A 58,502-nucleotide genomic window follows, 5' to 3' on the forward strand; every position below is an offset into this window, starting at 1 on the left:
ATATGAAAGTCATTTTCTTCTCGATGGGATGATGAGGACTAGTGACTCAAATCTCTAACCACATTTCAATCTGTGTAAAGAATGTAATTCAAACTCAGAATGTTCATTTCTTGAAACTACACAAAATTCACGTGCTCTCGTGTAAAATAGGAAAAGAATGAACTAAAATTTATAGCTTCCTCGGTCGCATTAGTAAAATTTTACAAATACAGATGTACTGAAATCATATAGCCACGATCTTAAGAAATGATACTGAGCATAAGGAAAGTTGGTTTGTATACCAAACAAGCCTGCAATGAGATAAACCTTGAAGACTAATATAGCACCAGAAGTTAGTTTTTACATTTTATAAGCAATTTTCGATATTTATTATCTGTTTTTTCACTAACTTATACCGGTAAGCTCTAATCTCCAGAATAAGGCCTCGTGGATGTAAATAAAATCGACAGATTATGATTATTCCATTGTCCGTTGGAACAGAAACTCTTAAGAATAAGATTAAAACAGAACCTAAAGAACTTATTCATCAACTACTTTTAGTCCTTCCTTTCTGACTTCTCATCTGTGCATTGTTCATTCCATTTCATGAATCCATCCAATTCCACCCTCCGGCTTAAGTAACATAAACAAGCGCACGCACGCACACACACACATGCCGAGAGAGAGAGAGAGAGAGAGAGAGACCGGCTTGTTTAGGGAGCGAGCGCCAATTGCTATGTCCATGCCTCTGAATAAAACTCATGAGCCTCAAATCCTCTGCAGGGCTCCATGGTCCCTTCTTCACCTTGGTTTTATCACAGCAAGGAGCACGACCTCTTCCCATTTCTTACTAGCCAATGAAAAATGTTTAGGATAACTAAAAAGTACAGCCACCCTAGAATATTTTCTGCCTCCTTACATGGTAGTTTCTTTATCACTCCATGTTCTGTCTATATATATAGGTTTATTAGAGAGACAAGACTAACCAACAAGTACCATGCCATGAATTTTAAGCAATAATATTAAAGAGTAAAACTATTTGCTTACTTGGTAACTAATAAACCTCTTTAATGGAAAAATAAATATTACATGGAAAATCCATAAAGAGTTTAGCAACTAATAAAAACAGTAGGAATCATAAGTAATAATATACTGTCAGAATTTGATTTCATTCCTAATTACTTAATTACCAAAATATAAAATTAATAATTTGTACAGTAGTTATGTTGTTAGTCAATCTTGCACTGCATTTCAACCGTTAATTTGAGAAGATTTGACGTCATTTACAGTATGCTTCACCTCAAAATGCGTAAAACTCAATTAAATGGCAATTAAACAAATCCTGCACACAAAAAACCATTGACTATTATAAAAATCACGAAAGAAGAAAATATATGAAAGTCATTTTCTTCTCGATGGGATGATGAGGACTAGTGACTCAAATCTCTAACCACATTTCAATCTGTGTAAAGAATATAATTCAAACTCAGAATGCTCATTTCTTGAAACTACACAAAATTCACGTGCTCTCGTGTAAAATAGGAAAAGAATGAACTAAAATTTATAGCTTCCTCGGCCGCATTAATAAAATTTTACAAATACAGATGTCGTACTGAAATTATAGAGGCATGATCTTAGGAAATGATACAGAGCATAAGGAAAGTTGGTTTGTATACCAAACAAGCCTGCAATGAGATAAACCTTGAAGACTAATATAGCACCAGAAGTTAGTTTTTACATTTTATAAGCAATTTTCGATATTTATTATCTGTTTTTTCACTAACTTATACCGGTAAGCTCTAATCTCCAGAATAAGGCCTCGTGGATGTAAATAAAATCGACAGATTATGATTATTCCATTGTCCGTTGGAACAGAAACTCGTAAGAATAAGATTAAAACAGAACCTAAAGAACTTATTCATCAACTACTTTTAGTCCTTTTTTTCTGACTTCTCATCTGTGCATTGTTCATTCCATTTCATGAATCCATCCAATTCCACCCTCCGGCTTAAGTAACATAAACAAGCGCACGCACGCACACACACACATGGAGAGAGAGAGAGAGAGAGAGAGAGAGACCGGCTTGTTTAGGGAGCGAGCGCCAATTGCTATGTCCATGCCTCTGAATAAAACTCATGAGCCTCAAATCCTCTGCAGGGCTCCATGGTCCCTTCTTCACCTTGGTTTTATCACAGCAAGGAGCACGACCTCTTCCCATTTCTTACTAGCCAATGAAAAATGTTTAGGATAACTAAAAAGTACAGCCACCCTAGAATATTTTCTGCCTCCTTACATGGTAGTTTCTTTATCACTCCATGTTCTGTCTATATATATAGGTTTATTAGAGAGACAAGACTAACCAACAAGTACCATGCCATGAATTTTAAGCAATAATATTAAAGAGTAAAACTATTTGCTTACTTGGTAACTAATAAACCTCTTTAATGGAAAAATAAATATTACATGGAAAATCCATGCTTCTGAAAATTGAAAATATATAACCACACCGCGTAAAAGGTTAAAAAGTCAGCTCTGATTTTTGCAATTAATTATTTATCATCCTCACGTTATATGCATATTCGAAGGTAGAAAACATATTTTCTTTTTTATTTTAATCCAACTTTTTGTAATGTTCTTGTTGTTTTGAAAAGTCAATAAGTAACTTACGAGACCAAATTTTTTTTCTAAAATATGTTTAGATAATTTATTGAAAGTGCTTTGTCTATTTGTACAGTAGTTATGTTGTTAGTCAATCTTGCACTGCATTTCAACCGTTAATTTGAGAAGATTTGACGTCATTTACAGTATGCTTCACCTCAAAATGCGTAAAACTCAATTAAATGGCAATTAAACAAAGAAAAAAAAAAGTCCTTATTGTTTTGTTAAGACAAGAATAAAGATCCATTTGCTAGGATTTTTGCTTTTGATTCTACTTCTATTAGAACAGGTTCCGGAGGAAGCTACCTTATGCCTATCTATCTAATCAGATAGAGTACCCTCGTAAAATTATCTAAACATATTAAGAAAAATAGTTTCTTAATATCAAAAATAACTTTTAACTATTTAAAAGTCAACGAAACGGATTCTAAGTCACGTCTATTTGATATACTTACTAAAGACTAGTCTACAACTAAGAGACTAAGCATAGGACTTGAAGATTAAAACCAGAGACGGATTAGGGCGGACAGGGCTGGGCTGTAACCCCCCTCCCTTAGGCCCAAGAACTTTTTTAAGAGACTAAGCGTAGGACTTGAAGATTAAAACCAGAGACGGATTGAGGGGGGATAGGGCTGGGCTGTAACCCCCCTCCCTCAGGCCCAAGAACTTTTTTTTTAAGGTATTTTTTATTTTTTTTGGTAAAAAATCAGTTTTTTATGTGTAAATTCTTTTTTTTTTTTACACGTAGTAGCCCGGTTTGAAATTTTGTAACCCGGTCTTGTATCCAATCCTGGATTAGTCCCTGATTAAAACACAAATTTACTCTATTATTTTTAGCAAAGATACACGAGGAATTTTACTCCAAAAAATCACCTTATTTGAAATAGATTTCCTAATCCTTGATTCATAATAAACGCAAGCATATCAGATAAACAATAATTTTCTTTTTCTTCAAACACTTGCATCCTTTAATCATCTTAGAAATTAAGGAAGTCAATCTTATCTTTATTTTAGTTTGCAAGAAAATATTTCTTTCCCAATTAAGTGAAGCAATACATTCCTTGTTGCTTATGGGATTATCAGTATTTAGCAGAGTCTTAGGTTAAATTTTTAAGGAATATATAATACATTTGTACCTCGTACTTTACAGGACATATATTTATACTAAGATGCCGTACAAGATATTAGGGAAAAAAAAACAAAAAAACAAAATTGAAGAAGTGATATTCCCTTAGCAGCAAGAATAACATAAACTCAAGTTGAAGGCAGCATGTTTCCACGCATGCATCAAACAATGTTAAAATGAAAATTGCTGATATCTTATTGCAGGGTGTTTACAGCAGCTCTATACGTTTATTTCATAACATAAAAATAAAAAATTAATTAATTAATTAAATTACGGCTAAGCTCCCTAACTATTTATATAGTGTGCAAGTCTTTCAACTTTTATAAGTGAAGATGTGGACCCCAACCTATTTTTGATTCTCAATTATACATGACTTTCACGTCACTAAAAGTTAATTGGCCAAATTTATCATACCACTTAATATTTCTCTCTAATTCAATGAAAATCATGTTCAACGTTAGTGTTTATTTAAAAGGTTATGGTCACGTAAAGACCCAATTCACCGATATAAGTAGGTTGGGAACTCAAAACCTCACTTCTGAAAATTGAAAATATATAACCACACCGCGTAAAAGGTTAAAAAGTCAGCTCTGATTTTTGCAATTAATTATTTATCATCCTCACGTTATATGCATATTCGAAGGTAGAAAACATATTTTCTTTTTTATTTTAATCCAACTTTTTGTAATGTTCTTGTTGTTTTGAAAAGTCAATAGCTTATGAGACCAAAAACTTTTTCTAAAATATGTTTAAATAATTTTTTGAAAGTGCTTTGTCTTGTTCAAAGAGTTTCTCAGGATGCTCTTCTACAAGAAATAAAAGCTAAAATCTATTTGGTTAGATGCCATAGTCATTCATGGCCAAACAATTGTACGTAGAAAGGAAAAATTGAAACATATAATACTAATATATTATTTCTTTAAAGCAAAAAGGTGGAATGTTATGTAAAATCATGCCGTGCGTGTACACGGCTTCATCTCGCTTATAAAATATTGAATATGTAACTCTCTATCCCCTCCAAGTCTTGAGTTAGGGAAGCAAACATTTACTGCTTTTACCATTCGGTACCTAATTGCGACATCTTTCTTTAAGGTAAGTAGATTTTTTCACTAACTTTGGATGACTTTTCATGACTCAACAAGTCAATTATTAGAAAATGGTTCGTGTACGTATGCATGACGTGTGGCTTATGTACAAGTAACCTAATGCCCAGAGCCCAGTTGCATGCCTTTCAACAGTGATTTTTCAATTTAAGCACACCCTTTGTGCGTGGAATTTGTTTTATGGGAATAGGAACGAACAGTGTTTGGCAAAACCAATTATAATTTATTAGGCCATTGGAATGCACAGGACACATACCAACTTGTGTAAGCCATATACCATATGCCAAATCATGCTTTCGTGGGTGTTATTTTTCAAATCAATACAGTTCATTCTTTCGTAAAATCTTTCACTCGATCATGAAATTGCTTATAATGAAAGACGAGAAATTTTAAAGAGCTTATTTTCAACCCGATATCAATCTAAATTTACTTTGGTGGGCTGAATTTTTACCTTTTAGGTTGGTAAGATACTATAGAAGGGACAAATGAAAATGAATTACTGAAGAGGACAAATACTTTGTCAAAAGAGCTGTAGCTCTAGATTAGGCCCTCTAATGATTCAAAATGACTTTTCTGATTAAGAAAGATGCTATTCTTTTCAACACAGTAGTTAAAAGGGAGGATTTTTTATACCTTGTGTGTGGTTAGTTGAGTCCCAAATTCAACAATATCCTGCCAAATTTATAGTCAGAATGTGAACATTCTATCGATGCTGACCATCTGGACTGATGTTATTGACATTATATCCAGCTTCCTGAAGGGGAGGAAATGTTATCACACAATCTTCTGGTTTATTGATGTACAAAAATAGGGAGAATTTAATGCCCTGTTTAGTACGGATTTAAATCAAATTTTAATTCAAGTCAAAGTCAAATAATTAATTTTAACCACATATTTTATAAGTCTCCACAATTTTTCAACCACACATTTTAAAAACTTCTATCTAAATCTACTAAAAACCTAATTTTAATCCCTACTACACAAGGGCTAAATCAGAAAGCACAAAAGGATAAACCCATGAAGGGAACTAAAATGGACCTATAGTGCACATCGACCAAAACGCTGATTGTGATATCCTAGTGTACGCAAGAACAAAACATTGCAAGGGGCTGGTCGCAGCAAATAACATCTATGGCAAACTAAGAAAATCATGTTCAGCCACAAGCTTTCTCGTTTCTGTGCAGGTGTACGAATTTAAGTAGTTCATTGCAAATTTCACGATGTATATACTGAAACTCGCAGCAAGAACCTTAAAGAAGAACGAAGGATGCTTAATGTAATCTTTAGCAATTTTGTGACTTTTGTCCTTTGCAAATCACTTGCCAGCATAAATTTGACAGCAATACAAAAAGACTATAGGACGACACAACCAAAAAGTACAGCATGGAGAAGACAGTTCAAGCGTACCACTTACAAGTAACCAATAATTACGGTCAAATTCAACAGCCAAGATTATAAATTCATTACATCAAAGTATCGTCTCAAACTCTGTCATGGCAAGAACAAAGAAAGCATGAGGCTGCTTATAGGAAATCAGATTGTATGTCTAGGGGCAAAATAATAAAAGCTCATGTTTCAGCACAATTTTCCTGGCTTCTCCAGAGGTATATAGTATAAATAGTTCAATGCAAACTCCAAGCATATCATAGCCCTATCTAAAGACCACCACCCCTGAGAGCAAGGACCAGGTGAAGAACAGAGCCACCCTCAATGTTGTAATCTTTAGCAGTTTTGTCATCTGCAAGCTGCTTGCCAGCATAAATGAGCCTGCAATAAAAAATGTTTCCCATCACCACATGCATCAGAAAGATTTGGATCCTAAAGTTTCAACCAACAATTATGACCCAAGTAATCAAAGTAAAACAACACGGCTAGAGGCCACATCAGAGAATGTGCATTTTTATTTATAAAATGGCAGATGATAATGCTTTGCTAGACAGTTGTGCCAATACATCATAATGGTTAAAAATGACATTGTCTCACATTACATTGAACTCTGTCTCCCAACAATCGGTTTCTCCTTCCAACCGTAGTCCTTCACATTGCTCTGTCAACTCTACCAGCAGAATATCACTAATCATTTTCCGTCAATGATTTCCTTTTGGATCCTTTGTTTGTAATAAACAGATATGCATGCATGAGCGAGTGTGTGTGTGGATGTAGATCAAATTAAGATTAACAAAAATGTAGCCCCTATTTGGTTTAGATAAAAATCAAAATTTTAATAGAATTCGATAAAATTTGATGAAATGCATGGCTGGAAAATTTATGAAAGTTGCGGGTCACTGAAACGTAAGATTAAAAATGAATTTGAGGAAAAATAAGTTTTAAAAAAGGGGGGGCCAAACATGGGTATATATTAGCTTTATTCTCATTAAATTTAAGATCAATTGAACGAATCCTTTTGTGCCATTAAATTCAATCAAAAGCTATTCATCGGCGGACTGGGTGTCATCTGGCATCCCAATGTTAGTGTTGTTTAGCGATTGAGACCATTTCGAACCTATTCATAGGGAGCAACATTTAGACCAGGTTGGGCACCATCTCTCTGACATATTACAGGTCGCACATTAGCAAGTTTAGGACTTTTAGTATTGCTTTTAGAGCTGGCAGTTCTCAAGCCAGTTTATTTGCATATTTTCACTATCATTTGTTTGCTCATCCTTTGATTCTTATAAACTGCAAGGAATGATGAAAGCGTCAGGGTGTAGCTATGGAGCCTCGGAGGATCATATGACAAGCTATTGGACTATCATCTTTCTTCGCATAAGCCATTTACTTTGATTTGTGCACTAGCGAGGGGACTTGGATATCACCCCTTTACTTGGTATAGCTCTTACCCACCCCTACCTCCTATCCTAGTTTCATAGCACGTTCCACTGGTGGGATCCTACATGATCAATATCGATAGGGCGACAAAGATGACTTTGCAAGTGGTGGGGGTATCATCCGAATCATTCTGGACAAATTCGTCATTATTTTCATCCTATGGCATTTGTTCTATACTCGATGCTGAGCTGTAGGCCATTTTTTATAGGATCCTGCTGAGCTATGCGTCATTCTTGAGGGGATCCTTCTTGCACACAAACTTGATCTCTCGTAGGAATGGCAATGGACCAAACTGAGCCAGATCAACCCTAAGTACGAGATAAGGCTTGGCTCATGTCCACAAACAAAGCATGGGCCTTGGCTCGTGTGGACACGAGCTGATCATAGATTAATAAAATAAGTCAAAAAAAAAGCCGACTCACTATCTCAAAACAAGCTAACTCAGTCCATGGCTCATCTTATAAAACCTCGAGTGACCCATGGATCGAGTCCGAGATGAGACGAGCCCACAAGCTAACCAACGGCTCGACCTGTTTATCACTCCTATCATTCGAGTTTATGAATAGGGGTGGATTCCTCTACCACGAATCATTGCATCACAAATGCAGGAGGCCGGTGGACCATCCAGGCTTAGACACCTAATCTCCTATGATCATAATACATTTTCTCACATTTATTGTGAGGGAAACCCCTTGAATTACCCGGAAAACTCTCTAGTACAAATTGACAGACATGGACTTCCCATATTAAGATGTCTTTAGGCTTGTTAGTTTTTCCTACATTTTTACGTGAGGTAGTACCTCTCATTTACTACTTTTAGTTTTTATTCTTTAAATGGATGTTAGATATACGTCCTCCTTTTGTGTTCATTTATTTTCATTTATATCACGATAAGTTACCACTCCATCCTGTCTTTGTGGAGCCTAAAAACACACCAGGGTTATGATGTTGCTTTATATATATATATATAATCAAAAGAGATCTCTTTAATAGGTCCAATGAAATCAAATCTCTCAACCTCATAAAAATTTAGTTTTGGTGTACATACGGTAAAAAAACCATGCCAAGACCTAAATATTCATCCTCTTAGTTACATCAATTGACACCACATTACTTGATGACTTATATTCCTATTTCTTATTTTATATATTATTCTCTAGATGTTAAGCTGTACAACTATTTTTGACATCCCAATTTATGCGGCGTAAACGTGCAAATTTTTGTTTATTTAAATGGCTCAACACTCATTTCCACAATATATAGCTGTTGTTATAATAGTTTTATAAAACTTATTGTAGGTATCTAAAATCCATAAAACTTTTCCCATTTTGTCCCCTCCGCTTAGGTCATATGGCATTATAACCTACTAATATCCTAAACCTTAATAACAACCAAAATTAATTCCTAAAATCAATGCTCTTCTAGATAACATGTTCCTGCATTTTGACTCCACCATAGATTTCAAAGTATTTCTTTATAGTTCTAACTTACGATTTACGATCCACCTACTCTAATCAACTACAAATATATCATCGGCCGATAACATTTATCAAGGGACCTCGTTTTGAATTTCATAAGATCATAAATGTCGAAAAAAGAATTATAAAGGCTTGGAGTATGACATTATTTCAAGCCAATTTAAATGGGAAATTCCTTACTGCTGTATTCATTCGTCATACATTTTTATTGATATTAACGCATCTAATTTTTTTTCTTTCTAGTTTCCACCAGAGCATTTGCTTAGTAGCTGTAATTGGATTTTCTTGCTATTTATTCAATTCATTAGCAAGTTTAAATTACTCTCTAAAATTAAGGTTTGGAAAGGAAATGGAATTAGATCCATTTAGATTGATGATGAGTGAGTGGTGGTAGTCATTCCAAAAGAAAAAAGAATCAGAAATTTCGCAGCACCATGTAGCCTGAGCTGAGAACCATTTGACTATTAGCACGAAGCTTATACATGTTTATGCTATGTGCCATACAAATTTGTAACCACAACATTGGCATGTTTGTGGTGGCAGTGGAGTGAGAAGTAATGCAAACAATGGGTTCACCGACACCAGAGTCAATGAGAAATGCAAGCAGCAGTGCTGAAGGTTTAATAAATTAATAAAGTAAGAAGAATAAAATTCTAGAGGAGGTTTATATAATCTCAATCCAATGAATTTAACCAGTTGAAAATAAAATCACGCATCACAGGGAGTGGTGATATTTGGTTGAACTTCACAAGTTTAAGAACACAGCATAAACTGTTCCATAAACAAATAAAATTGGTAGGCATGAGATAAGATTATCAAAGAAAAGCTTATCACAAACCTTTGTTGGACTGGAGGTATTCCTTCCTTCTCCTCAACCCGCTCCTTGATACGTTCAATAGTATCAGTTGGCTCAATATCTATTTCAATTTCTTTTCCTGTGAGTGTCTTCACCTTGATCATAGTTCCTCCCCTAAGCCTCAAAACAAGGTGAAGTGTTGATTCCTTTTGGATATTGTAATCTGCCAAGGTCCGGCCATCTTCCAATTGTTTACCAGCAAATATAAGCCTCTGCTGGTCAGGAGGTATACCTTCTTTATCCTGGTAGAAGTAATTTTCATGTTAGCTTAAATTCATGGCAATTACCAAAATGAAGTTATTCAAAATTGTTATCAAGCAATTAAAGCATGTTTGAGAAATGTTTATAAATGGTTTAAAATATAAATAGATAGAAATAAGTTGTGAATAAGTGGATAGTACTTGTGGTCCTCAAAATGTGTGAAAAAAAGTGTCTTTTAGTGATTATAAACAATTTATAAATATATGCTTAGCGAGTCAACATTACACGCGGTCTCTAATTATAAATATTAACTGCTGCTTACTGAAATTTATACAACACTTTCTAGCACAAACAAGAGCATATAATGTAGAGGATCACGACTATATGAAAAATGAAAAACTACAACCACTCATTACTCATACATACACATACAGGGCCTTGCTCAACACATGTATTTGCATTTATCCGAGTATTCAAAGCATTGTTTAGAAAAGTTATTTGAGGCTTATACATTTCTCCTTCCATGCCACCGATGTGAAACAGTGAAATAGCTCAACGCTGATTTTTTTATATTTTATTTTTATTTTTTGTTTCCTACCCAAAAGGTTAAATACATGTACTAGCATTTTTAATTTCCCGCCAAGACTCAATGGTGATCAATAGTATATACAAAACAATATGCTTGTAAGCATGCTCTCATATATGGACATAGCCTCTGCACACACAGACGAATCACCTATCAGAAGAAACTTAATCAATACCAAAACCCCAGCAGAAACAATAATTCAAATCCATAGCTCCATATGTACCACAAACCAATGAAAACAAACACTTCAACAATAGAAAAGCAGTAAAATCCCCAAATTAAAATAAATATAACGAAATCACAAAGAATAAACGGAAAATAAAGATCAGAAACCTGAATCTTTGTCTTGACATTGTCGATAGTATCGCTGCTCTCAACCTCGAGAGTAACGGTCTTTCCAGTTAATGTTTTCACGAAGATCTGCATCTTTATCGACTAGTCTTGCTCTCCGAAATCTAAACGAAGAGAGGAATTTTTCCCCTGATAGCTGCAATTTTAAGCTGCAGTAGTCGGGTATGGCGGTATCTATCGGGGGTTTTATTGGATGTTGACCGTGGAATCTGGACCTACAATTATTCTCTGATGAGTCTGATCTGTGATCCAGCGCTTAATGTCAGCCATCTGATCTTCAATGGTTCCTTCACTTTAATTTTCTGAGAAAATTGAAGCCCAGTCCCTAATCATTTTTAAAAGAGCAAATAGATCTTAAATCTTTAAATTTTGGCAATGCAGTTCAAAGCCTTTATTTAAATATGCACTGGAAAGACTTTGAAATCCGAAATTATGTTAGAGCATCCCCAAAAAACTCTACATTTATAAAAAGTATATTATACATCGAGGGTGTTTAATAACCATTTTTACTAAAAAATGAATTTTAGAATAGTAGATTGATGAAGAATGTGTGAATGCAAAAATAAGGAATTTTTGTTTTATATTTTCGTGTAATATTATTTTAATAAAGAATGTGTGGTTAAAAAAAGAAAGAGAAAAATGTATTTTGATAAAAATGAGAATCAAACGGGGAAGCATCTATAAATTTAAATAATAATTTTTTTTATTCTCTCAATTTCGACTCTTAATTTTATTTTTTCACATTTATTGATTTCTCCTAAAAAATTTAACATAATTTTTTATATATTAAGGGACAATGAATTCAAATGTGATTTGAATAATTTAAATTATAGAATATTTAAATTGAAACTTATTTTTAATTATTGAATATCTAAAATAAAGAATATTTTATGCTTAGAGGGTCTATTAAAAATACTCTTATTACCCCAAAAATGTACTTGCACGAATTTTAGAAGAGTAAAAATATCTATCCACATTTTCCACTTAAAATAAAAATATTTACCAAAATATGATAAAATTTTCACTTGTTCTAGCTCCACTCATGGGTAACCACAATCGATCCAGAATATGTATTAGCAACTAAATCAAATCGAATCAAATCGGACTAGTCAGTTCAAACAAATAATTGAAATGGTTGAAAAATTAGTATGGTTGTTGGTTAAAATCGCACCAATTGACCCTGTACCCGTTTCCTCAATTTTCCGACTTGTAACGTTTAAGAAAAGATGAGATGACAAAGAAGCTAGATTTTGTACGGAAAAATATACATGTTTATGTATGTGTGTATATTTATTATGCGTATAGAGCTTGAGAGCACATTGGATGTGATATGTGAAAAACGGAAGGTAGCTTCGAATGGAATTAGGGCTTGCAGCGGGTAAACTAAACTTAATAAAATTATATCTATTTAATTAATTTTTCAACATTCAATTCGACCACGACCAATTCAATTTAACCTTTTGACCATTGTTCTCTCCTTTCTTCTAATCGATGCTTGAAAATCAATTTTAAAAAATATAGCTCCGTGCAATCATGCCACGACTACATGGGTCTACATCATACCGTCAACATACATACACATCTCCTTGTCCTCGATATCCCGTTACAAAACTAGGGAAATTTTCTTTAACGTTAACCATAAATCCTTTGGTTATCACAGTTAAAAACCATCGGGATTTAGTTTGCGAGGGGTAGAAATTTCTTCGATGGTGGCAGCGATAGTTGATGAGCGGAGTGGATGGAGCCGCTGGGAACTAATTGTTTCTTTTCTTTTTTTGAATTATTATTTCTTATATTATTTTCATTTCTTATTATCTTTTCTTTTAAAAAAAATATAATTTAAATTCTGAAAGTACTCAATTTAATGAAATTATGAACCTTAGCCATCGAAGGTCCTTCAGCCGTATTTATATAAAAGTTTGGGATGATGCTGTCAAAATTTTAAGGTTCGGGATTTATTTTTAAAAAGAAAAGGTTAGGGAATCCACTACAATCTTTCCTAGTATATTCTATATGGATTTTGTTCTAATATTTTAAGGGGTAATTGGCACAAAACGCTCCTATCTTTAAAATTTATGGTATAAAACGTCTCAATCTTTTATTTTTTGACATATTTGTCCTTATTTCCACCTTTCTTTGTGGAAAACATTTTTTTCACCATTTGTTAATATAAAATGATCAAAATACCCTCCTATTTAAATAAAATCCAAAAATAAAGAAAAGAAAAATAAAGAATATATTACAATTTTACTCCTAAATGTTTTAAAAAGTGCAAGTGAGTCCAAATAATTATTAAAAGACCTAATAGCACAAAACATCCCTATATTTGGTATATAGTGTGAAAATCATCCCTACGTTTCAAATTGGAGAAATGGATGTTTTCTCCAATGAAACGTGGAAATATGGATGAAAATGCAAAAAAATTGAAAAGTTGGGACGTTTTTCTGCAAGAAGTATCAAACGTAGGGATTTTTTTGCTATTAGCCTTGATTAAAATATTAAAAATAACAAAAACTCTCCCCCCCCCCCCCCCCCCCCCCCCCCCAAAAAAAAACCCCCCCCCCCCCCCCCCCCGGCCTCTTCTCTTCTTCTCCAAGTGGATCAATCACCTTAGAAGCCAAAAAATTTCAGTAAACCACCATTCAAATTGCTGGACTTCTATACCATCGAAAAGCCCCCACTTCCTTCTACACATACCACCCAACATCCAATGTTGAAACTTTCATGCCAATAGATTTGTTAGGAATTGCAAGCCAAAATACCTAACTCACGAACATAAATACTGACGGCATCACCTATTTCGGAGAGATCCATGTCATTTCCAACACACCAATCGACTATACTCACTAGGGTGCCTCTCTTCATAGTCTTAAAATATCAACAGATAGTTCAGCGGTATGAAGGTTCGACGATTTGGGCGATGGTTAGTCGTAGTTTTTTTACTTCTAATGTGGTAGTCTCATTTGGAGAAGAGAGAGATAGTTATTTTTATTTTTATTTTAATAAGGCCTAATAGCAAAAAAATCCTTACGTTTGAAACTTCTTGCGAAAAATGTGCCTACATTTCAATTTTTTTGCGTTTTCCTTATTTTCACATTTCATTGCGAAAAACGTTCATTTTACCAATTTGAAACGTAGGGACGTTTTTCACATTATAGACCAAATGTAGGGACGTTTTGTGCTATTACGCATTTTAATAATTATTTGGACTTACTTGCACTTTTTAAAACATTTAGGAGTAAGATTGTAATTTATTCTTTATTTTTTTCTTTTTTTGAGTTTTATTTAAATGGGAGGGTATTTTAGTCATTTTACATTAAAAAAATGGTGAAAAGGATGTTTTCCGCAAAAATAAACGTGGAAATAAAAGCAAAAATGTCAAAAAATGAAAGATGTGAACGTTTTGCACAATAAACCTTAAAGGTATGGACGTTTTGTGCTAATTACCCTATTTTAATGACTGGGAAATATTCCAAATTTATTGTTGAAAGAGGAATAAGAACATCTTTGTTAATCATTCTTATATTTTAAGCACTGGAAAATAACTTTAATATGTAAAATAAAAAGGAAAAAATATTATTGTTGATAATTGACAATAAACTATTTAAAACTGTTATTTTATATATGATCTGTCCATTTACCCAATGCATCGGATTAACGGTATTGTTTACTGGATCAAAGAGACTGGGCGGTCTGGGTTTTGCTGACTACTTGGCCCAATAGCTAGGTTGAAAGAAATTGATACAAAACAGGACTACAAATGAGAAGACTAACTAATTGTAGCACTGCTTTTTAGATTTGCCACGTAGAACCACTCTTCAATGGTAACAAGAATTGCACATCTAAAATAGGAGAAAACTCATAGCACTTCCAGAATATTGAAATTCGATATTCCATGTCACTATTTAATTGACATGTATGTTACTTATTCATATCTGCATAGTGAATCTCAATTGTTTATACTCATATCAATTTAAACAGTTGCTAAAAATAGTAGAATTTTCTTCTTGAAGTGGAGAAGTTGAAATGTATCCTTGTTGTTCCTCCAATATTTGCATCGGTAAATTTGGAAAAAGTATGTGATTCGAGACTTTACATTGAATGATGTAAAACTACTTGAATAATGTATCTTGTTGTGTAGTGTAACCCGAGGAGGTCTAGGGCACCTGCTAGATAGAAGTAAATTGGTTGAACTAAGACTCTAATTGGCTTAAGTGTCCTAGCTCCTTTGGATGGATGAGAGTACGAGTCGAAACTCGAGGATTGAGTAAAATGATGTGAGCTGTTTTGCGAGCCCGGCCCGAGCTTTCGACTCTGGACTTATCGAGCCGAGCCGAGTAGGCTCAATTTTTTCTTCTTCTTCTTTTTTAATAAATATAATATATAGGCAGTAGGCTGCTGCTTTAAAAAAATGTTAGTAGGTTGCTCCCTTTATTTTTTATTTTTCTATATAAAGGCCTGTGAGTCGAGCCGACGAACCACGCGAGCAGGCTTGGGCTCTGCCCAGCACCCCAAAATGGGGCTTCGCCCGAGCCTCAAGCTTTTCCGGACCGAGCCACGGGTGGTCCAAGCAAGTGAGTCTGATTGCCATCTTTAGATGAGACGATGAGTTGTATGAGTGGGACTGATTAGTTGAAACATGTTAGGCCTCTAACATGAAATTTTATTGGGATTGAATAATCATAAAAGTACCCAATACTTAAACTGTGTAACTAGATTAGACCTGATGTCAAGCCCCAAGCCTTTTTTTGAAACTAAGGTTGATGATGGCAAAGGTCGAGCCTTGTTAAATACAAAAAGGAAGTGCATGATGACCTTGGTGTTGAAGGCCCATGATCGTGGCAGTAGACTAAGTTAAAGGTTGCATATGTTATGTTTTCATGGAATGTCCATGAACAACACTTTGTGCAAGGAGGTTAGGGCCTCGTGTGCCTGAATCAAGGTCGATAATATTTGACTTATCGTGTGTCAATATCGTCGGTAGAAAAAAGAATGGCTTTTTGTTAGCTTTTGTAATAAAAATGCAAAAAAATTTGTAGAGAAGTCGAAAGTTCTATATCTTACCAAGATATTGAACACTCTCCTAATTATATTGCCATAAATAATAGATATACGAAGACTAGAGCTCCTTAAACTTGACAAACGTGGGCTGCCTAGTGTAAGATGTGGAGACCGTTGCTAAATCTGATTGCTGGTGAAACAGATCAGATGTTTTCCAGGAGGTTATTTAGCTGCTTATTGTGGCTTGGATTTATTATACATATTGGGAATTGTATAAAATAGGAGTCTTTAAAAAAAAAAAAAAAAGGTTAGTTAGCTCTTTCATCGAGTATGTTTTATTAAAACTTGAGTTCCATTTTAAATGTCAAAATAATTAAGAAAAATAGCTTAAACCCTTATGTTGTATATCTACTTCATCTTTATTTGATGTGAGGTTATTCATTAACATGCCTACGGAAAGTAGTAGTTCCTTCGATAACATCAATCTTGAAATTTATGGTTGTTTAATCCTTAAACATATCAAATCACTTGTTAAAGCTTATTGGACTTTAACATCATATTCAGGTACGAGTTTCATCTTAAAATGTCGATTTTATTAAGAAAAGTATTAACAATCCTTAAAATCTCTCCAATAAACTTTAAATATAAAATGCTATCTGGTCAATACTTAAAAATAAATTCTAAATCTTTTTAAAATAGAGCTGAAGAGTCAAATTCAGTATTTATTTTCTTAATTTATAATAATTGTATTCAATAAGCTATAAGTTTCGATACCCTACTTCTTAAATAATTCAAATCATAATTAAATTAACTGATGATTGATGTATAAAAATTATATTCAACAAAAGATTAAGATAAATCAATAAATTTAAAAAAAAAATAAAACATAAAGCATTATTGGAGTGAAAAATTTACTCTCTTAGCCATTGTTTGCTCCTCATATCTTAATACTAATTTTTTTCATGCTCATTTTAACCACACGTTTAATGACATTCACAATTTTTATCAACATTTCAACCGTACATTTTATCACTTTTTTTTATCAAATTCTATTGAAAATTTGATTTTTATAAAAAAAATATTGGCTACATTTAAAAATCTCCCTATTATGCAAGATAATTTTTATAAATATTTTTTTTTGAAGATGTTATATACATTGTTTATTTATTTCATCTTTTATCAATGCACGAAAATTATCCTATATATCGTGAACCGTGCCCTATCTATATTCTTACTTTCTTCATCTTTATGTTTATATTGTGTATACACATGATGCGATTCAATATGTAAAACTTTTATCAACTCTTCATTCATTTCTACAATCATATAATAAGTCAACATAAGAGGTTAACAAATAACATGGAAACTAATTTTTCCTACCTTAAATTAGAATGCCAATTTTGAATCATTTAATTTTAGCTAACGCAAGAATCTCTAGTTTTAGTTTCTTCTCACTACTTCTATCATTGCCACGAAATTTCTCAACTATTCCTATACATTACGTGGTCAAAAGTCACAACCAAAAATATTGAAAATCGTTCAATTTTATACTATTTGGACTGCTAGACCATTGACAAATCATTTCACAACATTAAATGCGACATTTAAAATTTGTGACAAGTTTTTGGTCACATACGTAGGAAAATTTTAGAATAATGAGAAGGGTGATGTTTAAACTTTGAAGAAATTACTTTTCTTAACAACTTTATATATAAAGTCATTAAATGTAGACTCTTGAATATCGTACTTACCTTCTCGCAATTAAGAAAAAGAAGCAAAATTTTTTATTTTTATATTCAATATCGCTATTTATTTATAAGTATCAACAAATTAATCCCATGCATCTAATAATTACAAGATTCAATTGAAATTTGCGAAAATTGTTTTCTACTTTTCTTTCCTAAGGACCGTTTGGCGGGCTTCTATTTTTTTTGCGTCCACTTCTTATATAAAAGTTTCATAAGAAAGTTACCTTATGTGAACTTTCTCTGAAACTCCTTTAATTAAATAAAATATTGTCAAAAAATTATTCAATTATTTTCAGATACAATTTCTTAATCTCCGCTTGTTCCTCGCAATTTGTCAAGTCAAGCCAATTTAATGTGATAGACTATATGTACATGCACTTTCATGTAGCGCCTCCACGTTAACAACTTTGGCAAATATTGAATGCAATCCCATGTTACCTTAATTGCACGTCCATAGGAGATAGTTTTATTCTTTATTATATTAAAAGTCAAAATTAATATTTAAATAGCAATAAAATCAACAAAATCATCCCTAAAGTTAATTAGATCCCAAGATTCTGCTTCATTCAAATACTTTGTTTGGTAGAATTATTTTCCGATTTCAACCACAATAACAAATAATACTTCTTATAATTTAACTCGCAAGTTTAATAAACAATCGAAAAAGTCAATTCAACTATTCATTTTTTGAAACGAATTCAACTACTAATCTTAATTCATCTATTTTTGAAAATACTTTATTCATAAAAGCTCTACTCGTAATCATCTAGTCATACAGACCCTAAGAGAAGCTTAACCCTAGTACCCTAATAATTTTTTTTCATGTTCAACAATATTGAAATCCAATTACTCAGTTGAAGTTTGAAAGCATCAAATTGTTTCGTCGAACTTTTGAGCATTGAGTTTCAAATTTCCACATCTATCAACCTCGTCGAGTAGCGTAACCGAAATTATATTATTGGTCCAGGTCATTTCGGGGCAAACGGATCATTTATGATGAAGAAGATGAGTTTCAAGATATTGTTTTTAACACTAGCAACCTTGTCAGGAAATTTTATCTTTTAGCATTAACAATAAGAAAAAATTTCAAATGAGTTAAGTTAACACGGCACTCGAGTGGGCGAAAATCTCTTACGAATCACAAAAGTCAAGAATCCAGAATTAAATTATTCTAGACGAGTTTGTTGAGTTGTAAGAGGCCAAACAGAGCCTAAAGCCTCCAACTAAAGTCCGGCAGTCATTTAATATAGAAGACAAAGGATTATTAATGAAACATTAAATCACAAAGGAAAGAATACAAAAATTTCAAAAGTTTTAAAAGCAGTCATTACCACCATTAATGAGCTTAAGAACCCAAAAGGTCTATGCATTGTGCCTGCATTAATTCATAACTATCCTTTAGTGTTCAAATTGCATTCAATGCCCTCCAAATTATTTATTGAAAATAAAAAATAAAAAAATCCAAACGAATCAAAATCAGCAATAAATTCTTTATAAACGACCTTAAATAATTATATTAATTTCCATTTTGCATCATCGTCTTCTTTAATTCAATTCCATTCATCCTCTCTCTCTCTCTCTATACAATCTCAACTTTCTTCTTTTCTTTCAATTGGCTTCTACAAAAAAGTTGAAAGATTTTCTTGTTGAGATGGCCACTGAGGTAAGTTCTTTGGTCAGACTCATGAACGGTGGAGACTCAAATGAGTCAGCATCAACCGGGAAACCAACGTTCCCGATCACAAGGGATTTTCTTGGTGGGTGTTCTACTCTTGACTCTAAAGAGTTGGACCTCGATTTGCAAGTACCCTCTGGCTGGGAAAAACGTCTCGACCTAAAGGTTCAATCTTTATTATTATTATTATCATTTTTCGATCGAATTTTTTATTTTCAATCTTCTTAAAAAAAAAATAGAAACTTTCTTGAGGAATCACATTTCTTGAATTGATTCTATATTCTTTTATTACAGTCAGGGAATGTGTATCTTCAGAGGTGTAATTCGTTAAACTCGTCCTCTTCGACTTCCAAAAGTAATCCTAAGAGTAACGATAATGTTTCGAAGCGTCAAGACCTCAATTTTCCTCCAGTGTCATTGAACCCTTATGATGACGCGAATTTAGATTTAAAGCTTGTCTTATCATCCTCAAACTCCGTGAAATCATCTAATTATCAAAGCGTGTGCACCCTAGACAAAGTGAAGTTCGCGCTTGAGAGAGCGGAGAAAGAATCCTTGATGAAACAGTCAATGTCAAAGTCAAAATCATCATCATCGCATTCAAATTCCACGTCCTCTACAAAAGATAGCGAGACTGATAAAGAGAAGTCATCGGCATCATTTGCTAGTGGTTGCCCGAGGTGCTTGCTTTATGTGCTAATATCGGAGAGTAATCCTTTATGTCCTCGATGCAACTGTGTCGTGCCGTTGTCTATGGCTGTCAAGAAACCTCGAATCGACCTTAATATATCTAGTTGAGGTTTGGAGGTAGAGAGAGATAGGAATGATATCAAATAGTTTTTGAACTTTTGTAATTGTAATGATAGAAAATTGAGATATATGAAAAAGAATTATATATAATCATTTTAAACCTTTTGGGTGCCTTTAATTGCATGTATTTTAGTTAATATGAAATTCAATATTCTTGTGTCATTCTAATTTTATTTTATATATATATATTATTATTTTTTATTTTTTTTACATCGAGATGTTTCTCTATTTATTCCTTTGTCCCTCGAGAATCTTTGTGTTCAGTGTTTTAAAGATGTCCTTCTCTTTCAATAGGACTCATGACAAATCAAGTCATAAATTTTTTTTCCCCTCATCCTTGAATGTTGATATTCATTAAAATTCCACAAGCATACTAGTTCGTTGTACAAGTAATAATCGTAATGAAAGAGTTATCGTCCCACAGTGAATAAGATTCAATTCTAGTATATTTGATATACTTAAACTTGTGATTGTAATAGAAAAACGATTGGTGGATATTTAACTATGCCCTTGTTTGATCTCCATTCTTTGAAAAAAAATCATTCTTAAACAACATTTTGACATCATTTCAACCACACATTCTTTTATAAAATAATATTACACGCAAATCCAAAACTTTTCCTTATTTTTCAACCACACATTTCCTATCAATACACTATTCAAAACTTTATTTTTAGCAAAAGAATAGGGCTCAAACAAGGGCTATATTTTGTAACAAAGACTTGTGAAATTAATAAAAATTGATTTATCAACCAAGTACGAGTGAACGTATTAAATTTTCAACTTCATTGATTAATTCTTAATTCTAATTCTCAATCAGTGATAATTAATTCAATTCATGCAATTGTGACGATCGATAATTCTACTTTAATTTATTATTCTTTTCCATGATATAATAAACATATGATTACCATAAGACGATCATATTCCAAGTTAGAATTCATATTTCAAACATGTATTGACATTTAGAACTATCGGCATGATCACACACGCCATAAATACTATTTCTAATATTTATTACCCTTATGTTCCATAAACGATGTTTAACCTACCACAAGTTTTTGAGCACTACGAATAAACAACTTATTGCTCTAATGATGCACAAATATTAAAATAATGTGATTATGCATATTAATGGAATCATAACGCAAGAATTAAGATAAAAAACAAACTCTTGAATTAAAAACCAAGAATAAAAAAGTTTTGTCATCCATCCAATACAAAGGATTTTAGCCTAGCATATTAATATAAGAATTATACACAAAAAACAGTCATCACCCGAATAATTAGACTATGAAGAAAATCTAGAAATCTTTAATTAATGCTTTCAAATCTGAATCCAAGCGATGAATTATTCATTTTTCGATGTAAATTCTCTCTATTTCTCTAAAAGGTCGACTAACATTGATAATCCGTAAGTCTAGACGTGTTCTCTTATTTATATGATGTCAAGAAGATTGCTTACCAAAATAGAATAAGGAAATACAAAATTTTCCCTGTTTTACACTAAGGCGCGTGACTAGATGCCTTAAGACACCCCGTTTTGGCTTTGAGGTGCACCCCTCACCTGGAAGCGAGGGCGCGCGCCTTGGCTCATTTTGGGAACTTGGCCCTTGAACTTTCTCCAACGTCTTCACTTCGTCCTTCTTCACTTCCTTTTGCACCGTTCACTTATTCTTTTATCCAATTGAGTTCTTACAATCTCGAATCTTCATTCTTCGATGTAAATTCTCTCTATTTCTCTAAAAGGTCGACTTACATTGATAATCTTTAAGTCTAGACGTGTTCTTTTATTTATATGATGTCAAGAAGACTGCTTACCAAAATAGAATAAGGCATGTTTTACACTAAGGCGCGTGACTAGATGCCTTAAGACACCCCGTTTTGTCTTTGAGGTGCACCCCTCACCTGGAAGCGAGGGCGCGCACCTTGGCTCATTTTGGGAACTTGGCCCTTGAACTTTCTCCAACGTCTTCTCTTCGTCCTTCTTCACTTCCTTTTGCACCGTTTGCTTATTCTTTTATCCAATACAACCTCGAATCTTCATTTTGCATTCGTTCCCATGTTTGAATTATTACATTTTGGTCCCCAAACTTTGTATTTGATGTAATTGAGCCCGTTTTCTCGTTTTATTTTTTTTTCTCCTGCATCTTTCATCGATTGTTACCTACAAGCATTATGTATACATAGGATTAAGCCATGTTTCATTCAATTTGTTAACAAATAATCAATTTTAACGGGCTAAATAAGTGTATAAAATACACTAATCAAACACCTTAAAACTTGAACTTTTATTTGCCCTCAAACAAATTATAGCCTAACCTAATTTAACTTTGGTTAGATGGTATGCCATTAATCTCAGGATTGGATATTTGTATCATTACTTTGAACAGTGTCTGAATTACAGAATTGAAATTGGTTTATACTTATTCAATGCGAAACTTAAAGCGCGTGTATGTGAATATTCATGTAGACATCATAAAGTTCGTAACTGGGTTGATTCTCGACCTACAATAGTCAATTATTTCCTCTTCTCACTTGTAATATACACACCCCTAAACTTATGTGTTTCACTCACTTTTCTTGAGGTATACACTGAAGTCAACTTTTAATTGATTCTAATTCTCACCCTCTCTAGTTCAGATAGATCTTAGCTAGTACTGGTTAATATTTCAACGAATAATGATTCTCCTATATTTCTAATCACTTCGGCCTTCAAGACTAAATTAAACTAATAACTCCTTGTCAAAGGTACAAGTCTCTAAGACAAGTGTTTGAGGCTTAATCTTGACACTTGGTGTGTTTTCTATTTTATGCACCTGCTTATTTTGCTTTTTCTTTTTTTCACCAGTAAATTTTTTTTATTTTTTATCTCTTTTTTTAAATTTTTATTATTTTTTTTGACTTCTCTGCATTAAGTGACTAAGTGATTCCTGTAGTGAGCTTTCAGTTGATGACTCCCAAATTAGGTGACCATAGGGCACTAGATTTTAAAGATTCTTGGAGGCTTAATTGCTCGAATCTAAAAGGCTCCGAAGAGAAGTTACATAATTAACCCTTTTTAATTCTTTTTAATTGCCAAGATTAGTGTAATGCCCTTTATTAAACACCTATTCTCGAAACTGACCACTGACTTGAGATTCTAGCCTCATTTCATCTTGTTGGTTCTAGATAATCCGCACAACAATTTCACGCACAGAGTCCTTATTTATCTCAATGTTCCCCTACACTAGTTCAATCATCTCCAAACTCTCCTAAAGGAAGTTTTATGGGTATATGAATTTCTGATGTTCTAGGTTTTCATCAACTATGTTCAACTTTCTCCTAATATAAGCTAAGTCATCAATTCATAATGCAAAACATGAATATAATGCTCAATAAAGATCAAATTTCACACAAACAAGTGTCAATCAACTCAATATGTAATTTTTTTTCATGATTCTTAGTTTAATACATAGTTCCATAGTGCATATTATCGCCAGCAAGACCATCGCCACGCAAACACACAAAATATAAACATGGATATTATATTTTGTTTTCTTTCTTTCTTTTTTTCTTTTTTTTTTCTTCTTCTTCTTCTCTTTGATTCAGACGACAGTCACGCAGAAAGCAATAAACTATATAAAAATGAGGATGCCCTCGATGTACCAAAATATGGGAAAGAAATGCAAAAGTAAAGGCAAAGAAGGGAATCAAAAAATCCCCTGATCAATCGGATGGTGATGGGGGAGGATATGGTGTGCAATCTCCAGAACTAGTAGGAGCCGAGGGCAATGGATGGGGATATGGAGGTAAGCATGCGAGAATCTCTATCAATAGAGTGGATTGTTGACCCATCTCGGCATGTATGTTGTTCATCATATCAAAACTTTGATCAATTTGTCCTTACATGTCCCTCATCATGTCATAGAAGTGATCAACCTAAATATTAAGCTCATCAATCCACCTGACACATCGATCTATTCGATCATTGACCATGTCGATCCTTCTGCTCACACTAGAAACATCCTCCTACGGCAACATCATCTGATCATGTGTAGCAGTGGTACGGGTGTCCACGTGACCAATTCTCAAACCCAAGGAGCCAAGCATCTACTTTATCCATAACATGCCTCGGATGGTCTCAATCAACCCGACTAGTAGCTATCGCATGAGTAGAATGTCGATGATAACATCTGGTTGTGGAAGCTGCAGGCTTATGCCCTCTTGTTGCTGTTTGTTGGCATTGTCGCCTCGTAAGGATATTTTGCCAAGAATCTTCTGAGGTCTATCGATTGACAGCGTCATTGGGTGGGGTCGGCTGTTCCACGGGGAGGAGTCACACCCTAGTTGATAAGCATATGCAACAGATAAGGCTAGGGAAGATCATATTCTGATTTAACTGTGGTGCAGAACTAAACTCAACAATCTGATTGTGGATGAAAGTTTCCAAATCAATTTTTAAACCCCATGCTAAGTGAAAAAGAAGTTTTGCTTTGGCAAAATTGAAAGTAGACATATGTAAGGTAGGCTCCATACTGTGACAGATAAATTTCATCAGCATTTGGAAGGAACGAGGCAACTTATTATATTCAAACTCTTCACCTACCTCCTCTTGTCACCCGTTAGCATTTGAACCATTAAGACCATATATTGTTCCAGGTACTAGGATGATGTTATCTCGAGTTAGGCCATAGTGCTCATCAATGACCTCGGGGGTAAACATCACCCGCTTGTCCTTAACCCATGTATAGTGCTCATATTCTGTTTCCTGGTCATCGATCTGATGGTTAAGTTTGTATAGAATTCATGAACCAAAATGGGATATATCCGATGTGGTTCTCTATCACCCTAACCCATCGTGCTCAGCCAATAAGAGTAGTTATTTCATACTCTTCAAAATCTCCAAGGATAATTTGCCTCCCTAGCCACATTTTCTTTCTATAACACATGATCAAAAAGTCTCTTATGATCCGTACTAAGGAAGCATTTCATGTCGCTATCGTTAACACGTGTGCATGTTATGGTGCCAAAAGTGCCCACTTTTTCTTTGGAGGTAGAAACCTCTGTTATCGTTTTAGCGGCATCCTGCCAAAGAAATAGAATAAATGATTAATCCAAACGTGCAATGAAAGGCGTTGAAATGCTATATCTAGGATACATATGATGGGGAAAATGGGTGCCGGATGCATAGAATCTAATGGGTGAATACGGGTGACGCAGGCAATACCCAATGGAAAAATGATGCAGGGTTGCAACCATGAGATGCAGCCACAGGCCAAGGACTTCAAGAAAAATGATAAAAGAACTAACTAGAGGTATAGCCAATTTTACGTTTGATTTCTTAAAAATTAGTGATAGAAGGCTGAAGGATGTTAATTTGATGTATGAAGACACCCAACCTTGAAGATCCATTTGGAAATTGAAGGCGAGGAGGGAACTTGGGGAAAATGGTGTTGGGGGCGTGTGAAATGGAGGTTTATTTTTCATTTTTTTTTTGTGGTACGAAATTGGGTTGAGGAGTTTTATAACTCCCAACCCAGTGGCAAGGCACGCGCCTAGCTATGAATGAGGTGCACGCCTCAGCCAACTGGTTCTCTTCAAGTGAGCTACCAGTAGGTGTGCATCTAGCTTGCAAGCCAGGGTGCACGCCCTGCTTTAGTCATCCCAAATTTTTTTATGCTCCTCGGCCATCCTCAAACTTGTGCAAAACAAATAGGAACTTGTATGACTCATGCATTGACTCAAACTATAAAGCAAGAAAAATCTCAATCAAATGCATCGAAGGTGAATAAATAAAAGGGAAGAAAATAGATTGTCTCCCAACAAGCTCTTGTTTATAGTCTATAGCTCGACTTTGTTGCTCATGCTAGTCCGCATTAGTGAGTAGCATGGTTGTCTTCTCACTGGAGTAGTAACCTCCACAATAAGCTTTCAACCATTTTTCATTGACCTTGAACCTCCTTTGCTGGTCCTTAGAAAACACCTCCACACCATCATGTAGAAACACGGCTACCGCTGTGTAGGGACCTAACTACCTAGGCTTTAGCTTTCCAAGAAAGAGTTTGAGGCGTGAATTGAACATCAACACTTGCTAACCAACCTTAAATTCCTTATCTCTTATATGCTTATAGTGCCATCTCTTGATCTTTTACTTGTAACTCCTTGCATTCTCATATGAATCCAACTGAAACTCATCGAGTTCTTGGACCTGTAGAACCTTTTTCTCCTATTGCCCTCATATTGAAATTGAGCAATTGTATTGCCCAATATACCTTATGATCTAGCTCAACTGACAAATGACGCGCTTTTCCAAATACCAACCTATATGGACACATGACAATTAGAGTCTTAAATGCTGTTCTATATTCCCAAAGTGCATCGTCTAATTTCTTAGCCCAATCTTTACATGATGCATTGACTGTAGTTTCGAGAATCTTCTTTAACTTCCTATTAGAGATTTCTACTTGCTCGCTAATTTGAGGATGATATGGAGTCGAAACATGGTATTTCACTCTATGTTTAGCCAATAATGAAACAAATAGGTAGTTGAAAAAATGCTTTCCACCATCACCAATAATCGTCCTTAAGGTGCCATACATCGTGAAATTTTCTTCTTCGGAATTTGAGTCACCACTTGACAATCATTAGTTGGCAAAGCAACAATCTCAACCCAATTAGATACATAATCCACTGCTACCAATATGTATTATTGACCGTAAGAAGAGGAGATCGGTCCCATGAAGTCAATGCCCACACGTCGAATATCTCAACCTCTAAGAGTTTTTTAAGGGTATCTCGTTCCTCCTTGAGATGTTTCCAATCATTTGGTACTTATCACAATTTTTCACCATGTAATGTGCATCTTTAAACAACGTAAGCCAATAAAAACCTGATTGTAGTACCTTTGTTGTTATCTTGATCGCTACGAAGTGACATCTATATGGTGCAGAGTGGAATGATTCAAACACTTGATGCTGCTCTACTTTTGATACACACTGATTTAGGCCTCTTCTGTAAAGAAACGGATCTTCCCAAAAGTAATGTTTCATGTTACTGAATAATGTTTTCTTCTAATGACTTAAGTAGTTTGGTGGGATGATGGAGCGGGCTAAATAATTTGTGTAATCGACTTACCATGGTATAGTAATAATTTGAAAGAGCATCTCATCTGGGACAACTTCTTTGATCTCCTCTGTATAGTTTGACTCATGTGATTCAAGGCGAGATAGATGATCTACAACAACGTTTTCGCTCCGCCTTTTTATCTTTAATCTCCAAATCAAACTTTTGCAAAAAGAGTATCCATCGAATGAGTCTTGACTTTGCATCATTCTTGCTCATTAGGTCCTTCAAGGCTAAATGATCCATGTAGACAAACACTTTCGACCCAGTCAAAATGATCTAAATTTGTCAACGGTGAACACCATTATCAAAAGCTCTTTCTCTATAGTCGCATAATTCATTTGAGCCTTTCTTGATGGTAAATACTAAGAATGCACTAAACAAGTTTCAAAAGGCTCCTTACTTTATTGTATCAATCTGCATGCAAGAATTCGATTCGCTTTAAAATATGAAAGCTCTGAACACGTTGATTGTCAATTCCTTTTCATCTAACCTCAATATCAACTAACCTTTTTACACATCTATCAGAGCACTTTCTATAGCCAAAAATGGGCGACTCAATATGATAGAAAAGTCTATATCTCTTTCCATATCCAAAATAATGAAGTCTAATGGGAAGATAAATTTATTGACCTTCACTAAAATGTCTTCACAAATGCCTCAAGGGTGCTTGACCAACCTGTCAACCAACTGTATTGAAATTGTAGTAGCTTTTGCTTTTCCCATTCTAATTTTCTGAAAAGAGAAAGAGGCATTACATTAATACTAGTTCCTAAATCACACAATGCTTCATCTAGCTATGAATTAACAATGTTGCAAGGAATAGTAAAACTCTCTGGATCTTTTAACTTCGATGGTAACTTATGTTAGAGAATTGTGCTGCATTCCTCAGTAAGCATGACCGTTTTATCGTCCTTCAACTTTCTCTTATTTGATAGAATGTCTTTCATGAGCTTGACGTAGCTGGGCATTTGAGCTAAAGCTTTAGTGAACGGTATGTTAATGTGTAGCTTCTTAAACACATCAAAAAAATTCTGAAATTGCTTATTGAGCTTGTGTTTTTGCATTCTCTGTAAGAATGGGATCAGAGGTACATATGCTTTGACAAGAGCGTTGCATTCGCCCATGAACTATTTGACGACTTAACTTGAATTTCCTTTGTGGCCTTGTCTGACTCATCCACTTGCTCCTTGCTCGTGGTAGGTTTTGTCTCTATGACAGTTGTTGGCCATTTTATATGTATTTCTAGTAACTCGACCCTACTACATATAGTAATTGCTTTGACTGCTCCTTAGAATTTGTCTCAGTATTACTAGGTAACGTCCTTTGAGCTCTACTTGATAGTGCGATTGCTATTTGTCCCATCTAATGTTCTAAGTTCTTGAGTGAGGCCCGTTGATTTTGAAAGTTGGTCTCCATCTTAGTAATGTACTGAGATAGCAAATCTTCCAACAATGGCTTTCTTACTTGCTGCTGTTGCAACTTTTGGTGGTTTATTCTGATTATTTCTTCCATGTCTTTGTCCTTAATTGTTAGACCATAAAAAGTTTGGATAGTTTCTCCATCCCGGATTATATTTGTTAAAGTAAGAGTTATTTTAGTAAGAGTTATTTTGCTGTCTATGGAAGTTTTGCCCATAGCTTACATCCTCAAACTAATTAATATGAGTTGAAGACAAATGGCAGCGTGTAGTAGTATAATCCACCCCACAACCTTCGTAAACAGTGGCGATTAGTATACCATGTTAACCTACTGAGATAGATTGTCCATTTTCATTGTAAGAACTTCCATTTTGCACAGCCAATGCTAGCCTTGCATCCACGTTGTGTATCCCTGCTGCTTTCCAATCAGTTGGCCACATCGATTGATGTTCGACTATTTTTTCATAGAAATTATCGGCCTCATCCAACATCAAGTTTTATCATCGATCGTCCTGCTGAAGCATCTATCATATTTCTGAACTATTGGTGTAGTCAGTAATAAAAGAGATATTGATGAGCCTGCTTAGGAATGTCAAGGCTATGAAATTTTCTAAACAAATTTTTGAACCTCTCCCATACCTTAGGATAGCTCTCAAAATCTTTCTACTTGAAAGTGTGACCTTATTCTTGATTTGGTGAACTCGAGAATGTGGGAAGAATTTTATGGTAAATTTTTTAACTATATCATTCGATGATTGTATGCTCCCTGGAGGTAAACAAAGAAACCATTCTCTTGCGATATCCCTCAAGGTATGAAAGAATAATCACATTCGAAATGCATCTATAGATATCCCTTCGTGACTAATCACTTCACATAACATGAGATAAGCAGCAATATGTTCATGAGGATTCTCTGTGACTTTTCCAAAAAACCTGATGTCTTGATGATTTTGAAACAAATTTATGACATCCGGTTTGAGGTGGAAATTAAGATGTCCGAAGGGGATATACTACGATCGGTTGCACTGGTGCAAGAATTGGATTTACATAATCTCAACGAAAATAGGAGTTTCATTCTTGATAACTCTTGATTGATTTGGCTAAGGTATTTGATCCTAAAGCTAAACCTAATTCTATGGTTCATTCTAATTACGGGCCATTATCCTTGTTTGACGTTGCACTCTTCTACGATTTCTGAATGTTCTTTCGATTTCATTATCTATTGAAATGAGATCGGGCTCGTCAGGATTTTGCATATACCAAATTCAACTAAAAATAGTCAAGACACAAGACAATTAAGTGTAATAGTAGCATAAAAACCAAAAACCAAAAATAAAAATGATAACACATTTAAAATATCTAATAACTAAAATTAACACCGTTACTTTCCAACAACGGTACCAAAAATTTGTTCGTTAAAATCTCGCAAGCATATAGATTCATTGTACAAGTAATAATCGAGATGAAAGAGTTATCGTCCTATAAGGATTAAGGTTCAATTCTAGTGTATTTGATGTACTTAAAATCGTGATTGTAATAAAAAAATGATTGGTGGATATCTAACTATATTTTGTAATAGAGACTTGTGAAATCAATAAAAATTTGTTTATCAATCAAATATGAGTGAACATATTAGATTTTCGACTCCACTGATTAATTCTTGGTTCTAATTCTCGATCAGCGATAATTAATTCAATTCATGCAATTTTTGACAATCGATAATTTCACTTTTATTTATTATTCTTTTCCAAGATATAATAAATCTATGATTACTGCGAGACAATTCTTCCTAATCCAAATTCATATGGTAAATATGTGTTGACGTTTAGGATTATCACACACAATCGCTCGTGTCATAAACACTATTCCTAATATTTATTACACGTGTGTTCTATAAACGGTGTTCTAGCTACTATGAATTTTTCAACACTACGAATAAACAACTTATTGTCCTAATGGTGCGCAAATATTAAAATAATGTAATTATGCATATTAATGGATCACAGCGCAAGAATTAAGATAAAACCAAAGTTTCCTATTAAAAACTATGAATCAAAAAGTTGTCATATATCCAATACAAATGATTTTAGCCTAGCATATTAATGTAAAAATTATAAGAAAAATAAAAGAAAGTCATCACCCGAATCATTAAACAATGAAAAAAATTTGGAATTCTTTAATTAATGCCTTCAAATCCGGATTCAAGCAATGCATTCTTTGTTTTTCAATGTAAATTCTCTCTATTTCTCTCAAAGGTCGACTTACAATGATAATCCTTAGGTCTAGACGTGTTCTCTTATTGATATGATGATAAGAAGATTGCTTACCAAAATAGAACAATGAAAGACATTGCTTACCAAAATAGAACAATGAAAGACATTTTTTTCCCTATTTTACACTGAGGCACGTGCCTAGTACAATATAGGGCGCTCACATGGATGCCTTGAGGCACCACATTTTGTCCCTGAGGCGCGCGACTTGCCTGCAGGCGAGGACGCACGCCTTAAACTTTCTTTGAAGTCTTCACTTTGTCCTTCTTTACTTCATTTTACATCATTCACTTATTCTATTATCCAATTGAGTTCTTGCAATCTCAAATCTTCATTTTACATTCATGCCCAATGTCTAAATTATTGCATTTTGGTCCTCGAACTTTGTATTTGATGCAATTGAGCCCTTTTTCTCACTTACTTTCCCTTCTCCTACATCTTTTATCGATTGTTACCTACAAGCAATATATACATAGGATTAAACCATGTTTCATTCAATTTTTCAACAAATAATTAATTTTAATGACATAAATAATTGTATAAAATATACTTATCAGCTAACTTATCATGCATATCTTCCCCTCCCTCACCCGTCCCATCCTATTCCCGTCGGAGTTTAGATTTGACTCTTTAAAATAAAGTGCATTTTATGATTAAAGAATATTCTAACTTATTTTGGAATACACCACCAAATAATTAGATTTTGATGTTGCGCTATTTGATTTAGATAAAAATTAAAATTTTAGCTTATTTTGCTAAAAGTTTATGGAATGTGTAATTGAAAAGTTATGAGTCTCCTGTTTGTTTAAAATTAATTGTTGATTTTGATTTTGATTTTATTTAGCTTTTTTAGTATAATCAAATAGGTGAAGATAGATGGTAACTTCTTCAAGGATTTTGCTATTTATATATAAAATAGTACAAAAGCGGTTATCTAAAATGATGTGAAGAGAAAAAATTTGATAAAAGGTTGATTGTGTTTAAACTTGCAAATGATAAAAAATCATGTGGCATAGCAAGATCTCAATCAATTATGTAAATCTTGATGTTTACATAGCAAGATCTCTTTTTCAAATATTAGTGGAGTTGATTACCTAATTCAATTGATTTATTGGCGATTAAGTCACGAACGAATTTGGTTCATTAAAAGAAAAGTAAAAACTGCTTGAATAAGAAATAATTACCCTATTTAACCAAATTAGGTGACCCTAACACTTAAGGCAGTAATATCAGACAATGACTTGCATCCATGCAGTTCAATGGGGAAAAGTGAAATCAGCTAAACTTTATTTAGAAATAAAAAAATTAAAAAAAAAACAATTTTTTTGGAAGTTAATCATGGCATTCACTGGGGCAACTAATTATATACCTAACTTACAATAAATTCCATAATAATTCTGTATTTAATTAGCCACCTACCGGTTTAGATGAAACCATTGTTGAATGTTGGACTCCTATTTATGGCCATTTATGTGACACTGTCAATATTTTTTGTCAGTCAATCATTTTTTTTTTTTTTTGTTTTTTTTCCCCTTTGTGCAGTGTAAAATTAGGGGTGTTAAGTGGAGTGGGGCTCGGTTCGTCTTCGCTCAACTTGAGCCCTATGGTAGATGCGAGCGAAGCAGAGAATTTCTCATACGAACTACCTCGTATTAGTGAGTTAAAAATGCAATTTCAATTACAATCTATCTTCACCTAAAAAATAAAATAAAATAAAATAAATTATAAATTTGAAAAATGAATTGTTTTAAAAAATAATATCTAAAATTAAAAAAAAAAAAAGAAGAAGATAAAATTCTTAAAAAAATTAAAATTTTGAATTGTTTTTAAAATAAAAAATTCAAATTCTTAACGTATTTACGTAAAAATTCGAAAAAGAAAATATATCTTTAAATGAACGTAGATAAAAAATGATTAGTTCACATTATTAATTTTAATTTTCTTTCTATGATTTGCCAATTCAATTTATTATTTATTTTTATTTTACTTTTACAGCAAACAAAAATATTATAAAATTCACCAACTTTAAAATGTATATATGACTTGATAATATATTAATACAAAATTATTTTATTTTACTGACCATAACTCAAATAGGAGTATATTAAAAAACCTGAGAAATCAATTATACCCCCAACAAGAAAAGCGCGCTTATAATTTAGGGCAGACCAAAAAAAATAAAAAAAAATACAATCTTATTTTTATAGGACGGGGCAGTATCAAGTTTCTTGACAACTCAATAGTCAAGTTGGGGGTAACTATGGTCAAGCTCTCGATAATGCCTTCAAAAATTTTGAAATACTAAGGGGGTGTTCTCTTTGTGTTTCAGTTTTGTGTTTTGAGTTTTGAATTCATTTTGAGTTTTGTGTTTTGAGTATTTGTTTTGAAATTGTTGAAAATGCGTTCTTTTTGTTAATTTCTCAAAACAAAAAACAATTTTTTTTTTTTTAAATTTTGAGAATCACCACAACACCACCTCAAAACACCAAAAAATAAAAAAAAAAATTAATTTTTATTTTTATTTTTTTGAAATTTTGAGAATCACCACACTATCTCCTCAAATTTTTTTTTTTAATTTTTAATTTTTTTTGAAATTTTGAGAATCACCACACCACCTCCTAAAAAAAAAAAAAAAAAAAAAAAAAGGGTTTCCCGCGTTTTTAATTTTTTCAAGTTTTACACTGAAAACGCCCAAAACGACAAAAAAGTCGTTTTGTGTTTTCTTCACAAATTTTTTTTCGTTTTCGAAAACGTTTTCGAAAATTCGTTTTCAAAAACGGAAAAGAGAACAAGTTTTCACCATTTTGAAAAATCGAAAACAGAAAACGACCCAAAAACGGTAAAGAGAATAGGGCCTAATAGAATAAAGTCACGCTTGAAAATGGGGAGTCTAGAGGATAGACTGATTTGACAGAAATTGATTGGCTGTTTTTTTATTTAATTTTTTAAGGTAATTAATCATACTTCGACACGTGTCCACCCTATTTTTTGCCCTGTTTTTGAACTCGTCTACGTCGCACTGTTGATACTAATATGTCTTTGTTTCAACCTTAATAAAAATGTGGGGCAGGTATTTTCATATCCAACGACACTTGTTAAATGTTAGCATCAGTCAACTGAAACAATTTATGAAGAGAATTTAATGCCTCATTGGTTACAATTGCAACAAAAATCTATTACTTCCACTGCCAAATTCTTAAAAAAATGAATATGCTATTTGCAATCACTCAATATAATAGTCATCCTACGTGGTGTACATATAGCAATTAGTGATTTAATATATGAGACAGTAAAAAACTATCACATTAATAAATCAAATTACAAATCACTATATAAGATGTCACGTAGGATGACTATCACATTGATGGACTATAAATAACATTACTCGGGAAAATTACGGCGTCCGTGTTTGAAAGGTATAAAGCAACCATAAAAGGAGGATCCATTAATGGCTTATTAATTGATAGGGTCCTCTCAATTAAGTAATGTGCAGTCCATTAATATTGAGCTGTGCTATTGAAATTAGCCTAGTAATAACTCGCCCACAGGGGTTAGTGAACTTGGTCCCATCTAATTTGATCGCCTCTTAGTCCTTGTTTGAATCCCGTTTTTTAAGAAAAAATGAATTTTTGAATAGTGTATTGATGGAAAATGTATGGTTAAAATTTAAAAAAAAAAATTGGATTTATGTGTAATATTTTGAAAAATGTATGATTGAAATTATGTTGAAATACTGTAAAAAAATACATTTTTTGTAAATAATGGGGCTCAAACAAGCTCTTAATGAACTGAGACACTCTAATACTCAAATAAAATAAGAATTTTAGTTTATGGATGGATAAATTGACAAATTTTCGACTAAATATTTGAATTCATATGCCTTTGGATTTTGATTTGGTATTCAAGGAGTTTAGTGATGAGGTTACGTATTCTATTTTAATGATGGTTATGGTAAGATCATATGTCCGACAGGATGCGTATCGAAGTTTGTGGAATCCACTAATTTTTCTCAATCGTTAATTATGGCTGAATCCCTGGCCATACTGATGCTGATGTCTGACAACGGTTGAAGAGTCGGCCGGTAGATTTATGGTTGGGCTTAATTGCTGTCTGGAACTATTAAGATTTGAAATTTCATCTTAAAATATCAATTTTATTTTACAAAAATAGCTTAAATTCTTATATATTGATCTATATTTCAATATTTAATCGATGTGAAATTGATCATTTAATATGTTAATGCAAGATGCTAGCTTGTTTGAATAAATTAATTTTAAAAGTTATGTACTTCAGTTATTAGTCTAATCGAATTGTTCGTTAGAGTTTGATGAGCTTTGATATTATATTATGATTTGTGATTTTATCTTAAAATATCAATTTTGTTAAGAGAAGTAATCCAAATTCCTATATATTGATGTGTAGATTTAATGGATTTGAGATTTATCGACTAACATGAGCATCATGTTTCATGGTTGATTAGCCGACTTCAGCGAAAAGATCTTGGTGTTTATTCATCAGCAATATTAAATAAGATATTTGTTGAATATTTATGAAATTTAAACTTTATATAATTGGCAAAGGTATGCACACGGGTACATAATATATATAAAGTGATCTAAATGAAAGACAAAGCTATGCACACTTGTGATAATACAAAAGTCTAAGGAGCCCTTGGGACCATCAAAGTTAGACATCCAACTGAAAAAATGGTGAATTGATAATGCAACAACATTTTCAGATGTCAATTAGATGCACGAATCTCTTGTACCTTTACGAGTACACTTAACAATTTCTTTGGACATTTCAAAGAAAAAGGTCACATTCGGGTAGTTTAATGTTCTTATCACCTTAGAAAGTTGTTCCGTGTACGATGAAATGGTTTATTCATTAAACCTACTCTTTAATTAAAGATAGTGACATTATTTCAAGAATTAAAAGCTTTCTGCACAAGAACCCAACTTCACACATTTTTTCATTTCGACGAGTTCTTGTCAATCTCATCTTCTACTATACGGTTTCGAGTGATAGAAACTGGTATTTATCTGTAAGAATTGTCAAAATAGATGTCATATAGTTTTTATTTTTTATTTTTTTTTATCAATTTTATTAATGCATTACAACCACCTAAAACAGTTAATAATTAAGAAATTTTTTTCCTCTTGTTTTGTAACGTTTTCACATGAATTTACTATATTATCCATGATTCAGATTTTTACATTTGAGTATCCATATCACCATAATGTATTTAAAAGAAAATGGGATGTAGGGATGTCAAATGAGTTGAACGGTTTGTTAAAAACCTGCTCGTGAGCGGCTTCGGCACGTATTTGGACGAGCTAGAGCACAAGCAAAGTGGCTTGTAAGCTCGCCCACGAGCCTCCTATTTCGCCATTACAGTGACCTAAAAAAGTGAGTGTTTTGGTCACTGCATATAAGTTCGGTGATCGTTCACATATGGTCACTGAATTTAAAACGGTGGCCAATTATGTTTTTCCTTCTTTTTTACTTTATAAATACCCAGCTCATTTCCAATTTTTTTCACACAAAAACAACAATTAACACTCTCCTCCACATTCTATAATCTTCTACATTCATTTCTACCTTTAATTTCAATTATTCAATATCAATTATAACACTACAAATTTACAATTACAATCTTATACATGAACTTTCTTTGAATTTTAGATTTCTTTCCACTCTTTATTTACTTACTAATTACTATACAAATTACAATATATATTTTATATATTTCATCGCAATTCACAAATAGATCCACACTCATTTATTGAGGGCTTGTTCGGTATCAAAGCCAAAACAACTATGACGTCACAAAGTCAATTTCATGATGAATTTGTCGGTCTCAACAAAGTACCAATACCCGAAAATATTCCAAATTGAGTAATCTAGTTGATTTGGATGACATTGATGTTCCCAAATCGGAACAGGAGGAATTAGATATTATCGATGCAAAAAAAGTGGAAGTGGAAAAAAAGGCAAATGTTGAGATCACTTTAAATTGATTCCAACGGGTCATATGGTCAATAGAGTCATATAGTATAAAGTAGTATGTAAATATTGTCAACAATGATTGGCATGGCAAAAGAAAATTGATACCACTCACCTCAACTGTCACTACAAAGTATGTGCAGCCAAACATGGGCTTCTCGATGCCTCTCAAACGCAACTGCAATTTGATAGTTCAATCGCCAATTCTACTTCGACAACACTTTGCACGTGAATATATTCGGAGAAAAAAACTCGAATGGGAATGGTGAAGTTCAGTGCCGGTACAGATTTGCCTCTAGCAATAGCTGACAACCAACATTTTGTCTTCTATGTGAAAGAATATTTTCAACTAAGATACGTAGAGGTAAGTAGAAACACTATTTGTTTCGATATAATTGGATTTTTCCTTAATACAAAGAAACAATTGATTACCAACTTGTAAAAATATGAGGATGTTATATCTTTAACTTCGAATTCGCGAAAACGAGTTAACAAAAGAGGTTATATAGCTACAACTGTACACTACGCAGACCCACTTTGGTGTATGCATAAGAAATTATTGTTTTCAAGATTATTAAGTTCTCTCACAACGCTAACAATATATTTAACTCTATTATGAATATTTTTAGAGAATATCATTGCGAGAGTAAAAATAGTTCTTTTACATTTGACAACGCAAGTTTAATAACCCAGATGTCAATAAATTGTGTAAGACAATGCCTCCTGATTTTGCTGGTTATTTATTTCATGTTTGTTATGTATGTCATATTTTTAATTTAATTGTGCAAGATGATTTGAAAATATTAAGAATGAAATTTAAATAATTAGGAAATAAGTAATATATATCATGATTTCATTTAGTAGAAAACGAACCTTTGCAAAATAATAATAATAATAATAAATTGACGAATACGAAAACATTTGCTAGTGACATGGAGCATAGGTGAAACTCCATTTACTTAATATTAAAATCATGCGAAGAATTTGAATATTTAACAGCCTAATTTTATAATTGATTTATTAACTTTTAGCTTTTAAAATTTAAAATTTATTGACAATTTTTTATGACTCTACAAATATTTTATCTGGAATGTATTATCTCATTAGTTGTATGGTGCTTGAATATCTTTATACAATTGCAAGGGCAGTATGAAATTAATGTTTAGAAAATATTGGGAATATTTACCTATATTATTTTCTTTAACATGCATTATGGACCCGACACAATTTATCAGGAACTAAATATGCAATTGATCCGATTTTAAAATCTTTAACTTTTAGTATACCTATCACTTATAGAATTTTAGAATGAACTTTATGTGAAATGTATGAATTAGAAGCAAAACAAATGGGTGCATGAATTATAAGCAAAACAAATGGGTGCAAATATTAATCGGGTACCCTCTACATCTACTCATTTCCTTGATTTCAAAGAAGAAGGCACTAAAATATTAAATTTGTTTGAAGGCATCAATACATATAGATATGATACAATAGGTTCTTCGAGTGATAGTATGTCTATCGCATGTAATCAGACATCAGACACAAGTTCAAATGCATTGCCTATTGAATTACTTGATTACTTTAATCATAAAATACCTAATAATAAATCAATTGAAAAAAGTCCAGAAGAAGGACTTGAATTCTACTAAAAGTACAAATGATGATGGTCAATAGTTTCTGTAATTGCGAAAGACCCACTAATACCTTCGGTTAGCATTGTAGCCTCGGAGTATACTTTTAGTGCATGTAAGAAGATTTTGTCTAAGGTCATGAGCCGACTGAAAGAAGATTTTTAGGAAGCATTAATGTGCATGAAAGATTGACAAGACGCTCATTTTTTACTGCAAGATAAAGCACGCGTCGGGTAAATAATATTTAATTTAACCATATTAATAAAATTTGTTATTTTATAATACTGTTTTAAATTATTTTAAAAAATTGTACATGTAACAAGTTGTTTGTGTTCAATTTTAAACTGTGCACACTCAAAATTTAAATAGTCAGTCTCAAACCCAAATAAAGGATGAGGGTTTTATCTAGAACAAAGACGAGCTCGTGAGTCAAAGTTTGGCTTGACCCACGAGCTCGAGCCTCGAGTAAGCTAGACTCATTCGAAACGAGCTTGTGGGCATTAGGATTGAGCCGAGCCGAGCCGACTCAGGTCATTGCCACCTCTAACAGGGTTCGGCTCGACCCGCTGCCACTTCTAATGGGATGCGATGACGGCATAGAGAATTTTGGAGGTGTTCAATGAAATAATCTTTCAAAATTTAGCGAATGAGAGCATCTTTATGGGGTATCAACGCTTTCGTAGCTATGTTGGGGAAGAAACTATTTGTATTAAATTGAGGAGTTTGTTGTGAAAGTCTTGTCAAATTATATATTTTTTCACTTGTAATTGCTTTCACGATTAAACGATAACTACTTCATCCAAGAACTTTACTTTTTAAGATTTGATAGAATTTGTGTGTCATCCGAATTCCTTGTTGAAGATAATTATGTGTTTTAATTAAAGTGCACATTTATTAGAATCCTATTTGGAATGCAATTGTGAATTTGAAGTCATATTCAAGTTTTTTTCAGTTTTATTGAAAATTCTAATTGAAATTCTACTTGAAAACCCACTGGGAGTAGGAATTCATGTTGGATTTGAAGAAAACCTTAGAATGAAGAAAAAATCATTGAAAGGAGTTTGGGTCGAAGACGAGGTGCCAAGGTGCCAACATATGTAACTAATACTGTACCAGCCTTCGACATTCTGACGCCACCCGTTCTGCTCTCTTCGCTATTTTAGTCTCCTTTTCTATTTTAGACTCTGATTTTTGGCATTCCACTTCAACTACAACTCTACCATAAAGGTTGGACGTCCTCCATATGTTTCTTATATATAGTTTGTTCTTCATTGTATTTTAGATGAAGTTAGAAAAAGTTAGATAAATCATATAAACACATAATCTTTATATTTTTTCTCCATATTATAATAAAATCTCCATTATAGGCAAATTATTTATTCTTATGTTCTTGTGATCAATTACTTCCAATGTTTTGAAAATCGACTAGGAAAAGATGAAGGGTCAAAAGGTTTAATCAAGGTCGAATTGGATGCAATAAATAAATACAAAAATAATAAAATACTATGAAAACAATAATTTAAAAAAAATTCATATTAATAATTCAAAGTAAATATGTCTTTGCTAATTAGATTTATTATCATACAATTAGTCTTGATACTTCAAAAATTAAAAATCAATATGTTAAAAATGGTTTGCTTTGTTAAATTAAAATAGTTTAAACTTATTGAAAATGATATCTAACATTAATATATTAATAATAATCAAGTGTAATTTAAGTTAATTTTAAAAATTAAATAAATGAAAAGATGAAGGTGGATATTACAATTTAGTTAGTTGTGATTCAAAATCAAATTAGTTAATTAGACTTACATTTGAAAAATGGTTTTGATGGGATTTTAACATTTTTTTGTTATGCCGTCATCCCACATTGGAAGTTTATAAAATCATTAGAGAGAAATGCATCTATAAAAGGAGTGTACAATCCAATATTTCTCTACGGGCCTTTAAATTGTTGTTTATGAAACCCATTCATGAAGTTAAAAGTTTTTAAACTAGAAAAAAAATAAAAAAAAATCGCAAAATCGCAATCGATTCACAAATGTACGTGAGTTTTAAGTGATTTGTCATAATCGTTAACCGGGCATGATTGGCCCAGTGCCTGATTTTACTGGTCGAATTGGTCGGTCCGATTTTTACAACATTAGTTATTTCATATATTGCTTAATCTATTATCTTCACAGTAAATTGGTATTAGAATATTTCAGTTTATACCAATTGGTATCAAAGCTTTTGGTGTTGAAATTCTTGGGAAGATCGAGGGTTTTTGAGATGGCAACAATATAGTATGACATTTCGCTATTAGATCACAATACAAGATTCTCTTTGTGGTAGGTAAAGATGCGAGTAGTACTCGCTCAGATGGCTTTGGATGACAGGTTGTTGAAATTTGACAAGATACCTACAACTTAGACTATGGAAGATAAACAACAAGGGGGTCGAAAGGCCTTATCTTGAATACATCTTCATTTTGCAAATAATATTCTTCGAGACATTTTGAAGGAAAAGTCAGCCTCTGCTTTATGATTAAAATTGGAGCAATTATGCATGACGAAAAGTCTTACTAGCAGATTGAAGATCTTGGTTGAATTTTAAAGATATGAATAAATCCATCTTGCCACCATTATCAACAATGTCATTATATTCAATTGCTAGAAATAGACCCATTTTTTGCCATAAGGTTCCACGTAGGTACAATTCTACTGATTTTGTTGATGGTTTGAATGCGGTTAAAAGTGTTGATTTTAGCAAAAATCCTTCTTTTAATGCATTCAGTTGTGATTTTGTTATAGGGCTTGTTTCAACTTTACTTATAGTCATTAGATCACTTTTGCCCCATTTAAGGTAGTAGATGTAGAGAATATTTCTAGTTAGAATAGTTGATGGAGAAGTTTATTTGTGTTTTTTTATTGAAGAGTTTAAGTTTATTCTTTGTGGTGAAATTAGTTTCTAGGTGGAGAATTTTTGAAGTTATGTTCATCGTAGTGGAATTCGTGTTAATGCGGATATTGTTAGAATTTGGGTGTGATTCGAATTCCTTGCTGAAGATAATTTAGGTGTGGCTAATTGAAGTGCTCACTAAATGGAATCTTATTTGGAATGCAATTGTGAAATCATAGTCAAGTTTTCTTAGCAAATTCTAATTGAAGTTCTACTTGGAAGTTCATTAGGAGTGGGAATTTATGTTGGACTTGAAGAAGACTTTGGAATGAAGAAAAGCATCATTGGAAGGAGATTGGATTGGAGATGAGCGGCCTAGGAGTCGGGTTGCGGCGCCAACAATTGTAAATAATACAGGGCGCCGAACCCTAGCTATGAGGCATCACCTGCTCTGGCTTGTTCGTTGTTTTTGTCTCTTTTTCCGTTTTTGGACTCCAATTTTTGACATTTTACTTCAACTACAACTCTACTATAAGAGTTTGGACGTCCTCTATGTATTCCCAATATATAATTGACTCTTCATTGTATTTTAGATGAAGCCAGAAAAAGTTAAACAAATCATAAACGCATAATCTTTGTATTCTTTCTCTATATTATAATAAAATCTCTATTCTCTGCAAATTATTTATTCTTGTGCTTTTGTGATCAATTACTTCATATTGTGACTTAATCTCTTATTTTCTCCAACAAATTGGATTAATTTGGTATCCTCTTCCACTTTTTTCATAACAAGATTCTTATTCAAAGTTTGGTAAATTATAATTTGAAGGTTGACTACTTCTATATCAAATTAGCATGCCAACAATTGGAAAAATTCGTAACTACTTTCGGACCTCTCAAGGAATTTTGTCCCGCAGCTACAATTTTTTTTTCTGTGCAGAGAAAATTGTCAATTTCATAAATGTATACTATTAAGGCCTTGGGCACAATTACTAATTTTCAACATTTTTTTTAATAATTTATTCAAGAGGATTGTAATTTTCTGATTGTTATTAATCTTTTTTTTTTTTTTAATTATTATGTCATTCTCCCCCATATGAGACTTAAGAGTAGGTCACTGACCTATTAAAGTTTCGCTTTTACCACTATAGCTAAACTTTGCTCTTAGTTAAGAATTAATTCGACAAGAAACAAAATATAATAGCCCAAAAATAAAGATATTCTTATTTATTCAAAAATTATTTTTTACGAAAAAGTAATAAAAGAACTTTTAAAAATAAATCTTATTTTTGAGAGTAGAGACTCAAACCTATTCAATGAATCATTTGACTTTGCTCGGATATTTTATTGGGTGTTGATTAGTTCAATTGATATTCAGTCCATATGTACGATCTGGATCAGAACAAATCTAGTCTGTCGATTTACCAACCAAATTAGTTCGCTACAAATCTATGATAATTATAATTAACTATTAAATGAAAAAAAAATGATATTATGACTTGTTTCATTTAAAATGTATATTATGATTTATTGTAATGATAAATAAATATTAGATTTAGAACATGATCATATAATATTTTAATGAACTAGCATATACTATTTTTAGATAAATTTTATTGAATTTTTAAAACAAAATTTTCTATTTAATAACTTATTTTAGTTTATAAATTTATAAATATGAAATTTTATTGATAAGCTTGCGTATGTTACATATACTTTAAATCATTTATTACAAAATTCTTTAACAAATTTTAATTTAAAACTTCCGCTAGTATACATGTTCAAAGAATTGCGTATGCACAAAATCTTAAATATAAAAGATAATAAAATTGCAACTAATTGTAAAATTTAGGGATGTTTGATAGCCCTTTATTTTCTAGGGAAAATGGAAAAAGAATTCTAACTTTCACTTTTAACCTGTTTGATTGATAAAAAATTTCAAGAAATTCGTTTTCCACCTTTGACCGCCACGTCAGCATTTTTCATCTTTTTCTTGAATTCGAATTTTCAACATATTGGTGAGAATTCGTTTTTCGGGTTACTGTAGTGATTTTTTTATTTTTTTTTGCAATAGAAACAAAATATAAGAATTATTGTAAAAAAATTTATCCCTTTAATTGACAATTTTCATATAAAACAAAGACAAATGAACATCAAAAGATAAATGATTTTCTTGATTTTTTTTTTTTGGCAATAGACACAAATTTCATCTCCAATACCAGTGAATTTTATCCTTTAATTGACAATTTTCATGTAAAACAAAGTTAAACGAACACCAAAAAATACTTTTATTTCAACATTTTTCATGTTGAAAATTATACAGATCAAATACAATAATTTATAATTCCTAACAAAATAATTTCTAGGCAATTCAATTCCTTGAAATTCGTTTTCTTCCTACCCAAATTTCATTTTTACAATCAAACGGACCCTTATTTTAGTTTATCAGAGCATTTTAGGTATGTCACCTCATTTTAGATTAGATATGACTTAAAATTGGTCGAAAGGTGAATAAAATACTCGAAACTAGAAATATGAGATGCTATTGCAATTTTTTAAAATGTGAAGGATATCTTTGATATTGTCATAAAGTTAAGGGATGTCTGTCACTAAATTATAAACTCAAATTTAATGCTTATATTTTGACCTTGGAAGATTTATTGGGCTCATTGGGCCGTAATGTAGCATGAAAGCCCAAACCTAAACTATCTTTGTTTGAGGACTTTTTTTAATTCCCAGAACTTTATGGATCAGGCCATCAGGGCTTATTACATAATTACAACTTTACTGAACGTAAATAGGAAACGTTGTTTCCTTGAGTGGGATCCATAACATGCACATTGAAATATGACTTAAGAAATAGTAAAACCAACGAGAGAGCTAGGGATAATTGCTTGTATTGTATTGAGAAAGAACTATACAAATTTTAGCTTGTCTGTTTACAAATACAGTTACTTCTATTTAAGGGTGCCAATGAGTTGAGCTTAGACACGAGCTCGCCTCTGTCCTATAGATGACTTGAGCTCGAGCCTCACTCATATCCACAAACTTGATTATATTCGGTCCTTTGACTTGTGGATCTCATGGATTGAGTGAGCCATCCACGGGTCCATGATTGGGCATATTTTTAGAAATTAATAAAGTAAGACGGTCCACGAGCAACTCAAATCATGAAGGGTATTCGACTCAATCCATGACTCGTCTCAAAACAAGTCTGAACTGTTCTTGGATCAAGTTGGGACGATCTAAACCTGTGAATGACTCAGCTCATTTGTCACCCCTAGAGCTATATGAACTATAGCCTTAAGTATCCAGATATCAAAACAAAAGATCAAACACTCAAATACCATATTAGTCATAAATTCAAAAGTCTTCGTGATTATCCTCTTCATAACTTGACCAGCTAGCATTATTGTCACATGCGAATTCAAAACAAAGGTAATTTTTTTTTTTAAATCCAGATTATTCTTTCACAATTCACAGGCTAGATGGCTATGCAGTAACTCACTCACTCACATATCTAAAATAAATAAACAATTCTTGCTGTGTGAACAATGAACATAGACAGAAACCACAAATCAATTTCCAGTTCACTTTCAAACAAGTATGATCCTAACAACAAAAGAATTAACAAAATCGTTGAACTAAGAGTCTCATTACAGCAAAGCAAAAATACCTTGGCAAGGCTGACAGCGAACTCATTCTATATTCTTTTGCTGGAGAATCATTAAACGCGTCGTAAAAATATATATAAATATGTTCTTCGGTTTGATTAATGATTATTGTCGTTGAGAGTTGTGGTTTGCCAGTTTGAAGTATATTATTTTATAGCTTAATGATAAGTTCTGTAAACAGCTTATTTTCAGTTGATTAAACAAGTATGCAATATATGTTGTATAAATATGTGACAAAGAAGTTGGGAGAAGAAAATGATTGAAATTCAACACAAGAACAACGTGGCCCGATTGTTGAATTGATATGCTCGACTTGACTCTTGACAGAATGAACAACATTGAATGATAAAATCTCACGTGAAAACTCGAACTTGTTTATTCGCTCACAAATGGCAAGAAAGAGAGAATATTGAAAGAAATTTCTTATGAATTTTATAATAAACAAAAATATCTAATTGCCATTAAGGTTTACTATCTATTTAAAGTTTAAAGCAATAATTAACATCTAGATAAAGATTAAAATCTAGATAGTGATGAAAATGAAAAGATAATAATGAAAACTAAATTTTTTATATTGAATTTACCCACAACAAATGAAATTAAATTTTGAATTGAAAATAGCAAGTAAATCGAAAAACGCATTTTCCGCAACAAATGGAATTAAAATCAGAATTTTATAAATTGGGCTGTTTCTACTCAAAATTGACCCAAACTTCTTCGAAAATGAACTAGGTTGTAAAATCTATAACAAATTAAATCAATTTTATGTTAATTTTCACCCAATTTGCAATTTCAATGATTGAACGAAAATTGAGCAATAATCAATTCAATGGTTTAAATCCGAAGGGGACACACATACCCTTTCAACGTCCAATTTTTAGATTCCAATATGTCCTTTTCAGTTGGAAATGTTGTATTAGTGGGTCCAAAATAGTGGATTAACATAATTTCTTTTGTTTTATTTTTTATTAATCAAGTGATTAATGATTGTTTTGTTGAAAGAAAAAGTCATTAGTAGGGTCTTGAGGTCATAAGAACGATTCCCCCACCACTAAATACTGTCCAACATCTTTTAGAAAAAGCTTTTAAAGAAAATTAATTTCAGATAAGGGTTTTGTTTTATTTTGTTTTTTTGTTTTTTTTGGGAATAATGCTATTTGCATTCGCTCTACGTGATAGATAGTGATTTGTTGTATAGAGTAATAAAAAACTACCGCATTAATATATCAAATAACTAACCGCCACATGTATGTCACATAGAACGACTACGACAGTGAACAGTCTCAAATATCAATACTCTTTTATTTTTTTTGGTACAAAAAACAGAAATCCGGGATTAAAGGAAGCTTTGCAAAGAATACGGAAAACTGTTATTAATTGGCTAATTACGGTCATTAAATTACGAGCATGTGACTTCCAAAATTTTAGGTTCATGCATATTGTCACAAATTAAACCACCTAAACCTAAATTAAGGGGAAATTTATAAAAGAGTCCCCAATCGATGATATTAGTGTATTTGCACCCGAGTCCTTAAGCTTACATTTGATTGTGAAAAATGTTGGGTGCATCTCACATGAAATACTTTTCAAGATGTAAAATGAACAAGACGATTTATATATGAAAAATTAAATAGAAAATGACAAAATCAGTCATTTGTGACTTATCCAATTTCGTAACTAACAAGTTCGCAACGTCATTTGCCCTTCTCACTGCGGACATACACCTACTCCACTCGCCCCCTGATTGTAATGGATATCAACTTGGTGTGGAGGAAGTCGGTGGCAAGAAAGTTAAGGAGATGAACGTGCAATGATCTAGCCACTATTTGGTACATATTATTAAAAAAATCATTTTTAACCACATTTTTCAATAAAATAAATTTACGTTTATATTCATAACTTTTTTCTATTTTTTAATCACAAAATCTTAAAAAGAAAAAATTACTTTTCACAAAATATATTCTCAATAATTCTACATCAAACAAGCCCTTGATCTTCTGTCTAATCTACTTTGGATTTAATAAATATATTAAAATTATTTTCTTTTCAACTAGACTTTTGACTTCCTGAACAGCTAAATAGATCAAAGCTGTCCATTGATGACCCAAAAGCTATAAATTTTAGAGGTTATAGACATTGATATAAAAAATTGAGGACTTAAATGTTAAAATATCTATAAGTTGGAGACCCTTACTACTTATTTTCCCTAGTATTTTATGCTCATAAATACCTGTAATTTACACCTATGACTTACCAAAGCATAAAATTTTGCAAATGCCCAATTAGATATGCCCACATTTTAGGTAGAGAATTTAAGTACCCTAACTTTCTTATCTTGATACGCAAAATTGTACATAAATTTAAAAGAGCGAAAATGTAATTACAATTTTATTTTTTTTTGGGACAAAAGTTTTATAGCATAAGTTCATTGCAAAATAAATTAGTGTAATTGTCACGAATGATGAATAACATTATTGAAGTCGAATTCGTTAAATCATACCCCTAGGCCCTATCAAAAAGAAAAGTCTTGTAACTAAAATTTTCCTCTACATTGTAAGACCAAATCAACTACGAATAAAAAAAAGAAAAAAAAAAAAAGAGAGAAAGGTCAAATGACAAATATGCCCTCTCCCCACAAATTACAGAGCACGCAAAATCACGGAAGCATAAACGGTAAACGCTCAATTCTCTAGGAGTCAATGGTCAGTTTCCTTTTCACTTGTCGGCCGTTGGTACGGTAATATTCAGAGTACCATTCTCGTAAATCTAACCAATCTCCTGTCCACATACTGAAATATCAATTGTTTATGGGGGAAATAATGTAATGGACGCCGGTTATTAATTTACGTTAAAGTAGCGATGACATGACACAAGAATTGATTAGTGAATCATCGATGCCTATTAGATCATTTACTCGTTTATAGAACACACTGAAACAACTATGGAAAATACAGTAAAAAAATTCAAGTAATTTTCAAACTCTGTTTTGCTTTTTCACTTTCTATATGGTTAAGCAAACACAACTTCATCAAAACTCTACTCCACATTGTTCATAACAAAGTATTTACAAAGGAGGAGAAGAAAACAAAATCTAATCCAAAAGTTATACGATCACCAACAGCTACAGCAGCTTCGCAATTATCTTTCTAATTAATTACTTAATTAACTTAACACCGCTACTTATCTCCCCGACTGTTTGAAAACTCGTCAGAGAGCGAGTTGAGGAGGTCCGTGAGGTCAAGCGACTCGCCGCCGATTCGAAGAGCCTCCAGCACCCGTTCAAACAGGAACACATGGCAGGGGATCCGGAGCACGCCTTTCTGCTCGTACCCGTACTCTTGCGCCGATTTATTGAGCAGCTTTACAAAGATCGGGTGATTCAAGAGCTCAGCGCTCACTACAAATCGTTCCATTTCCTCGCCGACGTAGACTGGCAGGTGACCCTGGGGCACTCCGCCGGACTTCTGTCGGAATGATTCCAATCGACGAGGCCTCGCCGCCCTGGATTCCGACCGCAAAAGACAATATTGCGAAGAATCAGCCACTCTAGATAGCCTCCTTATCAACTTCTTCATTTTTGTACTTTTAAATTTTGTATTCTTTGCAGAGAGAAACTGAGAGAGAGAGAGAGGGGTGGGTAAGAGGGGAGAGGAGAATGGTATAAATATAGGAAGTGAAGGAAACGGTATTGGAAGGTACAGATCGGCGTACTTGGCAGGTACAATTATTGTAGTATTTATTATTTTTGTACAAAAAAGTTTCTTTGATTAATTTGGAATTTGGTGAGAAATTTTCGAAGCATAAAAAATTGAATTCTAATTTGGAACTTAGTAGGAAATTTAAGAAAATTGATTTTGTTTTTAGTATCTGACGTGTCATTTTTATTAGCTTATGTTTTACATAAAAATCAAAATTATATATTTTAAAAGAATGTATGATTGAAAAGTTGTGGTTTCACTTTTATAATTGAACCAAATAAGGATTTAGAGGGTATTTGGGAGATATTTTTATGTAAAAATGTATTTTTGAATAGTAAATTGATGGAAAATGTGTGGTTGAAAAATAAGAAAAAAAATTTGATTTACGTGTAATATTATTTTAATAAATAATGTGTGTTTGAAAAGAATAAAGAAAAAATGCATTTTCAGAAAAATGAGTACCAAACGGGTAATCTTTTTTTACTTCACGTGTTTACAAAATGAAAAAAACAACAAAAATATAAAATGTCTTTGTTTGGAGAGAATTAAAATCAGATTTTTAATAGATTTTGATAAAAATTGATAAAATGCGTTGTTGAAAAGTTGTGGATCCTATAAAATATACATTTAAAATTATATGTTCATTTTGATTTAGATTAAAATTTGAATTTTAATCCTACCAAACGTATCCATGAAATAGTGACAATAACAATTACTTTAAAAGGGAAAAATTGATTAATCTACCAATGGTCAAAGCTTAAATTGTTAGCAGTCTTCGAAAATTGCATAAACAAAATAATATAGACAAAATTTCTCGGTCGAAATTAATATTAAATCATTAGGAAAATTGAGTAGCTGAAAAGACGACGACGCATTGAGTAAGACTAATCGAGCAGAAACAAGAAAGCGTTCTATAGCAATTTAAAGAATTATTTTAGTATTACAAATTCAACAAGTCAAAAATTTTATCTTTGACTCTGTACATAATTTTTTGAAAAGAAAAAGACTGCTTAAATTATTAAATAATCGGCCCGCCATAATTAAAAAAAAATAAAAATGATTGCCTCTTTTTTTTCTTTTTTTCTTTTTTTTTTTAACTGTAGAATTGCCCCAACAGCAAGCCATAATTATGCCAATAAATCGTACGTGATTTACTGAATTATGCCTCTTGATTATAATTTAAGAAAAGCAGCACTTGTCCATTTACCTTTAACTACAAATGTTGCAATTAATGGCCCAAGAGTCAAGGTTCCAAAAATAAGGGATTGTTTGATTAAGATTTTTATTTAAAAAAAAAATAGCGAATTTTGGTAAACATTTATGAGATGTATGGTTGGAAAGTTGTAAATTCCATAAAATTAGTTATTAAAATTAATTATTATTTTCGAATGTACTTTTTATAAGTTTCTAAATTATCCCAAACAAGCACTAAACTTGAAGAGTGGACTATGGAGTCAATTAATTTTAATTAATTGGGGATATAGCAAAGTAAGGTGGCACTTCTTAACGAACGCATGCAACCATCTATAGTAGGATGTGGTTATGTAACACTCGAGTTAAATTTCTGATTCCAACTTATAAAAAAATTGGTAATATCGCTCAATAGACACGTATGTGACAGTTCTTTTATGTAGAATTAGATGACGGAAAAATATCAGTAGGGGCAAGGGATTCTAGTGGCCCTCACCTCCTTCCGCTACTGTTCATGGTTAAATATTCAATCGAGCCCCAAATTAACGAAACGTAGATATATAATGTTCAACTCTAGAACAACCCTCCCTATTAGCAAAAAATAAATAAATAAATAAAGTAGCCCCCGGAGCATATTCCAGTGGTACAAGAGTGAGGTATACTTAATCTTGCTGGCAGTCGTAGTGTGAGGGTTCGATTCCTGAAACATGGATTGTGACTCTTTGTTGGTATCAGTGTACAAGCAGCTCTTGTTCCTTGGTCTGCTGGGACCCTTAACATTGGGGTTCAACCTTTAAAAAAATTAAATAAAGCAGACGTAGATTTAGCCATTGTTTGTCAAATATTTTATCACATTATTTTTTCTATAATACTTATTTATAACTACACATTTTTCATTAAAATAATATTATATATAAATAAAAAAAACTTTTTTTTTAACCACATAAGCATCAATCACTATTTCGTAATATACTTTTTGAAATTAAAGAGACACAAACATGCCTTCAGTAATAGAAAGGAGATTGAGTATTGAGAAGGGTGAATTGAAAGGGACAAATGCTGAAAAACGTTGAAGGCGTGATTGCCGGCGTCCTGCCCCTTTTTTCTTTTTGGCCTATTGTTTTATCCGGATTCCATTTAGTACTGCTAACGTTAACGCTTTGTCTTCATCCTACTTTCCGCCTTATAATTTTCCCACCTCTTTTCGTGCCATCTTCCATTTAGGCCTCCCAAAATTTTATTTGGTTGTGCTATATTTACATCAAAAGAGGCAAAATTCGATTGGATTAAAATTTCATTAATCAAATAAAAATAAATGTTTCTACTTTTTTTAACACTTCATCAATTTGTAAAAGATTATGTGGTCATTAATAAAAGAAAGAAAGATAAAAGATGAACAAGAAAAATTAATGAATCCAAAGGCGATGGCCTATTGTCAATAGAAATGTAAGCTTGCATAATTATGATAAGCCGTCGTTTGGTTTAGTTGAAAATTAGATTTTAAGCTAAATAGGAATGACATCACATCTTCTCAAATTGAGATGCAACTCATATTTATAGTTGTAAAATTTACTCAATAGATTTTTGAACCGAGCTGAGAGCACAGAACCCCCAATTCACAGACCTCTTATAGAGGTCTCACACCATGTGAGGTCGGAATTTTTTTTATCATTTTTTATTACATTAGGTCCCACAGTGGGGCCGACCTTGTGTGAGAGTTCTGATTTTATTCTGTAAAATTAATTCTGTACAGTGAGAATTATCCTAGATTATTCGACCTGATTAAGATAGTTGATCTTATCTGATAAAAAGAGGAAGGATATTGTTGTTTACAAAAGTGTGTGGATCACCCTTAAATTCTTTTACATATGGCTTTATGCTTTTAAAAAGAAATGTAAAAAAATATTTATATTAGTCTCTCTCTCTCTTTAAGAAGTGTAGAAAGTGTTCCCCCATCCACTCAACGTGCCAGCAATTCTCAGTCCTTTTCAACTTTACATTTCGATTTGTCCAAGCTTTTCTGGAAAAAAAGAAAAAAAAAATCTATTTTTTGTAATTAAAAATATGAATCCCGTTTCGACGTCCTGTACATAAATCTGCTAGAATTTATATCATTCTACACATTTTCACACCGAAGTTTGTTAGTTTTTACAAGGGAAAAGCCATTTATATATCAAAAGTGTACATCATCTTTGAGATCATTTAAGTTGGCAAGATTTGATTGATGAAAAACTGTTTGTTTTTACAATATGTCATTTGATAATGGACCACGGGACTTGTGCTGATCAAATTGTTGTAACATAAAATAAAATTTTAACCGTTCAAAATTAATACCATTTAATTTTCTTTTTTTTAATTTAATTTTTAGTTCTAATACAAGTTAAAAACATCATAATTCATATGTCAACTTATATTTTAATGGTTTAATTGTGAGGGTTCATATTTACCCATAAAATGAAGTGATATTTCATTGAAAGATAGAACTATGAAAAGATAAGTTGAAGGATTATATTTCATACAATTTATACTATATTTTTATACTTTAGGCAAACTCAATAAAAGTTCATTCACTTATCTCCCTATGATCGTGCTCATTGAAGGAGAATCGGCTGTGAGCCACGTGAGTTTTATTTTGGAACAGTGTAATGTTTAAAGTACCTACACGAAAGAGGAGGCAACAGCATTCTTGACGTGACTCTTAAATCTTACATTTCTAATTCTTCTCTTCTAATGTTTATATTATTGTCAAAATATATTTATATTATTTAATCAATTATGTTAATAAATAATTATCTACACACAAATTACCTACTTTCCCAACAATCTAAACTCGTGTTGGTGATTATGTGTTTAGAGAGATATGCACAATCTTTAAGATGTTTACTATGTTTGGATACTTGTTATTTTGTGTATACACATGAGATGAGATGTAGCACACATGGATTATATTCTAATAGCTATCCTTACAATTTGCGGTCACTATCTTCAACAAGCAGCATCAGCTAAGCAATATATCTAATAAACGTGGGCTGCTTAAGTGAATTCATTTTCATAACTATAATCTTTAAGAGCCACTTTACTGAAAAGTCCGAAGGAATCAATGTGTTAGTATCACAGTAAGTCACAATACTAGGTCCCAACCAAAGTTAGGAAAATAGAAAGGAGACACTTGCCTTATATGGAATTAAGTGTTTAAGTGACAAGTTTGTTATTGAACTTGTTTTCCACTCCCTCCTGCAGATTGTAAAGCTTGCCAGTATTTGATTTTACCTCCTTTAAATGTAACTAAACCAACTGATGTCAATCCTCATAAAACTATTAAGAAAAAATTAAAGGGAATGCACCGGCAATCTGGGATTCTGTTTACAAATTGTTGCTGCTAACGATTTGATCATAGTCTAAACATTTACTTTAATTCGTAGAAACTGTCAAGATTAGTAATCTTTTATTAGATAAAATTAAATCTGGATTTGTAATCTTTTGACGAGGTGCATTTGATCGATGTTTCTTTGCAAAAAAATTGATTGATTTTTCTGTCTTTCTCCTTGCCTTTGGATATCCGGTGAAAGAATATGTGATCGACAGAAATTTTTTTTATGGTGAAACAAACTGAAATTTTTCCTAACCTTTGTTTTGATGTAGAGGATGATAAATAACATTAGATGGAAGGAGTACCTATATTCAATGAAAAATGTGCTGAATTAATATTTTAAAAGTGTGTAATTTCATAACTAATTTGCATAATTTTATTTACATCCAATGTGTAACAAATAAATGAAGTTTTAGTCTTTCAAAATTAAAAACTTCTTAAATTTTCAGCTTTGATTTTTAATTTTCAATTGTAGTAGAAAGTTGAAAATCTTAATTATGGAATATAACTTATGTTTTAAATGGAGTAGTTGTGGGTGGTATGACAAGATATTGTTGTAACATATATATTAATAAGTTTTAAATTTCAAAATTAATCCTTTTTTTTTTTTGAATTTTCAGGTTTATATTCAATTTTAGATTTAATATAAAATTAAAATATCATTATATTAAATGTACCTCTTTTTAGTGAAATAATTTTATTATGGTGGAGATTGAACTTTTATACTATAAAAGGGGCACGAAATTTCATTATTTTTATGTTTAATAAAATTATTTCTCCAATTAATTATCATTTTCTCTCTTTTGCCATCATCTTTGCATGCATATTAATTTGTAAGGTAACTTCAATTTACTTGGAGATACTAAATAGTTGTGTGCACGTGTATGTGTATAAATTAATACTTACCTAAATGAGTGCATATTGATAAATATAAGATTGTGGTTGATTTTACAAGTGTGACGTTTGACCATGAAGCATGTACAGAAACAGAACCAAGAAAAATGAATTTTAGAAAACAAGAAATTTGCATAATGATTTCTTAAGAAACTAGGTTTAGAAAGGTTAAGGACTTTTGGTACATGTAAAATATTTATATAAATGGTATGTTCTTTTTATGATGTCTTTTAAGACCTTATTTGATTACTTATAGTGGCAAAAAATGTGATTTGGGGTGTCGGTATATTCTTGTTTGACAAGAACACGTTACTTGTTTAGGTGTTATATTTTAAAATTGAAATGTAATTTAGAGATATGATACAAGCATTTGTGTTATAAAAGACGTGTGTATTGAGAAGGAAATAGGAGATTAAACTCTTTTAGACACGTGAAAATTTAGCCTCCTAAATGTAACTTGTAAAATGTCAAAAGAAAAGAGGCTAATGGATGAATTGGAAAAATTAGATATTTTTGTTTTGATGTTTATTTAATATGAGCTTTTATTCTTTTGAGTCAAATAGGTAATTGGCAACAAAATGATTTTATTTACCCATATTTAGACATGAAAAGATAACTTTATCTGCAACAGAAAAAAGGGCATGTTTGCTTAGATGAAAAAGTTAAAAGATAACAAATAAATTTAAGTAACAACTTAAACTTATATAATGAAGATTTAATTGTCAATTAAGTCTTTAAAGTTAGTTCGCAAAATTCTCTGTATGACATGTTTCTTTTCCTTCCAAGACATAATGCAAGTTTTTAAATCTTATCAGACAGAATGTGAATTTGATTTATAGTATTGTTTATCTTATTCGTGATTCGATGTACCAGGCTTTGTATTTTTTTAGCGTAAGTATTGGTTTAATTTTGGGGATTTTTATCTTGTGATATCATTTGGTTTTATTTAAATTATAATGTTTTAGTATTGTTAAATACGGCTTTATATGTTTTTGTCTAATTTCTGTAATTGTGATTTATACTTTATAACCAACGGATTGTATATATTTTTATGTGGATTTGGACAACTGCTTCCGTAGGTATTTTTTATATAACCAATTATTTAGCCCATTCTACAGACACTAGAATAAACATGTGCATCATGTTTAATCCTGTCAAAAGAGAAAACATAACAGTTGATGGATTTCAATAAAGCACATTATAGATTACTTGAATAAGGGGGGTTACCAAATGGACTTTATTATTATTTATATATACACAATTTTGGTTTTCATATGAACAGTTGGTCACATTATATAGTTAACCAATTTTCTTTATAATTACATTTGGATACCAAAGTAATCCCTTTTAAGTACTAATGTGCATTTAAGAAAATTTGTTAGCACATCCCTAAGTTCATAGCATATTTTGGAAAAGTTAGAAGATTGACAACAATATTTTGCTAGTGCATGCGAATGGAGGACATTTTGGCAGGAGAAAGTGCTTGTATTTCCTATGTTTAGATCATATTCATATAGAAGACATGACAGAAAACCTATGGCCATGAAAATTAAGTTCCACAAGTTGAATATCTTTGAAATGTGGGGATGTTTAAAAATTTCAAGTAAAAACATATTATATGTTATTATTCTTTGTAAATTGACTATTGAAATGTGTTAAAAGTTGTATTGTAGATTTGAACGTGAAATGCAAGAGTTCAACGGAGCATATGCCCAAACGTGTTACTAAAGTCAATATTAAAATTTTCATGTATTTATCTGATTATATTTTGAAAATTTTTTAAAAGATTTTGCAGATGTGTAGAAGAATAGGCGAAGAATAAGAGCTTTGCAAATTGATGGTACTAAATTGTTGTCCAAGAGAGACATCAAATAAATTATAGATCGTAATGGACATAATAAATCGTCGGGGAGGATGGGTCTAAGCCCTAAGAGAGTCACATCAAGGAGTAACCCAACCTTTGCGTTTGGAGATCCCATGAAAAAAATACAATATGGTAGAAATAAACCGTACTACATGACTTGTAATAACACTATTTTATTTGTATTTATCTCTATGGTGATATAGTGCGAATAATAATGTGATGTAGAAAGAATTTAATCCTGAATGAGTATCGGATGAGAATTCTTACGAGGTGTGGGTCACACGCACTCTTGGAGACCTCACATACGAAAGGGTTGCCATGAGGTCGCCGCTATGGAATTTGATTATTCCCTAGAGACTCTTACTAGAATTAAGATTAGAGCGCATGGTCATTAACAACGCTACCCACTTACCTACTATGAACCAGAGTCTAAATCGATATTGCGTGTGGAACAATTGAAATTTGGCTAAGGGGCCTAATTCAAAGCCGAGTCCATTATGGCTTCCTTAAATGAAAATTGTTATCACTAAGTGAGGTCAAATCCAAAAGATGCTTACACATATTGCACAGTATTTTGTTGCCACTAATATATTATATAAATATTTATCTATTAAGAAAGTTTAAAACTTCTGGGGGATTGTAATATAAAATAAAATGTTAACATTTCAGTATTAAAAGTTTAAAACCATTTAATTTTAGGATTAAAACTTGCATTTCTAACTCATATTTATATTATTATTGAATTATGTTTATGTTATTTAACTGATAAATATATGCATACAGATCAACTATTTTTCTCAACACAAATTATTTACAATCTTGGTACACAAACAGAATTGATGACATGGTTTAAAAATAGGGACACTAGTCAAAAATTCATTAAATAATTTGAAAAAAAAAGGAAAGAAAGAAGCCAAACCCCTCATTAGGCAGCATTATTCAATTATTAATGTTGTACAATACGTAACGACCATAATTGGAATTCACACTAGAATTATCTCAAATTATGCCCCTGTTTGATTCCCATTACTAGGTAATGAAAATGGGCAGAATAGTATTTTTTTTTTAAAAAATGAGTGGTTGAAAAAGAGGAAATTTTTTTAATTTACGTGTAATATTATTTTATGGAAGATTGTATTGTTGAAAATAGGAGAGAGAAAAATAGAATATAATGTAATATAATTTAATGGGGGCCAAACAGGGGCTATGTCAACTCAAGAAAGTGAATAGTTGTAGGGCTTGTTTGAGATGACTTATATTTCTATTTCTTTTTTATTAAAGAGCTTCCTCATTAATTAGTCAACTTCTTCTAAAAGCTATTCTATTCAGTAAAATAATTTTATAAGTTATCCCAACAGATTTAAAAATAATTTTTTAAGTTCAAAAATAATTTTTAACTTTTTGAACGACACGTAAGTGTCCCATGCTTGTTAAATGTGATGATGACTGCACATGCATCTTGAAAAATGTGATGATCAGTGCGCCCATCACAACCAAATTCAATGGGTGCCAATGTTCACTAGCTTCAGCAAAGCTAGTTGGATAATTGCACGGTCCACACGGCGGAGATTGCGTTCACTTTCATGCACATTAATTGATCATCACCAAAAAATGCCTTCGATTTTTTAAGAATAAAGCCAGTCAGACTGAAAAACAGGAAGTAAAGGACAGATTGATTTGACAAAAATTGATTGATTGCTTTTTTTTTTTTTTCAAAGTGTCCAATCATGCTTCGACACCGATCCACCCCTATTTTTAAAGATTGATCCCCAACCTTGAAGGCTCCTACGGCCCCGTTTCTAAAACTTTATGAGGGAGTTAAATCACGGGATGTGTCCCAACAGGTCAGGGAACAAGAGCTGTCTGTACACTGCGCCTACAAGGAGTCCAATTTCATGTCTCAGGGATCGAACCCCCACACTGTGGTTGCCAGCAAGATGTGAGATAACCTCACTCCTATCCTTTGCACCACTAGACTATGCCCGAGGGGCTGATCCACCCCTATTTTTACCCTTTTTTGAGATCGTCTCTGTAGCATTATTGATTTTTTTAATTTATCATTCCATCTAAACTCTTTCATACGATTGTATGTAGT

General features: G+C 32.4%; 3 protein-coding genes across 3 annotated transcripts; 1 reads left to right on the plus strand and 2 right to left on the minus strand.

The window, feature by feature from the left end:
• Positions 1-6,250: 6,250 nt before the first annotated feature.
• LOC111370704 (ubiquitin-NEDD8-like protein RUB2) lies at positions 6,251-11,414 on the minus strand. Its single transcript, XM_022992541.1, has 3 exons — positions 11,150-11,414; positions 10,012-10,271; positions 6,251-6,633 (listed from the first exon to the last, which is right to left on the minus strand). Exons 1-3 carry the CDS (start codon positions 11,240-11,242, stop codon positions 6,522-6,524), a joined length of 465 nt encoding a protein of 154 aa, XP_022848309.1. The 5' UTR covers positions 11,243-11,414; the 3' UTR covers positions 6,251-6,521.
• Positions 11,415-19,430: 8,016 nt separating this feature from the next.
• Positions 19,431-20,501, plus strand: LOC111370705. The gene is made up of 2 exons (XM_022992542.1): positions 19,431-19,756; positions 19,886-20,501. Exons 1-2 carry the CDS (start codon positions 19,568-19,570, stop codon positions 20,387-20,389), a joined length of 693 nt encoding a protein of 230 aa, XP_022848310.1. The 5' UTR covers positions 19,431-19,567; the 3' UTR covers positions 20,390-20,501.
• A 27,826-nt stretch (positions 20,502-48,327) lies between these two features.
• Positions 48,328-49,032, minus strand: LOC111370706 (auxin-responsive protein SAUR71-like). Its single transcript, XM_022992543.1, has one exon. The coding sequence runs from the start codon at positions 48,963-48,965 to the stop codon at positions 48,567-48,569; it is 399 nt and encodes a 132-aa protein (XP_022848311.1). The 5' UTR covers positions 48,966-49,032; the 3' UTR covers positions 48,328-48,566.
• Between the last annotated feature and the right edge of the window lie 9,470 nt (positions 49,033-58,502).

The sequence above is a fragment of the Olea europaea genome, chromosome 21, assembly GCF_002742605.1.
Source record: "Olea europaea var. sylvestris chromosome 21, O_europaea_v1, whole genome shotgun sequence".
In the NCBI taxonomy this organism is placed as follows: domain Eukaryota; kingdom Viridiplantae; phylum Streptophyta; class Magnoliopsida; order Lamiales; family Oleaceae; genus Olea; species Olea europaea.

Excerpts from the sequence above, each read along its gene's own strand:
- LOC111370705 (XM_022992542.1), top strand. The coding sequence starts at position 19,568 with ATGGCCACTGAGGTAAGTTCTTTGGTCAGACTCATGAACGGTGGAGAC. Across the intron at positions 19,757-19,885 it reads AAAAACGTCTCGACCTAAAG|TCAGGGAATGTGTATCTTCA; the intron begins GTTCAATCTTTA and ends CTTTTATTACAG.
- LOC111370706 (XM_022992543.1), bottom strand. The coding sequence starts at position 48,965 with ATGAAGAAGTTGATAAGGAGGCTATCTAGAGTGGCTGATTCTTCGCAA.
- LOC111370704 (XM_022992541.1), bottom strand. The coding sequence starts at position 11,242 with ATGCAGATCTTCGTGAAAACATTAACTGGAAAGACCGTTACTCTCGAG. Across the intron at positions 10,272-11,149 it reads ATGTCAAGACAAAGATTCAG|GATAAAGAAGGTATACCTCC; the intron begins GTTTCTGATCTT and ends TACTTCTACCAG. Across the intron at positions 6,634-10,011 it reads ATACCTCCAGTCCAACAAAG|GCTCATTTATGCTGGCAAGC; the intron begins GTTTGTGATAAG and ends TTTTTATTGCAG.